A 72,089-nucleotide genomic window follows, 5' to 3' on the forward strand; every position below is an offset into this window, starting at 1 on the left:
GTTTGTGGGGATTGCAGGACATATTAGGATATGCGCCGGTGACAGAGGGAAGAAGAAGAGGAAGGAACAGACAAACATGGTTCCTGGTTTGAGTGACAGTAGTAGGCGGGTGCTTCGGGGGTGTGCCGTGGCAATGATTTGGTTGTGTGTGTTGATCGGTACTATAATGTATGATCCATATCTGCGACCTGGACAGCCAGAGGTGGTGATAGTGGGTAGGAGGTCGCAGCCAGACCGTCGCGGTAATCTGTTTTTGGGGATGGCGAGGACTGTGGCTAAGGCAGCGAATAGGTCGGATTGTTATGTGTGTGGCTTGGCCCCGCTGGCGGCCGACGCAGGTCTTCCTTTGATTGCGCACCCCTTAACGAAGTGTCATGCCAACGTGTTGAGGGACGTGCCTCTCTCCGGCCCATGCGACGGGGTGGGTCATGATAAGATGTTGAGGTATTTGGGCCGGGGGTTGGGGTCGAATAAGGCGATAGGTTTTGGGGGTCTGAAGGACACTAGCCCCATTCCGGTGGCGTTTAGGGCGGCTGGGTTTGAGATGTGCGTGGAGGGGAAGTCTGGTGGTAAGGACGTGGGATATTTGGACGGCTGCATGGGTGAGAGTGGAGTATGGGGTAAGGATTCGGAGGCGCCGGCCCCTAGGGGGGGCGTTTTGGATTTGTGGTGAGTATGCGTACGCGGTGTTGCCTATTAAGTGGAGGGGTAGGTGTGCGTTGGGGTATTTGGTGCCAGCTATGAGGGTGTCAGATGTTTTGCCGACGATTCCCAAGTCAAGGAGGAGGAGGATGATGGATGCGGACCATTTTTTCAGGGTGGCGTTTCCCTGGTGGGGGACCTATGCAAACATGGGTGAACTGGACCATCTAGCTCGCGTGTTTGAGGATATGACGGCTACGACCGCGAGAGGTATGGCCCTGGAGGCTCAAGAGTTACGGTCCTTAAGACTGATGGAGCTGCAGTCAAGGACGGGTTTGGACTTCCTGTTGGCGAGTTCAGGAGGCACGTGTGCATTGATTGGTCAGGAATGCTGCACATTTATCCCCGAAAATGACATAGGCGGCATACAGGAGGTTATAGAGCATTTGAAGAATATTACTAGGGAGATGCAGCCCACGCGGGAGGACTCGTGGGAGGGCTGGGGCCAAAGTTGGTTGGGTTATATAGGATGGACGATTGCTAAGTATTTGCTGTGTGCTGTAGTGATGTTTGCGGTTATAGTAGTTTGTGTGAATGTTATCAGGGTGTGTGTGACGTACGTGTTCAGGACTCTCGGCGCGGCTGGTTCTGCGTCTGGGGACCCACACCGCTCGGTTGCACCTGCGTATGCGATGATGGTGATAAAGGATGGCGCGGAGGGTGGCAGGGTAGGTGTGGGCATTCCGATAAAGCCGTGGTGCCCGGCGTCCGCGCTGGCGACTATTCTCTGATCTGGGTGGTGGACATTCAGGGTTGGGGAGTGGGAGGGCCGGGGCGTGCGTGTGGGTGTGAGGCGGGGGACGTTCCTGGGCGGCCGTGCGTTGCGGTTGACGGGATAGGGTTGTGTGTACAATTGTGTTTTTTTTTTCCCCATAGTAGGTACGTTTGGAGTGACTGTATGATGTGGGGCGGTGTGCCCGGGGTTCGGTGTTGGGTCTGGTCGGCTATGCATGGCCGTCCGGCAGGGCACTGGACTCTGGGGATACTGGCCTGAAGGACGGGAGAGGTTGCCGGGATGCTGACTGCTGTGTACCTGTGGTGAGGTGGGTTTAGGCCACTGTGGAGGGGCTGTCAAGGTCTCTTCAGTAAACAGGGTCGACACCTCACGGCGTGCGTGGCGCGGCGTCTGTGGCATTCTTTAGGTTACCTCTGGGGGACACGTGTCTGGGTGACAGGTGTCCCCTGGGGGGTGTGGTACTGAATAATGAAAAAGAATGTGAAAAAATGAATGCAACTATATTAATCACGATGTTTTTGTTTTCCGAGGGGTATCAGAATTGGAGCAGAATCAAGCGGAAGTAAAGGAGAGCGGAAATTCGAAACATAGGAACCCAGTGTGTTGACAGAGATCGAACGAGAAGAAAAACAGGGAGTAGAAACGGGTGGTATCACACACATGTATCAATTACAATTGTCTCATGTATAAGAGTGTATGAGGAAAGTAAAAAAGATACTCGTACAGTGAATGAAAGAAACCTCTCAGGAATTTGATTAAAAAGACAGAGTAAAGTACAAGTCCGGTTGATAAATTAACAAGAACTGTTGTCATTGTGTGCTCTGATCTCCAGCAGTTCGATTGGACACGCGGAACACCACAAATCAGGTAAGAATAGGAATTTCAACTGAACAAGGGACAGAAGAGAATAGGAAGGGCCCACAGTGCCACTATTGGCTGTCCGAGTAGGAGATAGTCACAAAAGCATAGACACCTACACTTAGATAGGGATTACACAAGCTATTGTTCTGCCTGTTGCCATTGTTACAAGATAAAAAAGACAAGAGAAAAAATGGGGCGAAAACGAGACAATCTAAGCGCATATAAAAAGATAAAAGACACGACCGACGCAGGTAAGTCGACCTTAATTGGGTGGATGGAAGAAAGTCCAGTACAAATTATTGCCAATGAACACGACACGACAAAAGGTAACGAATATTATTTGGACAAAGCAATTTATATATCAAGAAGATGGAATGAAAGATGGAAGCTTTGGCCAGTCGATGGTTCTTTTGATTTGGAGTTAATAGCTCTTATAGGAACACTAATTAAGGCATACACATATCAGGGGAAAGAGAAGGGAAGAGCAAAGAAAAGGTTGCAAGAAAATAGCTTTTTAAAAGCTTTTGCACGGGAAGCTGAGAGAAGAGAAAGTGAAAAGAAGGCCATTGCAAATGGCAATGATGCAGACAAACCTGTAGAGGGGGTAGTCCAGGTCACCATAACTCCCCTGGCCCCTGAGACAACACCTGTCACCGCCCAAAGTGCAGTGCAGTTAGCCTCACCCACCTCAGCCTCCTATCTTATGGCCCAACAGGAAAGAATTGAGGGAGCTTTAGCACCCCCGCCATATGTCAGTAGGAAGGGGGAGACAATATACCCCATCCTACCTTTATTATAGATGATAAGCCCTTACCAGTTGACAGATGATCTGGGGAACCAAGAGAAGGGACAAGCAAAGACATCTATTCAGCTGACAGCTAGGCAACCAGATAGGTCAGACTGGAATTGGTCAGACAGAGAGGGTGTGGCCGCCTCACGGCGACCAGACAGGTCAGCCCAGACTGGGTCAGTCAGAGAGTATGCAACCACCCCACGACCAAGGGAAAGGATAGAAGAGCTGACAGAGCGAACAAGAGTGATACAAGCAGCTGAAAGAAAGAATAAGGAAGGCTATGAGGCAATGTTAAAAGAGAAAGAGTGGGAAAGGGTGAAGAAGGCCCACGGTCAGCCTCAGAGAGAGTATGACCACCAGAGAGACTACCAGAGAGAGCCTGTCCACCAGCTGGAGTACCCCCAAAGCCCCCCAACTCCTACGCCCCGTACTATATATCGAGAGCTCATTCCCCCCCAGCAGTTTACCTCCCCCCAACCCCAGGCCCACAAGGGGGTAGCACCTGGCAGTCCCAAGATTGGTCTCACAATACCACAGCTTGTGACTATAGATGCAGCAGGTGAGGAGCTGGAGACTATCGACATCATACTTGGGGGGCAGATGACACGGATAAAAGACGATCTGACGGAGATAGAGCAGGGGCTCATGGCTTTGGACAAAGATCAAGTGGTCCTAGCTGGACAAAAACCCGACCATGCGGCCATGGAAGCGGAGGGGGAGGAATATCATACGTTCATGAGGACGCGGGCTGGCATTGAGGGAAAGCAAATGGCCCTGCAAGACAAAAGAGGAGAGAAGCAAGAGGCCCTCTTGCAGGTACAAGAGCGTGTAAGGGAGAGAAGACAGACAAGATCACAGACGAAAAACAAGCAAGCCCCTATCCGCATGGCTCCTATAATAATAAGAGGACAGGACCTGGAATATCACCCCCTGAAGGTGTCGGACATGACACAGGTGACTGAGAAATTGCCGCCCCTCCAGAATGGGGCCAATCCTTGGATTGCCAAACTGGAGGAGGTGATGGTTGGCACAGAAATGGCAATGGGGGATGTCAAGAAGATATTGACAACCATGATGGGAAAAGACGGCATGGAAAGGATACTGGAGACGGCTCGCCTGCATGGCCATGTGGGGACTGGAGCGCATGATGCGGACCTGTTCACAGCGTACAGGGGAGTAACGTGGGCGGCCCTACGAGAAGCCTATCCAATGAGACTGCACGCAGACCAAATTCCGATTGGTACTTTGGAGACAACAGGGCACCCCAGGCAATACGTACAACAAGCCTATTCCGCGTGGAAGAACACAACTGGTCAGGAGGCGGGACTTGACCCTATGCATGAAGCCCAGTTAAGAACCAAGATTGAAAACGGCCTCCCCATAGAGGTAAGACAGAAATTGGCCAAGGTGGTGTCATTGTCAAAGATGGCGCTGGAATTATATATAGATCAAATAGAGCATTACGTTGAACTGTATCGGAAAAAAGAGCAAAGAGCAAAGGAGAAGGATACAGAGCAACAACGTAAGATCATGTACCAACAGCCAACCGAGGTAGTAAAGGTAGTGGAATACCTTCAAGCCTTAGTCCAGGCCCCACAACCAAGAGATGGGACAGGCTATGAAGGGGAACCACAGGGACAGAGACGGGCTCAAGTGGGAACACAGGGGGGTTATGCGCCAGACCAACAACAGAGGTCGAGAGGGTGGCAACCATGACCGAAAGGTGGAGGCAGAAACCGGAATCCGAATGGATTCCCGGTGCGGAAGATGGTGTGTTGTGCGTGTGGGGAGACTGGACATATCTCACGGGAGTGTGGACAGGCTTGTCAACCCAGAGAGGGAGACCAGGAAAGAACTTGGCAAGGCCAAGGTCAACCCCGAGTCCAAGACCGGAATGAGAACAATGGCCCGGTAAATCCAGCAAGAGGGCCAGATGAACCACTATGAAGAGGCCCAGAGAGTCCAATGGGGAGGTGTCAGCTGTCAGTGTCGTCTTTAAGGGAGGAGCCTATTGTGTGCGTAACGGTGAATGACAAATCTGTCGAGATGATGACAGACACCGGCGCGGCCTACACGGTAGTACAACCCCAAGACGCGACGCACCTAACCTTGTCCGGTCGATATGTACGGACAATTGGATTTGAGGGAGTAAACCAGCTGACGGCTGTTACCGAACCTGTGACTCTGAGATATCAAGGCAGGGAAGCGACTCTCCCTGTGCTGGTCTCGGAGAGCACACCTATTAACTTACTCGGCCGAGATGGGCTGGGGTTACTGGGGATGGACATTAAATGTACTGCGGAGGGTTGCGTGATAGCCGAACGAGAAGACCAGTACTATCAGATGGTACAACGAATTGAAAGTCAACCACCAGAGATCTATTGTCTAGGGGGATTGGACCAAGAGCTACTTGGCCCCGCCTTACAATGGGAGAAATTTATCACTGCCAATATGCCTGAAGCCAGGGATCCAAAGACCCCCTATCACTGCACTCTGCAGTATCATAGAGATGCAAACTCGTCACAGACTAAGGAGTGGCTGAGGGTGCAACCTGACAAAGTACAGCTGAATGCTACCAATATCATATTGGGGCCACAGGGAGCAGCGTTACATATTGCACGGAGCAAATATCTGCGTAAAGAGCACGGCATTATGGATAGTGTTCCCCATGTGACTTTGAAGGTAATCAGCTCATGTGATCAACAACACATAGGCGAAATGATGAAAAAAGCTGAAGGGATAGAATTTGAACAGATGAAAGAAAACAAACGGATCTGGATGAGCCCTGATAAAAGGTTTATTAAGATCATGGTTCAAGGCACAGGGATGGGTCGTCCCCAAACTGTGCAATTATCCCAAGAGACACTGGGAGAACTCCCTAATGCATCAAGCCTCCAAGAGGACATGATGGAGGCGGTGCCTGAGACGCTGTGGGCAAAGAACAGCACTGACATTGGACTAATCAAGTCCGCTCAACCTGTGAAGGTGGAGCTTAGACCTGGGGCCACCCTGCCTTGGAAGAAACAGTATCCATTGAAGGAGAAAGCAGTAGCTGGAATCGAGCCACAAATTAAAGGACTTTTAGCTGCAGGAGTCTTACGGAAAACAACTGATCCCCGGAGCAACACGCCGTTGCTACCCGTGGAGAAGCCGGATACCTCTTACCGGCTGGTGCATGATCTAAGAGCTATCAACGAGGTGTTACTTGACTATCCGTCCGATGTCCCCGACCCCCATGTGCTATTGACATTTATCCCGTCGAAAGCTGAGTACTATACAGTTATAGATTTGTGTAGTGCATATTTTAGTGTGCCCTTGAGCGAGGAGTGCCAGCATTTTTTTGGGTTTACTTATAAGGATGAATATTATGAGTATACTAGGATCCCGCAGGGACTAAAGCATTCGCCACACATATTCAACAAAATCCTAAGGGAGGATTTAGAGGGGTTGGATAAAGTCATGACCTCTAGGGTCATTCAGTACATGGATGATCTGATACTGTGCACGGACGATCAGGAAACATGTCATCGCGATTCCGTGAAACTGTTGCAACTGTTGGCGGAAAACGGCCATAAAGTGTCGTTGAAAAAGTTGCAATATTGTAAACCTAAAGTGATCTATTTAGGACAAACAATTTCACAGGGCCATCGGGCTATTTCAGAAGAACATTTGGTGGCCATAAGGACGGCACCCAAGCCTGTGACGGTACGACAGCTAATGGGATTTCTGGGTATAATGGGGTACAGCTCTCCGTGGGTCGAGAACTATACGGAAATAGTGAAACCATTGAGAGAGATGCTGAAAGAAACGGGCGTTGATAAACTGAGCAGTAAAGTGGTATGGACCGAAGAGGGCTCACGGGCATTCGAAACAATCAAGTCCCGACTGTTAGAGGCGCCGGCCTTGGCGTTGCCTAACTATACCAAGAAATTCATACTATACGTCTCTTCTTCACCAGATCAGAAGCAGGCGTGTGCGGTGTTGGCCCAGAACACAGGGGTGGGGGCGCGACCGCAGCCGATGGCGTACTACTCAATTGCCTACTCGGAAGTAGAGATGGGGATGGCTCCATGCTACCGAGAAATGGCTGGAGTGTATACGATGTACGAAAAAGCCGCAAGTATTATGATGGGATATCCAGTGGATATCATGGTGAGGCATGACTTAAAGAGTCTGTTGGAGTCCGGTAAATATGCACTAACGATGCCTCGCATTAAACACTACTACAGACTTTTGGAACAGGAAGACGTGACGCTGGTCAGGTGTTCCATAACGAACCCGGCAGCTGACATCCCTACGCCTGAGGATGGAGAACCCCACGACTGTTTAGTCGAAGTCGAGAGGTACTCTAAACTCAGAGCAGACTTGCAGGCATTTCCATTTGACAGTCCAGATCTGGAGTTGTGGACTGACGGCTCTTGTTATCGTGTTGGCGAGGGACTAAAAGCAGGTTACACCGTGGTAAGGTCACAGGGCGAAGGATTTGTGGTAGAAAAAGCCGAAGCATTATCACAACCTTGTTCGGCCCAATTAGCAGAGTTGGTCGCACTGACGGAAGCATGTAACATGGCAGAGGGCAGAACTGTGAATATTCATACCGATAGCAGTTATGCCCACGGTACCGCATTTTTACATGGAACAGTGTGGAAAGGGCGAGGTTTTAAGAAAGCTGACGGAAGCGCCATAAAACATTGTAGTCAGATTAAACGATTGTTAGAAGCAATTATGAAACCAAAGCGGATTGCGATAATCAAGTGTGCTGCCCACCAGTCTGACGAGTCAAAGATATCTCGAGGAAACAGAAGAGCAGACGAAGCTGCCAAGGAAGTGACAGGTGCTGACAGAGCAGGCAAGGTATTGGTTATCACACACGGAGTTGAGTTAGAGGACAAGATAACCTACAAAGATGTTTTGACTTTCCAGGAGGAGGCTAGTCAGGTAGAACGGAACCTCTGGATAACCAGGGGAGCTTGTCAGGATGATTCAGGTTTGTGGCGCGACGCCGGTGGATTTGTGGTGGCTCCTGCTGGCCTGGTCGGACTGCTGATCCACACGGCGCACGACTTTTGCCATGCGCATAAAGGAGAGGTAAGGAGAAAAATCAGAGAATATGGCTTTTGGGCGCCAGATTTGATCAGTCAAATTGATCATGTGTTACAGAGGTGTGTAATATGTTTGAAAAACAATATACGTAAGGGGATTAGTGTGTCACCAGGACATATCCCCACGCCCAATGGCCCAATGCGAGACCTTGTAATTGATTACATTGACATGATTAAGCCCATTAATCAGAAGAGATATATTCTTGTCGTTGTCTGTCGTTTTTCAAGGTGGGTGGAGGCGTGCGCCACCCGGCACAAGGATGCAGCATCTGTGGCTAAGTTCCTATGCCAGGAGGTATGTCCCCGGTTTGGTTTAATGGACAGGATCAGCAGCGACAATGGAAAAGAGTTTGTCGACAAAACTGTACGTTTAATACTCCAACACTTAGGCATAAAACAGCGATTGGGGGCCGTTTATCATCCGCAGAGCCAGGGGTTGGTGGAACGCATGAACGGGACACTAAAAAACAAATTGGTAAAGATCTGTCAACACACAGGCTTGAATTGGCTAAACGCTCTCCCTTTAGCTTTGATGGCTTGTCGTTCGAGCGAAATTCGCGGTCTGCGTCTGACACCGCACGAAATGATGTTAGGTCGCTGCATGGTAGTACCAGGTTTGCGCGCGTCAGGCAAAGGTCCGAGTTTGGACATCCTGGACAACGACATGCGTGAGTACGTAAAATACATGTCAAAGATACACAAAAGTATTCTGGTTCATGTCTCCAGTAGACAGGAGCATGAAACCGGGGAGGAGGTGAATAGGCAGACTACACCTCAAATCATACCAGGCGACTACGTTTATGTAAAAGTATTTAGACGCAAGTGGTTTGGCGCGAGACGAGAAGGGCCATACAAAGTCGTTCGAGCCACCGAGAGGGCTTTACAAATTCAAGGATCGCCTATGTGGTTTCACGTTACTCATTGTGTAAAAGCAAGTAATACGGACCAAGAATGGGAACCTGAACCACAAGACCTTGACGGTAAAACCGGGGCGTCGCAACCGTTACACGAAGGCGAAGTGAAGGCGGCGCTAACCCCAAACGATGGGGAAGACCCGGATGATTATGGCGAGCCAGACCGAGGGGGCCACGATTGGCCACCAGTAGAAGATGAAGGTTTTTTACAGGAACCAGATAGAGGAGAAGATTATGAATTGGAACATAATAATTTCTCCTCTGTGGACTTGGAGAAGGTACCAGAAGAACCGGAGGAACCAGTGCTTAGCACAAGCCCGGAACAAGATACTCGACCAAAACGAGTCATCCAGAAGCCTAAACGGTATACATAGGCGAAAGAAGGGATAGTGTAACTGATAGGCCTTGGAGAGGGCGTGTACATATTAATTTTTCATTTTTCATTAGCTGAGCTCTCTCCTTTTTTAGAAATGTTTAGATAGTAAATGCAATGTAAGGTCTTTTCTTTCAGAGTGAATTGCACAAAACAGACACATTTGGTTAAAAAACACATAAGTATAGTCTAAACCTGGTAATTGGTACGATCATCTTTTTGTATAAAGGGACGGACCTAGACTGAAGTGAAATTGATATAACTGATACATTGTGTATAACCGGCAAATGAGTGGAAATTGTTAAACGGTGTGAGTGAATAGAGAACTGTGTAAACAAAAATGGATTCATAGTCGGTCAGTGGAGGAGGGAGCTAATGTGGGTGTTGAAAGCAATTGATACTAACAAATATGGAAAATGAGTCAGAAGGATTCTGGAAAGGTTTGGCTCTGAGGAAATTAGGCTAAACAGTAAGGTTAAGGTAATTGTAAACAGTTTGTTTGAGAAAATACTAACAAGTATATTGGGGATCATTAATCCCCAAACCGGGGAACTGTGGTAGATTTCCGTCAGAAAGCAAACTGTGTATATGTACAACAAAGCAGAATGGCAAAAACACCAACAGGTAAAATACATTCACTATTTTCCCTTGCTCCTCTACCTCTATAAACAAAAGAAACGAGACGCATCGCTGATTTGAAAACGCAGCTGCTTGGCTCAAGACTTCCTAAAAGGGGTGTTGAAGCAGGCAGATGCTGATTGAGTGAGAGATAGTGTCTCGTCTGATCTTCCTGGGAAAGTCAATAAACATGGGTGATTTTACAACCCAGGGCCCTAGGCAAATGGTCCAAATAATTTGAATACAAAGAAACTGCCTTGAGAGACGCCAGATTGTCTCTGCTAAAAACAAAGCAGCAGTTGATCAAAGAGAAGACCATTTGGCCACTCCGTGACCTAAATTAGTTCAAAACGTCATTGTAGCGAGTCAGCCAATGAGAGCTGAGAAGAAGTGTTCTCCAATAGAAACGCTCGAGGCGAGTTTTGGAAACGCCCGCTTGCCGTAAAATTAGAGGCGGAGCCTAAATTGGATATAGCCAAAACTCCTCGCCAGGAGAGACACAGAAACAACCCACAGACCCAGGAAGCAACAAACACACCCTTTTTCTCCACTAGATATTGAGGGCCCTGCAGCAGAGAGAGACGGACGCAGCAGATCGGAGACGAGACACGAGACATGTTTTTAGACAGATCTTTTTATTGAGAATTTAGCCTGAAATTCTACGAACCTCCGGCATAGAGGATGCAACTCGTATATTTCATTGCACATTATTTCTTTTGTAACATCTAATTGAAATCCTTTTTCATTAAAAACGGGTTCTTTTCAAACTGCTCAGATCTCGCTTCATTTCAACGGCCGCGCCGTATTTTCTCTCTGGGTAAGCAGAAACCAGATTAAACAGTGGTTATCTGCATTTGGAAAGAGTAGTTCTTCTAAGAAGCTTTGTAAGGTTTAAATCACAACGCAGAGTAGGAGTTAAAGCTAGGAAGTTACTACATTCTCAAAAAGCATGCCATGCCTTTCCGCTGGGAACCACTTCTACCGCATGTACACATGCACGCTTGCACACATGCACGCTTGCACACATGCACGCTTGCACACACACACACACACACACACACACACACACACACACACACACACACACACACACACACACACACACACACACACACACACACACACACACACACACACACACACACACACACACACACACACACACACACACACACACACACACAGCTGGTAACTGGAGGTCATGCCAGAGTAGAGAAAGTGAGAAAAGGCATGAGGCGAGATTGAAAGCAAAATGATGTATGTGTGTGCGTGTGTGTGTGTGTGTGTGTGTGTGTGTGTGTGTGTGTGTGTGTGTGTGTGTGTGTGTGTGTGTGTGTGTGTGTGTGTGTGTGTGTGTGTGTGTGTGTGCAAGCGTGCATGTGTACATGCGGTAGAAGTGGTTTCCAGCGGAAAGGCATGGCATGCTTTTTGAGAACAACAGAGTGAAAGAGAGAGAGAGAGAGAGAGAGAGAGAGAGAGAGAGAGAGAGAGAGAGAGAGAGAGAGAGAGAGAGAGAGAGAGAGAGAGAGAGAGAGCGAGAAAGAGAGAGAGCGAGAAAGAGAGAGAGCGAGAAAGAGAGACATATAGAGAAAGAGAGAGAGATAGATAGAGATAGAGATAGAGAGAGCGGGGAGAGAGAGAGTACGTAGGAGAAAAGCATTGTAGGTTTTGGTCTTCTCATAGAGCTATGTTGACAACCCCTTAACTTACCCCCCATTTTGCAGAAAACTAAAATGATTTGCATACCTTTTTTGCAAAGCTTAGCTTTATACTTTATACTTATAGCACATGCACGAGTCTGGTCTTTTTGAAAGGTAACATTCTGAAGTTGCTAAAGCAATAAAGAAAAATCTCTTTGAGTGCTAATGTATTAGAGAAACAGAGGTTTGAACACACTGAAATAAAATATTTTCTCCTTACTTTTGTGTTGACTTTTTGAGTTGCAGATGAGAGGTAGGAGCTGGAAAACACAACATTTCCATAGCATGAAGTCATATAGTCATACAGTCCAAAGTTTATAAAAATCCCAGCGAAAATTAGTTTTTTAGAAAGGTTTTTGTAATGTGTGTACCGGTAAAGATACAGCGTGATTATCCAAAATGGCCGTCCATTTCCATTCATTCTGACGCTTGAATCGGAACAAAGGTCTTCTTCGTCAACTTTCCCCACCTTCCCCCACTCTCACCCGCCCGTCTGGGGTCGCTTTCAGAGTGGACGCTCCTTGGCTACAACGGTGATCAATCATTTTCGCCATCATTTACATTTACATTTACATTTAGTCATTTAGCTGACGCTTTTATCCAAAGCGACTTACAAGTTCTGTGCGACAAGACAGCAAGAAGGGTATCAGCTGAGTAACAATGTTCATCAAAGTGTTGCGTGTTACAGTGTAGGTTAGTTTATTAGGACAAGTGCATGACATTAAGGTTAGTCGGGGTTAGATTTTTTTTTTTTTTTTTTTTTTTTTTTTATCATTTCAGATAATGGTTGAAGAAGTGAGTCTTTAGTCGACGGCGAAAGATTGGACGGGATTCGGCTGTCCTAACTGGGATGGGTAGTTCATTCCACCATTGTGGGGCAAGGACTGAGAATAGGCGGCTTCTCTTTGATGACCCTCCGGGAGCTTGGATAGGAGTAGATCTGAGGCGGCCAGAAGACGCAGAGCGTAGGGGTCTTGAGGGTGTGTAGTTAGAGACCATTGACCGGAGGTAGGCGGGAGCGGTTCCCTTTGCCGCACGGTATGCTAGGTCGAGGGCCTTGAAGCGGATACGTGCAGCAATGGGGAGCCAGTGCAGGTCCCTAAGAAGTGGGGTGACATGGGCTGACTTCGGTAGGTTTGAGATCAGGCGGGCCGCTGCATTTTGAATGAGTTGAAGAGGCTTGGTGGCAGTGGCCGGGAGGCCAGCTAGCAGTGCGTTGCAGTAGTCGAGGCGGGAGATGACTGTTGATTGGACGAGGAGTTGGGTGGCTTCTTTTGTCAGGAAGGGGCGTATCCTTCTGACGTTGCTCAGGAGGAATCTGCAGGTTCTGGTTGTCGCTGCGATGTGAGCAGAGAAGTTCAACTGGTCGTCGAGGACAACACCAAGGTTCTTGGCGGTCGGCGACGCGGTCACAGCTGCATTCTCGACTGTGATGGAGAGGTCGGTCAGGGGGGAGGATTTGGCCGGCAGGTGGAGCAATTCTGTTTTGCTTAGGTTCAGTTTGAGGTGGTTGGTCGTCATCCAGGCGGAGATGTCGGACAGACAGGCCGAGATCCGCTCAGAGACGTGGATATCTGAGGGAGGGAAGGAGAGGAAGAGTTGAGTATCATCGGCATAACAATGATATGAGAAGCCATGAGATGTGATAATGTTACCCAGTGATTTAGTGTAGAGGGAGAAGAGAAGGGGTCCTAGGACCGAGCCCTGGGGGACACCCGTCCGGAGGGGGCGGGTGGCCGACAGAGTCCCTCTCCATGACACTTGGTAGGAGCGGTCATTGAGGTATGATGTCAGCCATGTCAGCGCAGATCCAGCCACTCCCATTCCTGCGAGGGCCGCGAGGAGGATCTGATGGTTGACTGTGTCGAAGGCTGCAGATAGATCTAGGAGAATCAGGACAGAGGAGAGGCCTTTCGCTTTTGCTAAGTGAAGTGCCTCTGTGACCGCAATGAGGGCCGTTTCTGTGGAGTGGCCAGTCCGGAAGCCAGACTGATTGGGGTCTAGGAGGTCATTCTGTAAGAGATAAGCAGTAAGTTGGTTGGATACAGCACGTTCAAGTGTTTTAGAAAGGAAGGAGAGAAGAGAGACAGGGCGATAGTTGGCTATGACGGTGGGGTTCAGGGTTGGTTTTTTTATGAGGGGCGTGACTCTGGCTTGTTTTAGGGAGGTGGGGACCACCCCCGAGTTGAGTGAGGAGTTGATGGTTGCAGTTAGGAATGGGAGGATGTCCGGTGCTATGGTCTGGAGGAGTGGGGAGGGTAGCTGGTCCAGCTGGCATGTGGTCGGACGGTTCGACGTTACCAGTGTCAGGGTCTCGGCTTCTGTAATGGGAGAGAAAGATGACAGAGTGAAGGATGAGGTTCTCGATTCAGCGTTTGGAATGGGTGGGGGTTGGGAGAAGGAGCTGCGGATGTTCTCCACTTTTTCCTCAAAGAAGATCGCAAAGTCTTCGGCAGAAAAAGATGAGGGAGGAGGAGGTGGGGGGGAGTGAGGAGGGAGGACATGGTAGCATGCAGTTTGCGAAGATTCTTGGCAGAGGCCTCGATCCTATGGTGAAAGAAAGAAGCTTTGGCATTAGTAATGGTTTTGGAGAATGTTAACAAGAGGTTGTGATATGTGTCGATGTCAGCAGTGAGGCGTGACTTTCTATACTTCCTCTCAGCCGCTCTCAGGACCTGTCTTTGTTCTCTCACTGCATCCGTCAGCCATGGACTGGGTGGGGAACGGCGGGCAGGTTTCTCAACGAGGGGACAGAGCTTGTCGAAGGAGGTTGCAAGGGCTGAGAGGAGGGTGGAGGTTGCCATCTCTGTGGGGAGAGCAGAGAAGGTGTCACTCAAAGGTAGAGCGGATATTATGTCAGAGGAGAGGGTGGAGGGGGATAGGGAGGGCAGGTTGCGTCTGAGTGAGACGGTTTGAGTTGGGGTGAAGACTTTTCGGTTAAGCATGAGAGTTAGTGAGAAGGATATGAAGGAATGGTCAGATACATGTAGGGGAGTTACCGTGGTGTTAATGATGCTGGAGTTACGGGAAAATATGAGATCCAAGGAGTTGCCTGCTTTGTGGGTGGGAGGCATGGCAGTGGGAGTCAGGTCAAATTGTTGTAGGAGGGAGACCACTGGGACCGACTGAGATGAGTCAGGCAGGTTGAAGTCGCCCAATAGAAGGAGTGGGGTACCATCTTCCGGTAAGGAGCTTAGAAGCATGTCCAGCTCATCTGTGAAGTGATCGAGGGGACCTGGAGGGCGATAGAGTGTAACAATGGTGATTGGTCAGTTCAGGACCGTTCAGAACCGGAAATGGTCATTTGACGAAACGCTTTCAAATGACACTCGCCGGATATATCGTCTTGTAACTGGAGCCCGAAGCACGCAAATGGTTGAGTGTGGTGGTGATCGAAAAGGCGGCACATTTTACTTTTGAGCGGTTTATTGGATGAACAGTGAAAAATGCAGCCTGCAGAGTCGACAGACGAGAGCAAAGTGCCGCGACGCACGGGCGTGGTGTACCGTATACGGTACGTCGGTACGGGGAACGTTAAGACAATACGAATAAGACAGTGTCTCAGGAGGGAGAGCTATGTTGACATTAAGACAATAAGAATAAGACAGTGTCTCAGGAGGGAGAGCTATGTTGACATTAAGACAATAAGAATAAGACAGTCTCTAATTTTTCTCATATTTTTATATTCTGAATAAATTATATTGTTTACACAGTTTCTTTTTCTAAAATATTTATATTCAGATTTAATTGTATTGCCCTATATTTATGTCTTTCATCCATTACCCTGCCTATACCTGTAACTCCCCTCCCCCATGCTGCTATGATGCCCTAATTTCCCCCAAGGGGATCAATAAAGGATCTTATCTTGTGTAATTCGGGCTCATACCTACTGGCTATTGAGATATGCAGTTCCTAAACAACTCAATGTCCTTCAGATAGCAGGGGAGCTAACGTGTGATAGGCAAACAGCCAACAGCCAAGTGAATCCATGGCACTCCCCTGACTAAAAGTATAATGGAGCTCTATGGAGAAACCATGACACTTCCCTGACTAAAAGTATAATGGAGCTCTGGAGAAACCATGGCACTCCCCTGACTAAAAGTATAGTGGAGCTCTATGGATAAACCATGACACTCCAGACTAAAAGTATAATGGAGCTCTATGAAGAAACCATGACACTTCCCTGACAAAGTATAATGGAGCTCTGTGGAGAAACCATGACACTCCCCTGACTAAAAGTATAATGGATCTCTATGGAGAAACCATGACACTCCCCTGACTAAAAGTATAATGGAGCTGTGGTGGATTTTGACGTCTCCAGGGATGCTTAAGTAAAATACAGAGACAAGATATTGGCCTTATGAGCGTGCAAACCACCAGGTTCTCCACGGACATCCAGCAGCCTAAAACAGTGTCACACTGCGAATCAGGTATTCTGAAATAATGAAACAGGAGATAAAAGACAGCTGGAATACTCACGTTAAATGAATACAGGTTTATTGGAAAATAAAATATACAGTAGGCCTACGTCCGTACGGACAGACTTCTAGTCTGTCAGAGTGCATATCACAGGTCTGGCAGAGTAAAAGTGACAAAAAGCAAAAGTGTCATGTGTTTTAACACAGTGGAATAGAGACGCCTCCTTCGATGCATTCTTGGGAGGCTCCAAAAAGGGCTTCTAGCCGGTGCTGACCTTGACAAACTTATCAGGCCAGATGAATGGGTGCCCTGTCTTTAAACAGAAATCATGACTTCACAAAGAGAGAAGGGGGAGGAGGAGGAGGTGGAGGAGGAGGTGGAGGTGGAGGTGGAGGTGGAGGTGGAGGAGGAGGTGGAGGGGGGAGGAGGTGGAGGAGGAGGAGGTGGAGGGAGGAGGAGGGGGATGTGAAATTACACTTCACATTACCCCACTTTGTGCCATTTTTGGCACATCCTGGTAATTTCAACCATCAATATCACTAAACCACAGTCTCAAGACACTATGCAGAACATCAAATCAATCAACATCAATACATCACAATTTCATACTTGGCAGAAAGTAGCACGATAATTCTAAGCAGGTAATTGTAAAATGTTGTAGTCTTAGGTAGAATCAAAAAGGAACAATCATAAGAAAAATTACAAATTAAAAATGTCAAAAAGAAAATCATGAAAGCAAATGAAAAAACAGAAAAAAAAGAAAACGTGGTACTGTTTGCATCGTTATCCTCCCGACAGTTGATCACCCCTTAGATGACGTAGGGGCGTTGGCATGCCACTTGTCGGAGAGAGGCGCTAATCTCACCCTCATCTCATCTTGATGAGCGATGCGTCATTATGACGTTCGTGTCTCTCTGCAAATGTTCAATGTATCTTGTGTGGTGAGAAGACTTACACACAATCCTCGGAATCAGAACATGGATTCTATACTACCAGATGACAGGTGCCCCAGTTGACAGGTGACTGTCTCTGGTGGTCGATGGATTCAGAATACAGTGTCCAAGTCTGGGTGGTCAAAGGTGGATTCATACAGTGTCCAGGTGGAAAACATATTTCTCCAAGCTCTTCACCAGGCTGGAAAGATAGAATCACAAAACACAAAAACCAGTATCTTGCAGAAAAATGCATGTCCTTATACAAACGTATTCAAAAACAAACACATTTTGACAAAACTATTACAGTAGAGCGAGCATGAACAGATAACATGTGGCCTACATGTGACAAAACAAAACATGACGCTTGGCTGGGCCTCCTTGACACCACATTCCAATCCATCATAGTGATCAAAACAAAATCATCCCAATACCCCTCAATACTCAATTTGCTAAAACATCTTAATTTTGACAGCAATAGACTCCAAACAAAGTTCAGTATATATATTGTCTGTAGTGTGTGTTTTAACTCGCCTTATCATTTGTAGAATCTCAGGTGGCAGGTCCCCCTCCCCTCCGCCATCCAATACCCCCGGGCCGGTCCAGTCCGATGGTTCTCCCGGTCGTCCTAGTTGGTCTTCTTCTTTCGCATTGTTCTTGGTTTGTTTCACAACTGAAACAAGCTAACTGTCTTTTCCTCTAAAAGCCTGCTGGTGAATGGCAGCTTTGATTGCTAGAACTGTCTCTTAGATCTTTATCTTCTTTGGCTAGTGATAAGGTTGCTGTCCCATAGCCGGGTGGTGGTCAGTAGCTGTAGAGTGAAGCAGGCTGGTATGGTCTTTGCCTCTCAGTTCTGGAGCAGTACGGTCAGCTGGGGTCAGCTGCATCCGCCTCTCTCTGGTGCAGTGAGTCAGCTGGGCTCAGCTTCCTCTCTCTGGAGCAGTAGGGACGGCAGGCATTGGTTTGGCACAGAGACGGAGAACCCCCCCCTGAGAAACCACAAAGGAGAGGGGTACAGGTGTACGTGGGAGAGAGAGAGAGAGATATGTTGTAGTGAGTGCCAGCTGGAAGACATAAATCACCCTGCTGTGGGGATGGGGCCCCCAGATGGGGTGGGGCCCCAGGAACAGCGTGGCCCTGCTGTGGGGAGTACGGCCCTGGTGCATATTCGTTATCTTCTTTCTCCTGCGCTGAGAGAAACGCACCATCCTCCCCCTCACATTCCATAGATCTGAGTTCCACAGCATTGATTAGTACTGCATCTTGGATGTCATGCGTTGCGTTAATGAGTTGCATGATTTCGCCGGCCAAAGGAAAAGAAATCAAACAAAAAAAAAACAACAATTGCAAACATGGTCAGTCAATATGTATGGATATACAACAGGGAGGTAGGGACTCCCTCATAGTTGTACTGGCTGGTTGCCAGCTTATGTAAAAAAAAAAAGAAAAAAAAAACATTTACAGTTAGCTGTCGCCCAAGTTGAAACATGTGGAAATAGTGACCACCAGTGGCTACAAGTTGTTAGTGCCTCAATAAGCTGTACAAAACATTGTCTATGGAATTTAGAACATTTGAATAGCACTTATATATTCAAACGTGCTTGGAATAGAGGCCTTGCACAGCATGTTTGTGTTTGTCTGCTTGCAACCACTGGTAACCACTTTTAGAAAGAAAAATGCCTAATTGCTGTGCAGTGGTAGAGCAGGAATAACATTGGAAAAGCATGATAGGCCTATTACCTTTGAAATGCCTCTATGGAATTCAAAAAGATGAAAATATTAAAAAGAAAGTTATGGCCTAACTATGAAGTAAACAGTATTTATTTTTATCATAGGAATCATGTAACCTACAGGTAATTGGAAAGAGTTAACATGTAGGCTACCTAAACCCATTTCAGTCTTTCAAGAGTGTTAGGGTTTGTAACCGACCTCAAGCGCAACGGCACAGAGAGAGTTGTTTCAGAGTTAGCCAAAGCAAGGGCGTATTTATTCTCAGAGTCACAAGATTGAATTAGGTTGAGCAACAGAACAAACGGGGAATCTGGCAAGTGAAGATTGTTGCGGCTCTGCAGATTCTCCCAGTAGGTGGTGGTGAGGAATTAGCTTGTGACGTCTGAAGCCGCTCTGCAGATCCTCCCAGCTTTCACTCCAGGTGGAAACGGAGAGAGAGATAAATCTGAGTTAGCCCAGCGCACAACAGAAACAGAGAGGTGACTGATCCAAATAAATATCCAAGTGACTTGATCTTCGGTGTAATATACACAGTAGCAGAGTCCAGAGAAAAAACAATACGGTAATCCAAAGTGTAAATCCAACACAAAAAATAGGTGAGAACAGTATAACAAAAACGGGATCTCTTCGGTGTTTCACAAACACACAAAAAACTGGTGATCCAAAAAGAACTGTTTCCAAAAACTCACCAGAGCGCAACGCGTAAAGCGGGCAGATAAACGAGGCGCAGCTTCGTACGGGGAATCAGGTTCTCCACAGGGATTACTTCACGAAAGTCCTGGGGAGCAACAGACAGGGAACAGCGACGGGAAAGACAGGCAAATGCAGGAGTATATTCAAAACGATCCAACATCGATATTAGGGGGATCAGGGTATATAAAGCCACAGGGCGCTGATGACAAGCTGTGACAGCTGCGGGATGAAATTGATCATTGCTCCAGAAGCGTGTGGTGGGGAGAGCACCAATCAACACGGCACCTTACAGGAATGGAGCGTGTGGCGGGGAATGCAATTAATCAACAAAATACCTTAAAGGAACGGAGCGTGTGGGTGGGGAGCGGACAAAACCTCACAGTACCCCCCCCTCCATGGGAGCCACCCGGCGACCAGGCCGACCCGGCTCGCCCGGATGGGCATGATGGAAGTCGGTGATCAGGCCGGGATCCACGATGAGCTGGCGGGAGACCCAGCTCCGTTCCTCCGGACCGTACCCCTCCCAGTCCACCAGGTACTGGAACCCCCGACCCCGCCGTCGAACGCCCATCAACCGGCGGACCTGCCACTGGGGGTGACCGTCCACCATCTTGGGAGGAGGTGGTTCCGGAGCAGGAGGCATCAGGGGACTGAGAGAGACAGGCTTAACCCGGGACACATGGAAAACGGGGTGAATGTGCATGGACGCAGGAAGCTTAAGACGCACCGCCGCCGGACTGAGTACCTTCAGAACCTCGAAAGGTCCGACGAACCGGGGGTTACGTTTCTTGGCCGAGGACCGAAGTGGGAGGTCCCTCGCGGAAAGCCACACCCTCTGCCCAGGGTGGTACGTCGGCGCAGGAACCCGGCGCCGGTCAGCCCCAACGACAGGCGCGCTCTGATGACCGGAGCAGCGCGGTCCTGGCGATCTCCCAGACCCGACGGCACCGGTCGAGGTGGTCCTGTACGGAGGGAACTGCCACCTCCGTCTCCTGTGCAGGGAAAAGAGGGGGTTGGTAGCCCAGGGATACCTCAAAGGGTGAGAGGCCGGTGGCGGAACTGACCATGGAGTTGATGGAGTACTCGACCCAGGGAAGGAAACGGCTCCAAGAAGCTCGTCTCTCGGCAGCCACACACCGAAGAGCAGACTCCACGCTCTGGTTCATCCTCTCCGTTTATCCGTTAGTCTGGGAATGATAACCAGAGGAAAGACTGACCGTTGCCCCCAATCCCTTGCAAAAAGCCCGCCATACCTGGGAAATGAACTGGGGCCCCCGGTCCGAGATGACGTCCTGGGGAAAACCATGGAGGCGAAACACGTGGCGTGTCAGGAGGTCCGCCGTCTCGGCCGCCGAGGGAAGTTTGGAAAGGGCCACGAGGTGAACCCCCTTGCTGAACCGATCCACCACGGTCAGAAGGCACGTGTTCCCCTGGGAGGAGGGAAGACCTGTGACGAAGTCCAGCGCCACATGTGACCAAGGACGGCTCGGAATGGGAAGCGGCTGTAATAGCCCGGAGGGTGCCTGGTGGGAGGCCTTGCTGCGGGCGCAGACTGCGCAGGCCAGTACGAACTCCTTGACGTCGTTCCTCATGGTGGGCCACCAGAATCGACGAGCCAGGAAGGAGAACGTGCGATGAACGCCCGGGTGGCAGGCGAACCGGCTGGTATGGCCCCACTGGAGGACCCGGGACCGGACCGAGTCGGGGACGAAGAGACGATGACCGGTACATTGCCTGGAGCGCGATGGAAGCGTAGGGCATGCCTTACCACCCCCTTGATGCCCAAGGTGACGACTCCTACCACCCTGGCCTCTGGGAGGATGGGAGTCGGGTCCTCAGTGGTTGGAGCCCCCTTGGAGTGTAACCGGGACAGGGAGTCGGCCTTCGTGTTGCGGGAACCAGGGCGAAACGTCAGCGAGAAGTCGAACCGACTGAGGAAGCTGGCCCATCTTGCCTGCCGGCCATTGAGGCGCTTGGAAGCACGGATGTACGTCAGGTTCTTGTGGTCCGTCCAAATGGTAAACGGCTCCTCGGCCCCCTCTAGCCAATGACGCCACTCCTCCAAGGCAGCCACAACCGCCAGCAGCTCCCGATTGCCGATGTCATAGTTCTTCTCGGCAGGGAGGAACCGACGCGAGTAGAAGGCGCACAGATGTACCTTCTGGTCCGTTGCCGACCGCTGGGATAAGATAGCTCCCAGTCCAGTATCCGAGGCGTCCACCTCAACGATGAACTGTCTCTTGGGGTCTGGATGGAGCAAGATCGGGGCGGAAGTGAACCTCTTCTTGAGGGAGCGGAACGCAGCACACGCCGCTGGGGACCAGTCGAACGGCAGGGCGGGAGAGGTCAGTCTGGTAAGCGGTTCCGCCACTTGACTGTAGTTCCGGATGAACCTTCGGTAGAAGTTGGCGAACCCGAGGAAGCTCTGTAACTCCTTCCGAGAGGTGGGTTCCGGCCATTCCTCCACGGCCTGGATCTTGCGAGGATCAGCTCGGGTCAAGCCTTTCTCCACGATGAAGCCCAGGTAATCGACGGAGTCGGAGTGGAATCGGCACTTCTCCGCCTTGACGAAGAGCCGATTGTGGAGGAGGCGCTCCAGCACACGGCGGACATGCTGGATGTGTTCCTCGAGGGTCTTGGAGAAGATGAGGATGTCGTCTAGGTATACTACCACAAACTCCTCCAGCATGTCACGAAGGACGTCGTTCATGAGCACCTGGAATACCGCCGGAGCGTTGGTGAGGCCGAACGGATCACCAGGTACTCGTAGTGGCCCCTGGGAGTCTTGAAGGCGGTCTTCCATTCATCGCCCTCTCGGATACGGACTAGATGGTAGGCACTCCGGAGGTCCAGCTTGGTAAAAACGGTAGCCTGGGTGAGAGGCTCGAAGGTGGAGTTCATGAGAGGTAGAGAATACTTGTTCTTAATGGTGATCTCATTGAGCTGGCGATAGTCGATGCAGGGTTGAAGGTCTCCGTCCTTCTTCCCAACAAAGAAGAAACCGGCCGCCACAGGAGAGGAGGAAGGCCGAATGAGTCCTGCTTCCAAGGACTCAGAGATGTATTGATCCATCGCTGCCTTCTCCGGGACGGTCAGACTGTAGAGGCGGCTGCCGGGAAGGGGAGCCCCTGAGCGAAGGTCGATGGCACAGTCGTAAGGCCGGTGAGGCGGAAGGGCCTGAGCCCTGGACTTACTGAAAACCTCCATGAGGTCGTGGTACTCGGGGGGTATGGTCGAGAGGTCCGGAGGCGGCTCACCAACAGATCTCCGGGGCGAGGGACAGGACGCCGCCTGAAGACACTGGGCATGACAGGAGGAGCTCCAACCCTTGATGGTACCGGAGGACCAGGCGATGTGGGGCTCGTGCAGCGCGAGCCAGGGCCGGCCCAGGACTACTGGGACAAGAGGGGATCTGGTGATAAGGAACTGGAGTCTCTCAACGTGGTTACCAGCAATGGTGAGCAGGACAGGGCAGGTGCGTTGAGTGATGTCAGCCAGGCGGTGTTGGTCCAATGCGAATACCTCCAATGGCCTCACTAGGTCCTCAAGTGGAATGTTGGCCCGGGTAGCAAACTCAAAGTCTAGGAAACTCTCGTCAGCCCCCGAGTCAATGAGTGCCTCCACCGTGGCCCGTTGGTCCGCCCAGGCCAGGGTGACGCTCATCAGATGGCCAGGTGGTGCACGGCTCTGGGAACGAGAAAAACGGCTCACCAGGATCTCCCGGGGTCCCGGCAAGCCTGGTCTTTTGGCCGGGTGGGGCAGTTGGCGATACGGTGTCCCTCCCGACCGCAGTAGAGGCAAAGGCCGGACCTGAACCTCGCCTCCCGTTCAGCTTGGCTAAGATGAGAACGTCCCAGCTGCATGGGTTCCTCCTCGGGCACCGAACGGGAGGGAAAAGAGCCACCAGTCGTGTTGGGAGCAGGGCGACCAGCAGTACCGTCACGAGTACGGGGGGTCCGGAGTACCTCTGGAGGTCCCTGTCGGGTTCTCTCACGTCTTCTCTCCTGGAGGCGTCCGTCGATGCGAATGGCGAGGCTGAACAGGTCCTCGAGGGACTCAGGTTCCTCACGGGTCGCGAGCTGGTCCCTGACTGCGTCGTTGAGCCCCCTCATGAAGGTAAGACGAAGTGCTTGGTCGTTCCAACCGCTCTCCGTAGCCGCCAGTCTGAACTCCAGCACGTAGTCGGTAACCCCGCCACTGCCCTGCCGGAAGGTACCCAACCGGGCTCCAGGGTCCTGGCCACGGGCTGGGTGGTGGAAAACCCTGCGGAGCTCAGCCACGAAGTCTGGGTAGGAGAAACAGAAGTCTGCCCCCATTGCCCAGGAGGCAGTGACCCACTGGGCTGCCCGGCCTGAGAGCAAGTTAGTCATGTAAGCCACTCGGGCTCCCCTTGAAGTGAAACAACTGGGTTGATGACGAAAAACCAACTCACATTGCATGATGAATGTGGCACAATCCTGGAAGTTACCGTCGAACAACCGTGGTTCGGAGAGACGGGGCTCCCGAGGTGCGGGATCGGGAGGCGCGGGGCCTGCCAGGGCTGCGGATGATGCTCCGGCCAAGGCTCCTGAAGGAAGTGGGGTTACAAGCAAGGTGTTAACGGTTTCACTCAGCGTGTGTAAGTGGAGGAAAATACTAGACTGCTGGCTAGCCAGAGAGCCCAGGGACCCCTGAATAGGCAGGACCTGCTCTCGGAGTTACTGTACAGCAGCCGCAGCCGCATCTAGCTGTAGGCTGTGGCCCTTGGTTAACTCTATCTGGACTGCCAATGCTGTTCTGACTCTCTCTGTGTCGGCTGGGGTCGTTATGGTTGGATCGTAATGTTAGGGTTTGTAACCGACCTCAAGCGCAACGGCACAGAGAGAGTTGTTTCAGAGTTAGCCGAAGCAAGGGCGTCTTTATTCTCAGAGTCACAAGATTGAATTAGGTTGAGCAACAGAACAAACGGGGAATCTGGCAAGTGAAGATTGTTGCGGCTCTGCAGATTCTCCCAGTAGGTGGTGGTGAGGAATTAGCTTGTGACGTCTGAAGCCGCTCTGCAGATCCTCCCAGCTTTCACTCCAGGTGGAAACGGAGAGAGAGAGAAATCTGAGTTAGCCCAGTGCACAACAGAAACAGAGAGGTGACTGATCCAAATAAATATCCAAGTGACTTGATCTTCGGTGTAATATACACAGTAGCAGAGTCCAGAGAAAAAACAATACGGTAATCCAAAGTGTAAATCCAACACAAAAAATAGGTGAGAACAGTATAACAAAAACGGGATCTCTTCGGTGTTTCACACACACACAAAAAACTGGTGATCCAAAAAGAACTGTTTCCAAAAACTCACCAGAGCGCAACGCGTAAAGCGGGCAGATAAACGAGGCGCAGCTTCGTACGGGGAATCAGGTTCTCCAAAGGGATTACTTCACGAAAGTCCTGGGGAGCAACAGACAGGGAACAGCGACGGGAAAGACAGGCAAATGCAGGAGTATATTCAAAACGATCCAACATCGATATTAGGGGGATCAGGGTATATAAAGCCACAGGGCGCTGATGACAAGCTGTGACAGCTGTGGGATGAAATTGATCATTGCTCCAGAAGCGTGTGGTGGGGAGAGCACCAATCAACACGGCACCTTACAGGAACGGAGCGTGTGGCAGGGAATGCAATTAATCAACAAAATACCTTAAAGGAACGGAGCGTGTGGGTGGGGAGCGGACCAAACCTCACAAAGAGGTAGCAAAAAGAAAAGTTTGAACTCTCATTGTGGGTACAGACAGTTGTGAAAGAAATCTACTTTTAGTTATCACATGTCACTTCCATCTCATGTCAGATAAGTCAACCCTAGTCCTGTCACGGACCACAGTAAACACACACTTGTGCTGTCTTGGCAGCTTTGATGTCCTGCCACGGACCACAGTAAACAGAGCAGTTGACCAGAATTAACACAGATGGAGCAGTGATAATCAAACGGTTAAATCACCCCCCCTCCCGGCGGCTCCAGCGTTCTAGAGAACCACAGTATTTTCAGACACCATTTGTTTACAAGGATCCCCATTAGTCTTCATCAACAGATATACACATCACATACATAATCAATATCTAATAAGCTTAACACAGATAGTGACCAAAGCCCAACCAGGGTTGAACTTATCGCATTGTCACATACATAATCAATACATAATCAATATAAAATAAGCTTAACACAGATAGTGACCAAAGCCCAACCAGGGTTGAACTTATCGCATTGTCACATACATAATCAATACATAATCAATATAAAATTAGCTTAACACAGATAGTGACCAAAGCCCAACCAGGGTTGAACTTATCGCATTGTCACATACATAATCAATACATAATCAATATAAAATAAGCTTAACACAGATAGTGACCAAAGCCCAACCAGGGTTGAACTTATCGCATTGTCACATACATAATCAATACATAATCAATATAAAATAAGCTTAACACAGATAGTGACCAAAGCCCAACCAGGGTTGAACTTATCGCATTGTCACATACATAATCAATAACACAGATAGTGACCAAAGCCCAACCAGGGTTGAACTTATCGCATTGTCACATACATAATCAATACATCTTAACACAAATAGTGACCAAAGCCCAACCAGGGTTGAACTTATCGCATTGTCACATACATAATCAATACATAATCAATATAACACAGATAGTGACCAAAGCCCAACCAGGGTTGAACTTATCGCATTGACACATACATAATCAATAAAAAATAAGCTTAACACAGATAGTTTACAATATTCAGACGGCCCTCCACTCCTGCTTACCTGACTCGCCGCAACGCTGGGTGGAATGCCCGTGGAATGCCGGCCCGACCAGCCAATGCAGACAGATAATTCACCCTCAGTACTCCTCACTGTCCTAGACGTGGCTGTGTTGTAGAGCGATGAAGAGCCCGTCTGCACCGGCAGGATCGGTTAGCATCCCACTTCAGACACCAAGAATGTGGTGGATTTTGACGTCTCCAGGGATGCTTAAGTAAAATACAGAGACAAGATATTGGCCTTATGAGCGTGCAAACCACCAGGTTCTCCACGGACATCCAGCAGCCTAAAACAGTGTCACACTGCGAATCAGGTATTCTGAAATAATGAAACAGGAGATAAAAGACAGCCAGAATACTCACGTTAAATGAATACAGGTTTATTGGAAAATAAAATATACAGTAGGCCTACGTCCGTACGGACGGACTTCTAGTCTGTCAGAGTGCATATCACAGGTCTGGCAGAGTAAAAGTGACAAAAAGCAAAAGTGTCATGTGTTTTAACACAGTGGAATAGAGACGCCTCCTTCGATGCATTCTTGGGAGGCTCCAAAAAGGGCTTCTAGCCGGCGCTGACCTTGACAAACTTATCAGGCCAGATGAATGGGTGCCCTGTCTTTAAACAGAAATCATGACTTCACAAAGAGAGAAGGGGGAGAAGGAGGAGGAGGAGGTGGAGGATGAGGTGGAGGTGTAGGAGGAGGAGAAGGAGGAGGAGGTGGAGGAGGAGGAGGAGGAGGAGGAGGTGGAGGGAGGAGGAGGGGGATGTGTAATTACACTTCACAGAGCTCTATGGAGAAACCATGACACTTCCCTGACTAAAAGTATAATGGAGCTCTATGGAGAAACCATGGCACTCCCCTGACTAAAAGTATAATGGAGCTCTATGAAGAAACCATGACACTCCCCTGACTAAAAGTATAAGGGAGCTCTATGGAGAAACCATGACACTCCCGACTAAAAGAATAATGGAGCTCTATGGAGAAACCATGGCACTCCCCTGACTAAAAGTATAATGGAGCTCTATGGAGAAACCATGACACTCCCGACTAAAAGTATAAGGGAGCTCTATGGAGAAACCATGACACTCCTGACTAAAGGTTGTTTCAAATGAAAATGGTTGGATGTCATGAGCCTTTCACCTTTTACATATGTCGTTTTGACATGGATTGATAGTTTAGATCATGGCTAACAAATGCAAATATATTGTAGTCTGCCCCGTTGTTCTGACCAGGATTAAGATTAACACTGAGTCTGACGTGGTCAAGAAATCTGTCTATAATGAAACCACGTAGATCTTTTCCTCTTGCCATCTTGATCCAAGTTTGAGGTCAACTAGGTCTGCTCAGCATTAGTATACGTGATGCCACAGAGTGGTAATGGTGTTCTGGTTTTAATTGCTTAATTGTATCATGCAGTAACACCTGCATGGAAGCAACTGCATTTGTTATGTTTCTCCACATTTATTCACCTTTCTCCTATACATGTGTAATGGATAATCATATGTACCTGTATAGTATACAGAAAAACATATAAACAGAAATACACAAATACAGAAAAACATTAGGAACATAGTGGAAATCATAGGATAGGGTTGGTACCCCCTTTTTCAACAAACGGGTTTGGACTTCAGTATAAACCATTGTCTTGTCAAACAGGTTCAGTCTCTAAGGAAGTAGTTCAATTCATTAACACTTTCACTGCCACACACGAGATATCTCGGGTTTCCGATAGTTATGTTGAAAGCCACTCACAAGATTTCTCGGAATAATTTTTTCTTTTTCTTTTTAGCGATCTGAAATCATATTGCATCACGCGAGCCTACCCGAGTATACCCGAGCGCCGCCGGCGATCATATGTGGAAAAAAGCACCCCCTATCGTCTCCCAGATGACATAAGGGATTTTGGAATGGACTCAATGAAAATGGATGGGGAAAAAAATCCGGTACTCCACATTTTCCAGTCCACTGATCCAGCTGGGGTTACCACAGTTCATTCTGGAGCCTCTCAGCCCCACGGAATCATGTGTACTACTGTATCACGTTGGATCCATACACTTTTTTCGAATGGTGATCAGGAATTGGAATATACCAGTTGGATACCATGGTCTGATGTCAGGTAAGGAATCTATGTTATCAGTGTTAGGATAATCAGACTAATTTTGATGAAGATATAGGCTGTTTTGTGAAATGGGCTCTTTCGGTTTCACTGTAAAAGTCGAAGAGGAAATGAACACAGCGATTATCCGTGCGCGGCGCGAATGTATAATATTGATCATCTAGCATTTATTTGAAAACGATTCATAAATAGGCCGACGAATATCAACGTTCTGGAATATTCCAGTAAAAGACGATTATCACAGAATGGTCTAGAATGAACTGTTTTTTACCTCAAAACGGGTGCTTTTAAAAATGCTCTGAAACGGAAATGAAGCGATAAAAAACCAATCTGCCTTGACAGCACTGACTGGAAAAGTATTATTTGATAAGCGACGGGCAGATTAGACACATAGCCATAGTTTAAAACATAGATTAGGCGATATTAACGTTAACATTGAAGTGGACCGTGGCATCAAGGGGGTAAAACGGAAAACCCGGCGTGGCACTCAAAGTGGAGAAGACTGTGGCCTCTGCTGTCAAACAGGTTCAGTCTCTCTAAGCAAGGGGTTCGAGTATTTAAGAGAAGTCTGTATCCACTGCTGTCAGACATGGTTTAGATTTAGGCGGAGAGTGGTGGGACATCTTGTAGTGCTACACCACTTGTAAGAGCCAAAGCTATATGTGTTTAGGTTATTGTATTATATGAATGTTTAATATTGATGGGATTGAGAGAGAGTCATTGATAGAAAGTTCTGGAACCTTCGTGAGGTCACTGTATGATGTCATAACCGACATTCTAGAACCTTTGGGTCTCTATATAAGCGGGTGCTCCCCCCGAGAGCGGGGAGAGTGGAGTCCTCGTGAATGGCCCCGGCCGGTGCAAGACTGTCCAGGGTTTTGGGTGAATCGAGATGGGAGCGAGTGGAATGAGGGCTTGCGTCAGGAGGGACGCGAGTCACCGGGTGCGAGCCCAGTGTCCCCTCGGGGTGTGACGTGTGGAGAGGGAAGTGAGAAGGAGGTCTCGGAGATGGTGGAAGACTACGTTTGCTGTGGAACGGGGAAGGAGTCGGATGGTGTAAAGAAGAAGAAGAAGGAAGAGGAAGAACGGCAAATGGAGCTACGAATTTCCAGAACGACCGATATTCGCGATCAGTCGGAGTACAGTGGGGAGGAGAGGGAGAAAGAAGAGAGGGAGGAGGAGGGGTGGGAAACGGTGGGGAAGAAGAGGAAGAAGCGGACGGAGAGGAACGACAGCGATGGGGATAGCCAGGGCAAGGGTGAGAGTAGGGGGGAGGAGAGGGGGGGAGAAGGGGGGAAGAGGAAGAAAGGGGGGGACGATAGCTCAAGTGGGCCGGGAGACGAGGGTGCTGGAAAAGATGTGGCAAAAGCGGAAGTGATCCATATAGTGGTCAGGCTTGAGGGGGAGAGGGATGAGAGGAAAGTAGGTAGGCTCGAGTGGCCCAAACTCATTGCCGAGCGATTAGGAGAGGTAAAGTACGTGAACGTTTTGTGGGATGGGAATCTGGCCGTAGGGTGTGGTAGTGAGGGGCAGGTGGAGGTGGCTAGGAAGATGCAGAGCATTGGGGGGGTGGGTATAAGTAAGGTGGCGAGAGTAGGGGAGAAGAGGGGGGGGTGATGTAAGGGGGTGATAGCTGGGGTACCGGTCGAGGTTATAGTAGAGCAGCTGGTGGGAGAGCTAATGGAGAACGGGCGTAATGGCATAGTTAAGAGTGCAGAAATGATGAAGAGGGGAGCAGAGAGGGCAGTGACGGGGACGGTAGTGATTACGTTTGAGGGTGGGGTTGTTCCTAGGGAGGTGTTTGTAGGGCGTAGGATGTATAGGGTTAGGGAATTTGTTCATAATCCTCTTAGGTGCTATAGGTGCCAGGGGTTTGGCCATATAGCTACCACGTGTAGGAAGGGGATGAGGTGCGCTAGGTGTGGCGGGGAACATGAATATGGGAATTGTGGAGAGGGAGTGAAGCCAAAGTGCTGTAGTTGTGGTGGGGAGCATAGTGTAGCGTTTCGGGGGTGCGAGGTGATGATGAAGGAGGTCGCGGATCGGAGAGAGAGAAGGGAGGGTAAGTTGACGTATGCTGGGGCGGTTAGCAGGGCAGGACAGGGTAGCCAAGAAAGGGTGCAGGGGGTTGAAGGAGGGCATTTGGCAGTGAGGGTAGAGCAGGTGGAAAGAGAGAGGGGAAGGGAGGAGAAATTAGGTATTGTGGCCTTCGTGGCAGGGGTAGTTACTGGTATGGCAGAGGCTAAGGGTAGAACAGAGATGGTGAAGATGATTGTTAGGATAGCGGTTCAACATCTGGGATTGGAAGGTCTGGACTGGAAGGAGGTGTGTAATGAATTGGCTGAGGGGGCTGCGAGGGACAAGGCTGCGAGGGACAAAGCAGCCCAGGATAAGATAGCAGGGGGCAAGGAGGGTCCCGCGGAGGGGGGCTCAGGCAGGAAGTAGCAGCAGTAGCTGCACTCCAATGGACAATGTAGTTGATGACAGGGTCCAGTAGAAGAAGAAAAAGAAGGTGAAGAAGGAGAAGAAGGAGAAGAAGAAGAGCCCATAAAAAGAATTGCGGAGGGCAGTAATACGCCACGATGCGTCTACTCTGCCGGAAATTCAAATAAGAAGAAGAAGAAGAAGAACGAGTCATTTTGCATCTTCGACCAGACCGAACGGATGGACTGAAGCCAGAAGCCAACAAGGGATCTACAGCCTCAGATAAGTTACATCTTTAAAATAAATGTCATAGTACAGGATTAGTAGACATTGGATCAAATCAGGACCAAATACTCTGGACATTGAAGATGTGGACAAAATTCTCCAAAGGAGCAGGACTGGCTGTTATGCTTTGTTTCACATTCTACTGGCTGTACGTGAGTTATAGTATTGTTAATTATGAAAATCAAAAACAAAGGACCCAGGTGTTGGCAAAATTGCAGCCCTGCCCTGAAAGACCTCCTAAGCTGCTGGGACCATTGGCAGTGGAGTTCAACAAGTCACTGACATTAGACTCAGTCAGGAGGGAGAACCTTGATCTCCGGGCCGGAGGGCGATTCAAACCCCAATACTGCATCGCCCGACAGAAGGTGGCGGTCATCATCCCGTTTCGCAACCGGTTCCACCACCTGAAGTACTGGCTGTACTACCTCCATCCTATCCTGCAACGCCAGCAGCTGGACTACGGTATCTACATCATCAACCAGCACGTCAACGGGACGTTCAACAGAGCCAAGCTGATGAACGTGGGCTTCGTTGAGGCCCTGAAGGAGGACGACTACGACTGTTTTGTCTTCAGCGATGTGGACCTGGTTCCCATGGACGACCGCAACATCTACAGATGTTTTAGCCAGCCTCGGCACCTGTCTGTGGCTGTGGACAAGTTTCCTTTCAAGCTGCCATATAAAAACATATCTGGTGGAGTTACAGCTCTGTCTAAAGAACAGTTCTTGAAGGTCAATGGTTTCGCCAATCGATTCTGAGGTTGGGGAGGTGAGGACGACGAAATGTACAAACGCATTTCACTCCGTGGCATGAACCTCTCTCGGCCAGACCATCAAGTTGGCAAATACAGGATGATCTGGCATACGAGAGACTTTCACAATGCCAACAATGAGAAGAGGTTTGCTCTAATAGCGGAAACCAGAGTAAAAATGGACAAAGATGGAATCAACTCACTTAAGTACAGCGTGGTTAAGACTGAGAAAGATAAGCTCTTTACTTTCATCACTGTTGATGTTGGCAGTCCTGCATAGCTGACTATCTTTATAGTCAAATTCATGCCTCCAAGAAAGGGTAACCATAATTAACAATCTGTATAGTCAAAGTCATGCCTTCAAGAGGGGTTAACCATAAATAGCAAACTGTATAGTCAAAGTCATGCCTCCAAGAGGGGTTAACCATAAATAACAATCTGTATAGTCAAGGTCATGCCTCCAAGAGGGGTTAATCTATAACACTAGCCATAACACTGATGATGGAACAATAGTTCCGAAACATGTTTGTTTCCATTTCAGGCTGCCATTAAATATTAATGAACCTGAGAGTGCTGGTCCGGCTTTCCTGCTTTCTTTACATCCAAGAGGGGTTAACCATACATTTAATAAAATCCATGGAATATTGGCTACCGAACTGTTGGATGTTCCGACACATACACTGTGCCTTTTTCCCCACTTAGGATGTATAAGAGCCGTATAATTGAGAGTTGCAACACGCTTTGATCTCGCCGACAGGCGATCACGTGGTTCACGTAGCTACCTTAGTTCCAATTTGTTTTTGCACTGGGCACTGTCGACTTGATTTCAACGGGACAGAACGGCAGAACTACTACTGTTACAGCTATTTTTGGTACTTATTAACACAATGTGCATTGATCACTGTTGCGTTATATCATTTACATGTCTGCTACTTTAATATTTACATTATATTACTTTATATATAGGCGATGACGGCAATTTCTAACGTTACTATGCTAGCTGTAACTGATGACTATTATTTTACATTAGCCATATCACCAGTTGTTACACACTCAAGCATAATTGTATTAATCAGCCCAAATTACAGTTATATGTTGACAACACTTTATATTCTATATATATAATAGCATTTCTGGGGAGTGGCAGAGAGACAGAATTAGTCAGTGTTTCTGTTGTCTGTCGACTGTCCCATAACCTAGGATAAGTTACGAAAAATATTAATGCATAGGCTAACGTTACATACTGTACCATTTACAGTATGCATTAATATTTTTCTTGTGCTTCTATGGTCATAAATACACACATCTTAATGCTATCTATAAGACATTCATACATGCACAAAGTGAATATGGAAATGCAGTGAATATCATACCTCAAGCTGTTTACTCTGCATTTCTTAGCATTTACATTTCATACTGTAACCATTGATGTATTATAAAAGCTCTTATAATACATCCATGACTAACTTAAACGCTGTTCATACTGTATATCTTAGCACATTCTTACCTACCTTTACCGTTTATTCTATTTATATATCATACATAATATGCAAGTAAAATTACACTGCACTGCACTTTACCGCTTCTTTTGCACTTCTGGTTCAATGCTACACTGGATTAAATGTCTTTCGTTGTTTCAGAACTTGTAGTCTAGATTCAACTGTATTGTCATTTGCACAATCTAAATATCAATCATGCCAGATACTACTCAATTAAGCCAAGAAAGAAGTTTGGTCAACAGTTTTAAATATACAAGGCAACCAATTGCATTCCGCACATTTATTTTTATTATAGGCCTTTATTACATGGCGTTTTCACATTTGCCGAAATGCTTGCTTGTGATTGGTCAATAGCGCGCGTCAGAGGTCAGTTATCAGACAATAATGACCGCTGTGGGACAATAATGACCGCTGTGCGCAGCTGTTCGCAATCAAGCCCACAATAATGACCGCTGTGCGCAGCTGTTCGCAATCAAGCCCACTGACATCAGTGCAAACTGCCGGCTGCCGGGGAAGCTGCTGGGGGGCGGAGCGACGAGCACTCAGCGGAGCCAGAACCAGTGTTACTGTTGCGAGTCGATGTAAAATGAATTAGGTATATTGTTAGTAAGTTAGCCATGTAATAAGCGGGATAATGTATAGCTATACTCGATCATTGTCGCAAAATAATTGACCTTCACTGACGTTTAAAACACCTTGCCGAGGCGGCTCGGTATTTTAAACTTTTGTGTCGGTCAATTATTTTGCGACAATGACCTCGTAGCTATACATTATCCCTTACATAATATGTCCAGGTAGAGGGTAAAGGTCCAGTCTTCCACTCCTGTTGTTCGTAGTGCTAGATTCAAGCCTTGCGGTCACGACTGCTGCTCACACACCTCAGACTGGACACGCACGCATGTCATTACAGTGGTTGAAATATATTACAAATATTATCCTAGAAAACAAAACAGGGAGATAGCGAGTTAAGGAGTTGCTCATGCACTCTACAACAACACACATCTTGTATCTCTTCTCCATCTAACATTTCCATTCCACAGCATGCAAGCGTCCTGCTTCAATAGGTGTATCATTTGTGTATGTGACAATCAGTGATGCCACAGATTACTTGTAAAAGTAATCTGATTACTGATTACTGATTACTCCTTTAAAAAGTAATCTTAGTTACTTTACTGATTACTTGATTATCAGAGTAACTTAGTGTTGAAAGCTACAGGTCGCCTCTATACATCTCAATCACCTACTCGAGATATAAACCTGCGGCCGCTCGATATCCCCCGGCGAGGTGCTAAACTCGCCAAGTTCTCGAGTCAATTTACTATTTCTGTCTAGATTACTTCAAGTCACTGGTCTTGTGATATCCAGTTGATATGAAATGTAATCATGAAGAGTTGTTAATCTCTTCTTGTTTGAAATAAACCGAATATTTTGTTTAGGAGAACTATTATATCATGTAATAAAAATAATATTATTATTATCATTATCATCATTTTACGAAAGGGCTTGTAATACTGCTCATTTGAAAGCTTGGTTGTATTACTACTTTTTTAATAAGTATTACCACTGTACTAACACGTAATCATTGTTTGCACTCCCTGGCCCCTCCTGTCCTCCTCCTCCTCCGTCAACGGAACCCGCAAACAACACTCATCTATATGCTTAGTATTTCTTATCAGTACATAGCATATACATATATAAATCTATATATTTTAGCTGAAAAGCATTAACCAGTCAATTGATTCAATCTGTATTTCAGGACATAGTCACCTCAGAGGAAATCAGGGCGCGGCTGGTATTTGCTGGCAGGGATCAGTCCAAGAACTCAATGGATTATAAAAAGTCATCTTTATTTCAATGAAGTTACAGAAAAAGACTAAATAAAAAATATCCATTACAGTTTAAAAGATTATATAAAAACAAAACATGTCATCTGCATCTTGGTCTTCCAAGTCACACACTGGTAAAAACTTCAAAATCTCTCAAAGAAGTCTGTAGGCACCATTCTTCTTCTCTCTCCTTCTCCGTGTAAAAATTCTCCGTGCTCTCGCCAGTTGGCCCTTTTTATAAGGTCTGTCACGTCATGCCATCATCAGTACATAGCTCCAATCACTGTACAGTACGTGTCATATCCCTCCTTCAGTTATTTGTTACTTTGCAGTTACATATCAAATCAAGTAATTCATAAGAATACAAAGCCCCTCTTCTAGGCCTTGCATTCCAGCCGGTCACTCCCCTACTGCATGGGGCCTCTTTCGTTCTGACTCACTCTAACAGTAAGAGAAACCGGCAGAACAGTAAGAGAATGCAGGCATGGCAGGCAAGGGTTATGATACCTTCTGTAGGTAGCGTAATATATCTTACATAGCCCAACACATACATATCCAGATATATACAGGTACAATAGGTTACAGGTACAATACAGTACTCGGTGTACTATATTACATTAGTTTACATTACATTATAGTCATTATAGTCTGCTCTCCTCTCTTTCCTCTTCTGCGGCCTCTCCTGCTGCCTCTCAGGGTCACATTCTTTATGGTTAACTCCCTACTGCAGGCTTGCTCTTACAGACACCTCTATGCAGACCAGGCAATTCCTTCTTAAGCAGAAACATATGATTTGCCGATAAAGCATATAATCAATATAGCATTATACATATCTATACCTTTATACCTACAGTATATATGTTTCCATCATTATATCATGACTTGTGGTACTTTAACATGTGTTTACACATAACGTGTTTCTATTCCATTGTCCAGGAAGAATCTACAGACGTTCCCCATAATCATATATAGGATCAGGATGTCACCCTCAGTGTCACTTAGTTGGCTGTGACACTTTACACCCCCTCTGTCATCCTGGTCAGTCATTTTCCATTGTCTTAATAGCGTCTGTACTGGGGGACGAGATGGCGATTGTGGGGTCACGTGGCTGTGACTCTCCACACCCCCTCTGCCATCTTGGTACCTTGCTACCCTGGTAGCCGGCGGGAAGACTTGCATCTGTTGTTCCCTGGCTGGACGGCTCGACAGGATAGGGGTCACGTTGTTGCTTGGTATCCGGCGGGAAGACTTGCATCTGTTGTTCCCGGCCGATGCACCCAGGTCGTTGTCGTCTCGGTCATCTTGGTCATCTTGGTCATCTTGGTCATCTTGGTCATCTTGGTCATCTTGGGGTCGCCCCCTCTGACCTCTTGGATCTCTCCCATAGTCTGAGGTAGGTTGATTTGAATTGTAGCAGCAGTCCTCTATTGAAGTGTGGTTGGCCTGGTCTTGTGACCCTGTCCGTAGGCCTCGCAGGACATCACAGATACAGTCCACAGAGGACTCATTTCTTTTCTCTCTTTCAGGTCCATTCAGGGCTCCCGTCGCCCTGTAACCTGGGTCCAGGCCGATGTCTCTCTGTCCGGTCTGGGAGGTCTAGGAGGTCTGGGAGGTCTGGGAGGTCTGGGAGGTCTGGGAGGTCTAGATGAGGACCCTGAGGATGCTCTGGAGCTTGACCTATCCCGGTCTTCCTCCAGTTCCGATTTCTGACCTGAGTCAGTATATTCCTTCTTGCCATCCGCTGCGTCGTCCGCTGACTCCCACCCAGAGAGTGTGGCACTAAGAGTGTGGCACTGATTCAGGTTTTGTCCCTTTACCAGCGCACATTGTTCCCAGGCCTCTCGGACTGTTGCGTCCGTCCACTTCCTTCTTGCACAGGGGATCGACCCTGTGTTGTGCTTGTCTCGGTCCAGACTGGGTAGTTAGTTACTGTTATGTCTGGTGTTAGCTCTGGCTAGTTAGCCAGCTTGTAGATCCAGGCTATGTAGCCTCTTATAGACTCAGCTCCTGCTGATAACACCAGCCTGTATTATTACGCCGGTTCCATTTCCGTCCCAGTAGCAGGACTTATTCTGATTTTAAGTAAACATTAGGTTACTTCCGGTTGAGGTGACCTGGTACCTATTTTTTCTACTTAGGTTTCGACTGTAATTACGTTACTTTTTAGTCGTGAGTAAACTTTTACTGCTATCACAGAAATATACTTTAAGTGTGATTCTTTCTTTGAGTAGAACCTTCTACGTTTTTTTGACTGTAAGAAAACATTACGTAACTTTTTAGTCGTGAGTAAACTTTTACTGCTATCACAGAAATATACTTTAAGTGTGATTCTTTCTTTGAGTAGAACCTTCTACGTTTTTTGACTGTAAGAAAACATTACGTAACTTTTTAGTCGTGAGTAAACTTTTACTGCTATCACAGAAATATACTTTAAGTGTGATTCTTTCTTTGAGTAGAACCTTCTACGTTTTTTGACTGTAAGAAAACATTACGTAACTTTTTAGTCGTGAGTAAACTTTTACTGCTATCACAGAAATATACTTTAAGTGTGATTCTTTCTTTGAGTAGAACCTTCTACGTTTTTTGACTGTAAGAAAACATTACGTAACTTTTTAGTCGTGAGTAAACTTTTACTGCTATCACAGATATATACTTTAAGTGTGATTCTTTCTTTGAGTAGAACCTTCTACGTTTTTTGACTGTAAGAAAACATTACGTAACTTTTTAGTCGTGAGTAAACTTTTACTGCTATCACAGAAATATACTTTAAGTGTGATTCTTTCTTTGAGTAGAACCTTCTACGTTTTTTGACTGTAAGAAAACATTACGTAACTTTTTAGTCGTGAGTAAACTTTTACTGCTATCACAGAAATATACTTTAAGTGTGATTCTTTCTTTGAGTAGAACCTTCTACGTTTGGTTTTTTTTCAAATCTGTAATTAATTCTACTCCAGAGGCACCCGACAGCAGTCATTTCGGTTCATATTCTTTCGGTTTTTGATACCTATTTAAATAGTATAAAGCCCAACTCACTTGAACTTATGTTCTTAGCCCCGGAACCTCCAATCCGTTTTGACAGACCTATAAACCAGTGACTTGGCCGCCCAAGCACCACAGCGTCCTGTATGCTGAGGCTTCCAAGTCCCCACAAATCTGATAGGCCCGTCGGATACAGAGACCCTGATGCTCGCTCTGTCCCCCCGCGTCAAGGTGCTAAGCTTGATGAGAGTTTGCAGAGTCTAAATTTTTTACCCATAGGTGCTGGTGAGTGTACATCTCATGCAGCTGATATGGCTGGTAGGGTGCTAACCCACCAAATGGTTGCTGTCAGGAAATCCCTTCCGAATGAAATAGATTACAAATTCACTTTACTTTACTCTGGGTTTAGAGCAAGGACGGACATCTTTATATATTATACTTAGAATATATACAAAACTTTTGTAGTATTCTATGTCATGTTTCTTCCTAAATGACAATAACACTTTATATTATTCCTCTTGACAGATGAGCTATATGTCAAGTGCAGTTTGCACTTGCTTGAGTCACTTGTGTCAGGGCCCCAGAGGGTAAGGATACTATTGATTCTCCTTCCGGGCCTTGAATTCCTCCCTTGTTGTCCTCACCTCTGCTTGCTGTTCTGGGGTTAGTGCGGCCCACTCGTCTGCAGGTAGGTATTGGTACTTCTTTTTCCCTGTTCTGTCCTTGGTTGTTTTCGGGGGGAACTCCTGGGAGGCCCCCCTTTTGTCAGATAGCATTTTAACTTGGTCATACAGCATACATTCGATACGTAGCTGGTCTTGTGACCATGCTGCACATCGGGCTGCCAGTGGGTTACCCCCTGGGACTCCTCTGAGTAGCTTTTCAAGCAGTGAGCATGATCCTTGCATAGGTGTTCCATTCATGACTGATTCTGCTGCATCATTGAGAGACATGCTCCCGCCTCGCACCTGTGCGATTAGTTTCTCCACCATCTTATACCCTGGATCTTGACCGGGGGTCCTTACTTCTCTTTCCATCAGTTGGTCCATTGAGGCCCTTTCGGGGATCTCTAGTCCTTTGAGATGTCTCAACATGCGAGCTAGCGTCTCGTGTGCTTGTATCTCCTGAGCGAGCATCTGCTGCGCCAGCTTCTCATGAGCTAGCATCTGCTGCGCCAGTTTCTTCTGAGCTACCCGTGCCAACTTCTCCTGAGCTAGCATCTGCCGCGCCAGCCTCTCCTGAGCTACCCGTGCCAGCTTCTCCTGGGCTAGCATCTCCTGGGCTGGCTTCTCTTGTGCTAGCTCCTCCTGAGCTAGCTTCTGGCGTGCCAGCTCCTCCTGAGCTAGCATCTCTCGTGCTAGCTCCTCCTGAGCTAGCTTCTGGCGTGCCAGCTCCTCCTGAGCTAGCATCTCTCGTGCTAGCTCCTCCTGAGCTAGCTTCTCTCGTGCTAGCTCCTCTTGAGCTAGCTTCTCTCGTGCTAGCTCCTCCTGAGCTAGCTTCTCTCGTGCTAGCTCCTCCTGAGCTAGCTTCTCTCGTGCTGGCTCCTCTTGAGCTAGCTTCTCTCGTGCTAGCTCCTCCTGAGCTAGCTTCTCTCGTGCTAGCTCCTCTTGAGCTAGCTTCTCTCGTGCTAGCTCCTCCTGAGCTAGCTTCTCTCGTGCTAGCTCCTCTTGAGCTAGCTTCTCTCGTGCTAGCTCCTCTTGAGCTAGCTTCTCTCGTGCTAGCTCCTCCTGAGCTAGCTTCTCTCGTGCTAGCTCCTCTTGAGCTAGCTTCTCTCGTGCTAGCTCCTCCTGAGCTAGCTTCTCTCGTGCTAGCTCCTCCTGAGCTAGCTTCTGGGTGTTAGCACTGGCTTGTTAGCCGATGTAGTGCTAGTTAGCTTCCGTCTGGCTACGGCCAGCTCCTGGGTCTTCCGTCTAGCCAGCTCATGGGTCGCACCGTCTGGCTAGCTCATGGGTCTTCCGTCTGGCTAGGGCCAGCTCATGGGTGTTAGCACTGGCTTGTTAGCCGATGTAGTGCTAGTTAGCTTCGCCTTTCTGTGAACGGTCGTTTTGACTTCGCTTCACATCCAGTCTCCCATACTCACATACGGTATCTTTGGGCTAGGTAGCCATCCAGCTCGCCTTTCTGTGAACGGTCGTTTTGACTGCGCTTCACATCCAGTCTCCCATACTCACATACGGTATCTTTGGGGTAGGTAGCCATCCAGCTCGCCTTTCTGTGAACGGTCGTTTTGACTGCGCTTCACATCCAGTCTCCCATGCTCACATACGGTATCTTTGGGCTAGGTAGCCATCCAGCTCGCCTTTCTGTGAACGGTCGTTTGACTGCGCTTCTGTCTCTCTAAACTGCCAGACATTTTAGAGAGAGGGTTTTCTTTACCCCCTTTTTTTTTTTTTTTTTAATCCAATTTTGCGGGCTCAACCGCTCCACCAGCAATGCCCCCACTATGCAGATGCCTTTAATTTGCCACTGCTCTCCATCGAGGGCCCTACAGATCAATATCCTTTGACTGGTGTATTCTAAAACTCGGTTCTCCGTTTTTTTTTTTTTTCAATATTTCTAGTTTATTTTATTTTGGCTGTTATCTTACCGATCTCAGCCCTAACCCAGGGACGCCATGTTGAAAGCTACAGGTCGCCTCTATACATCTCAATCACCTACTCGAGATATAAACCTGCGGCCGCTCGATATCCCCCGGCGAGGTGCTAAACTCGCCAAGTTCTCGAGTCAATTTACTATTTCTGTCTAGATTACTTCAAGTCACTGGTCTTGTGATATCCAGTTGATATGAAATGTAATCATGAAGAGTTGTTAATCTCTTCTTGTTTGAAATAAACCGAATATTTTGTTTAGGAGAACTATTATATCATGTAATAAAAATAATATTATTATTATCATTATCATCATTTTACGAAAGGGCTTGTAATACTGCTCATTTGAAAGCTTGGTTGTATTACTACTTTTTTAATAAGTATTACCACTGTACTAACACGTAATCATTGTTTGCACTCCCTGGCCCCTCCTGTCCTCCTCCTCCTCCGTCAACGGAACCCGCAAACAACACTCATCTATATGCTTAGTATTTCTTATCAGTACATAGCATATACATATATAAATCTATATATTTTAGCTGAAAAGCATTAACCAGTCAATTGATTCAATCTGTATTTCAGGACATAGTCACCTCAGAGGAAATCAGGGCGCGGCTGGTATTTGCTGGCAGGGATCAGTCCAAGAACTCAATGGATTATAAAAAGTCATCTTTATTTCAATGAAGTTACAGAAAAAGACTAAATAAAAAATATCCATTACAGTTTAAAAGATTATATAAAAACAAAACATGTCATCTGCATCTTGGTCTTCCAAGTCACACACTGGTAAAAACTTCAAAATCTCTCAAAGAAGTCTGTAGGCACCATTCTTCTTCTCTCTCCTTCTCCGTGTAAAAATTCTCCGTGCTCTCGCCAGTTGGCCCTTTTTATAAGGTCTGTCACGTCATGCCATCATCAGTACATAGCTCCAATCACTGTACAGTACGTGTCATATCCCTCCTTCAGTTATTTGTTACTTTGCAGTTACATATCAAATCAAGTAATTCATAAGAATACAAAGCCCCTCTTCTAGGCCTTGCATTCCAGCCGGTCACTCCCCTACTGCATGGGGCCTCTTTCGTTCTGACTCACTCTAACAGTAAGAGAAACCGGCAGAACAGTAAGAGAATGCAGGCATGGCAGGCAAGGGTTATGATACCTTCTGTAGGTAGCGTAATATATCTTACATAGCCCAACACATACATATCCAGATATATACAGGTACAATAGGTTACAGGTACAATACAGTACTCGGTGTACTATATTACATTAGTTTACATTACATTATAGTCATTATAGTCTGCTCTCCTCTCTTTCCTCTTCTGCGGCCTCTCCTGCTGCCTCTCAGGGTCACATTCTTTATGGTTAACTCCCTACTGCAGGCTTGCTCTTACAGACACCTCTATGCAGACCAGGCAATTCCTTCTTAAGCAGAAACATATGATTTGCCGATAAAGCATATAATCAATATAGCATTATACATATCTATACCTTTATACCTACAGTATATATGTTTCCATCATTATATCATGACTTGTGGTACTTTAACATGTGTTTACACATAACGTGTTTCTATTCCATTGTCCAGGAAGAATCTACAGACGTTCCCCATAATCATATATAGGATCAGGATGTCACCCTCAGTGTCACTTAGTTGGCTGTGACACTTTACACTTAGTTACTTTGAAAGTAACTAGGTTACGAAGTCGTCCCCCCTGCTGCTGCCACAACATAAGAATGACCAAAAAAATTGAGTAAAATGTACTTAGTTTGAGTAAAATGTACTAATAGGGCAGGTAGGCCTATCTATAGATCTATAGATTTCACAAAAGATAAATGGTCAATAACACCACATGTAGGCTGATATGTAGCTTTACTGACAACCTACATACTGCAGTATGGTGTTCCATGTTCATGAATAGTGCAATGCAAAAGATGTTTAACTCAAAGGTGGAACATACTGTTTGGCTGGTGCAGCTCCGAGTCCTGTAGAAGTCGATGGTCATGCTGTGCTGTATATTCCATATGCGGTAGACAGTATTTTGTTTCCTCCGCAAAGTTAATGTTTTTTTCACCCGGCTTAGCTGACACAAACGTTATGTAGACTAGTGAACTTCCAGTGCAAGAAAGTGTTACCAGCGCGAGCGTCTCCCTGCTAGCTCGCAGTTTAGGTCAGCCTGATAATAACAATAACAGCCGCGCCCACCAGCATGGATCAACACGCGAGGTTGCGTGCTGTGACGTCACTCCCCAATACTAGGAAAAGCTCTCCAAACGTATATTTGACTGTCGAAAACGAAAGAAAATACTGCATTCCACCTGCATTATGATGAGATAGTAACGAAATAGTAACGCACAGCCACTTGGACAAGTAACTGCAATCAGATTACTGGCTTGTAAATATTAACGCGTTAGATTACTATTTTCGGGGGAAAGTAATCAGATTACAATAACGCGTTACTTAGTAACGCGTTAGTGACATCACTGGTGACAATTTGAATCTTTGAGGTGTGGAGGAAATATGCATAATTAACACTATTATAAACACTATTATATTAATAATAATTGATTGTAATACCATATCCCTCCACTAGGACATAAAAGGTCATATTAAGGGTCACTTGCAGACATGCCTGTATTTGAGTGTCAACAAGTAATGAAATGCATTGTCATGTTGTTGATGCAAAATTGAATTCTGAAGTATCATGTAATTTGGCCATATTGTAATTTGGGATAGTATGTCATCATGTGTTGATGGGCCAATTACAAGGTATAATGTAATATTGTGAAGGGATGTCATCATGTGTTGACCGGCCAATAACAGGGTATATGTCATCAGGTATTATTGACATGTTGAATTCTGTGTCAAACTGATAAGAGATTTGCTTTTGGGATAAGGAGCAGAGCCTTCAAGCTGATTGGTTTAATGATCATTTACATCATGAATCAGATGTCCAATAGGCCACAGGATAAATTACACAAGGGTCATTGATTGGTTAAGATAAGTTTAGTACGATAAGAATAACCCACCTCTTTTGTTTGTTATAAAAGCTGATGTTATTGTGATGTTTTTTAGTCTCTCCTTCAGAAGAACGCTGAAGGTAGTCAGATAGTTATCTCTGTTGGACGTAGCTGCATTGGGCAGAGGTAATGATGCGATATCTCTGATTAGCAAACATCTGGCTGGAGTTTGATAGTCTCTAAGATCAGTATCAAAGCGTTTTTGGTGTCAGGGGCACGATTTCTGTCTGGGGTAACGAATACAGCTGGACTGTGCCTGGCCGGAACGCTTGGATTTTGATACAGATGGGGATAGATTAACTCGGTCTAAAGAAGGTTCTCTCTGAGTGTGACCACTGCACTGTCCCAAACCTCTGACACTAAAATGAGTGTGACCACTGCACCTTCTTGATATGACCTGGAAGAACGCCAGCTTTTCGAGTGGCTGCGGTCTGAAATAAGATAAGGCTGACTCACAGAGCCAGGAGCAGAATATATTTTTTCTTTCTGAGTAAAACACGCAATAAGAGCAGAACAAATTACAGAAATATATTATAATGGAATAAAGCTAGCATTTAAAATAGTGTAGAATCGGAAGATTATTTCAGTGTAAGGGGTTTGAGGCAGGAAGGTTGGTTGTATAGAATAAAACCAATGGAGCTTACCCACTTACCATTGACGGTATGAGTCAACGCGAGGCTATCTTGATGAAAGACAGATGAGAGATGAAGATGCGTAAACAGACTGACGCCGAGATTCATTATGTTGTATAATTGAGATTAGGGAAGTTGGATTTGTTTATCAGTCCTGAGGAGGCTGGATAAAAGTAACCGTAAAATTGCATGCATGCATAAAATAATAATAATTATGAACAAATACGGAGACGCTGGCCGAAAAAGATTGTATCTATAAATAATGGTCCCAGAAAATATGCTGGCCGGAAAAGATTATGATCTATAAACCAGGTCCGGGCGTCAAAACGTAAAAAAATCTTGAAAAAGAAGTTGTAATTATTTCAGAAATAAAAGAAATAAAAGAAATTCCAAACGAAACGTAAATTAAACAAACTAGATATTAATTATAAAGTAGTTATGTTTTTTAAAGGGACATGAGTGCAACAGTGGCGTAGACACTGACAGTTCAAGCCACTGCAAGGTGGCCTGAACTGATAAGCACACACACGCGAGGGCCCTGCAAGCCCCCTGGCAGCCAGCCAGGGCCCTATTCCCTGTACCTGGTTCAACTAAGTCGATCAAGAGTCACATTATCCAGATTCAGTTAACCCGATGTTTGAAGCCGGGATTTTCCTGTTCCTCGAAGGTGGATTCAGTCTCGTTAACTCGATCCAGACTTGAGACCCAGGATAAGTGCGCGCGGCCGCTTCAGTTGAAAAGCCAGCACGTATCGATAGCAGAGATCCTGATTCTCTAGCGGCATTGATTGATTAATTGATTTAAAACTTTATTAACATATTGCAGTACGGCTCAATCGCCTCGCCGACAAGTTAAATGCGTTATCTATAGGCTAATTTTAAGTCCCTCATTACCTCAATCAATCAGATTATATTTCTTTAAACTTGCCTGCTGGATTGAATAATCAAATGAGATCTTGCTAGCGAAAATAATTAGTTAAACTGTTATACAGAATAACGATACGGCTCTCTTACCCATTGATTGATGTATGGTCGATCTTTTACTTATCTCCACTGTGGTGTAACGGATTCTTCTTTTGACTTTCACGCAGACGACCGGGGTTCGAAACCTAGTCTTTTCCTTCCTTTTGCAATGTAGGAATAATTCAATTTGGTGCACGTTGAGAGCTATATAAAGAATGACATCCTCAATGCATGTAGATTTATAATATTTTAACTTAAAACTAGGCTACCTTTGCGTATAATCATTAATATTATATTCCAAAAAATTATATTAGAAACACAGGGTTTCGAACACCGGTCGCCGGGTTGCCAGGATTGAGCACTACCGCTGCGCCACTGTGCCAGATGGGTTAAATTCATTGTTTATACATTAATGAACGAGAGACCCGTGTTTAGAATATTCTTTATTTTGAATGAAGTTTTATCTCTCTATTCTCATTCATTAATGTGACGTCAACGGCTCATTCAATTTCTCAAATCCGTCAAACAGCGCATCTCATCAGACATTTTAATCCCAGTTACAATATCACACAAGATCCACAATTTTATGCTTGAATGAAACAAAATCCAGGCGCTCCTCTCCTTCCTTGCTCCTCATCCACAGCGGAGAATATGAAAGGAATCAGAGCCAAACGAGCGATAGGTTTCAATCATTAAGGATATCCCCGCGGGATTCACATTTGCAATGCTGCGCGTTGTTAAAATAACCACATAATGTGTACATCGCACCGAGCGAGCGCCACGGTACATAACGTGCATTATTTAGGACAAAGTGAATTTAGTATCAGCATTTTGGGTCTATTTTACATTTCAAAAGCCCCCTCTGGAAGAATGGAGCACAAAAACGTAATTCAGAATGGTATAATGCAGATCCTAGACTGTGGGAATAATTTCAGGAAACGCGCTGTCACTTCTTTGCGGGGGCGTGGCGATGGTTCATCCGGCTAACTTGAACTTAAACCCTGCTCTCGACCAGGCTCGAACTTTTTGATCTGTTGTCATGGTGATTTAGACAATCCAGCTTCGGGGAACGGGAAAGTCCGGCTTAAGTCAGACTTGACCGAAAGTTATCCGGCTAACTCAGTTATCCAGGTACGGGGAACGGGGCCCAGGACACACAGAGAGACACAGAAGAATAAATAAATAAACTGGCCCATATTAAAGTGTCATAGATAATAAATATACATGTGGGTATATGTTTTAATGGCCAAATATTGTTGTGTGTCAATGTTTGTTTACTGTTGTTGTAAATGTCACTACTAACCACCAGTGTTTAGATACCAGGAAAATAATAAGTATATGAATATACTGAGCAGAGAGGGTGAAAGGATCGCCTTGATCACACGATCTCTTCATCAAATCTGTTACATTATCGGCACAACACTGCTGATGATAACAAAATTGGGAACAAGAGATATATATATAAATATATATATAGGATAAGATAAATAAAACAAAAGACATGGGAAAAACCTACATCAAAACCAAGGAGAAAAGAGTGTTGAAGGGTCCGTCAAAAGACATGGAATGCCATGGGCCTGAAGTTGTGAAGACAAAATTAAAGTCACAACTAGGAGGCCAAGAGACCAAAATACGAACCAATCAGGCATTTCCCCTCCGTTCAAACTGGGAAAGGATAAAAGCTTGTAAGCAACTAGAAAATGAAACCACAGGGGAGTTTTTGGATAGACTATTAGCAGTATATGCCTATCACAGCGGCAGAACTATGCCTCCAGGTGACATTCGGGGGAACACAGAACAGCAATTGGGAAACTGTTTCCTGGAAGGACTGAGAACAAAGTACAGTGGAACAGCTCAGATGTCTTGCATAGGGTGTGAGACTGCAAGATTAGATGAAGTATTAAGATATGCAAGTCATGAAGAGCAAGACCTGAGGAACGAAGGGTGGCGGAGAGTAGAAGAAGTGAGAAATCAATTACGGCTACAGCAGCTACAGACATTTGAGCATCCAAATGTCCGACCCAATGGTCTAAAGGGACCAGAAAATAGGAGATACAGTTTCTTTAAGCCTCCACAAAAGGGAAAACTAAGGGTGGACGCCCAGGAGGTAGAGATACGTGCCGAAATTGTGGAAAAGAGGGACACTGGCAGAGAGAGTGCCCTACGGCCAGAAAAAGATGACGGAAATAGATGGGGAAGGCCCCCGGGAAGGAGGGTGACTATACTCCCCCAATATCTCCATATTGAGTGACAGCTCAAAATGTACAATAATGACAGATGAGCCAGAGGTATACAATATGATAAAATATGGGGTAGCCAAACCTATATATTATTATTCATGGGACCTATCAACAGGTCCTGATTCGATATCTGAACAAATAGTTAAAGAAATTAAGACTGGATGGGAGTTTGAAGCGGACGTCATGTCCCCACCAGAATTACATGTCACAGCGAAAACTGGGACAAAACCTGACCCCCAGTTTGAGGAAGAATGATTAAAAAACCAATTTTCTCTGCTAAAAGGAAAATACATATACGTTTCAAAAGAATTCTGTGCATTATCTGTACAACTGCCTGAAATAGAATATACACTTTTTTCTGTTCCAGGCAGCATAGCTCACGTCTCAATCTGTAAAGCAAAAGATAAGACGTGGCAGGGAGTAGGACCATGGCTGGCACTATGTGAAGCCGTTACTGATAGGCAACCTTCCTAAAATGGAGCCCAATATTCCAGAACTATGGAGGTTTTCAAAATCTCCTATCCCCAGGTATTCATGGGAACGCACCAGATTCATGTAGTGCCACCAGAATATATCTCCAAATGACACAAGGATTGCCTAAAATATTGGAAGAGGTACCAAGCGGCCTATGGGCAAAAGATAAATATGACGTAGGCTTAATAAAAAGGAGCCACTCCCCTGGTGGTGCAACCGAAAGGTTCACATGGGCCCTGCAAGGCCCAATACCCCCTCCGGCCGGATGTTGAGGCAGGCATTACTCCAGTATTAGAAGAAAGAGAATGCCCTAAGACCAGAAGACTACATGACAAAAAGAGGGGGGGGACTCTTACTGACAGAGTGAGGGAACAGACAGCACCTCTAAACTTTGTAGAATTAGCCGAAACAATTAAATACATCAAATGTAATTTACATGATAAAAGGGAAAATACAGAGATATTAAAACAGCACAACTCACGGCTCAGTGGGGTTTGTGTGAGCGGGCTGGTGGGCTCTGATAAGGTTATCAAGATCAAAGTGGGCAAAGAATTACAGGCCCGCGGCTGTCACTGACAGACAGAGGCACAGACTATAAAGGGCTATTTCCCTATTTTAACTAGCTTGAGCTATGGTTTAAAACCATTGATCAAAGGGGGGAGGACAGAGGAAATAGCCATTTGATTGAGCTATGGTTTAAAACCATTGTTTAAGGGGGCTCAACATCAAAGTGACCAAACTAAGCCTAAGATAAGAACAGAATAAAATAGAATAAAAATGGAATAAAATAAAATAGTAACAAAATACTGAAGTCTACAGTAGGTGTAATATTGCACATTGCTGTTTCAAAACTAAGAGTCCAGGAAGATGGTAACCATTGATTGTTTTACTGTTGTCTGTTCTCAAATTACAATTGTGTAAAACTGAAATACACAACAACAACAAAAAAAAGAATAATCACACAATTGTTGTAAATTACATTGAATTACAGTATACAATACAAATACATTGTATGTGTAAAATGACTTCAACTAAATGTAAAATGACCAAAATAAGCTAAAGCAAAATGTCACTTAAATGCTGAGGTGAATGTGCCTTTTAAATAAAGTACAATATTTACAAAGTTCACTCAACTAAAATATGAAACAGAAAGTTCTTTGAGTTGACTGAGAATTAGCATAACATTAGCAATACAGGTAGGCTAACCAGGAGTTAACACGAGTGGATCCAAACTAAGCAAACATGTTAACTGAGCATTACAGACTCACACAGGTGAAATAAATTGCAATATGATGTTTGCACAATACAAAAACTTACAAGCAATAATTTCCAAGGATGGAAGAATAGGAACTGGATGCTGAGAGCAGACCTCATATCGAAATACTTTCTGGGGTGATGAAATAGCTGACCTGGCAGTGTCACATGACTGAATTAGCCAATAGCATCAAAGCTAGAACAAGCTAAAGAAAATGAGTGCAGTACTCAAAACGTTCACAAGAGAAGGAAACATTTTTTCCATCCAAGTTATAAATAGCCTAGAAGGAGGAGAGGAAATAAAGCAGGAATAATGCACCAATCTAACAAAGGTTCTAGTTTTTTTTCGATCCGCTCGCAGGTGAAAAAAGCCCTACTGAAACCACGGGAGGGCCACTTCATAGCCTGCAACCAGGAGAACTTGGATCCATACCAGGACCATACCAGGTCCTGCTCATCACCACGTCATTCTGCCATTCAAGGTGGCAGAACAACCAAACTTGGATCCATGCCAGCCACTGCAGGAAATGTTTCAAGCCACAAGAAGTATCCTTGAAAAAGACGATTAAAAGATTTCTATGATAAAACCAAACAAAAGTATTAGAGAGAAACCCTGGTTTAGTTAGGCGCCGGGTGGACCAGCTATATTGAGTAATCAATATTTCCGACAGTCCACTAATTTATTATTTTTCCTTTTTTGTTTTGAGGTAACTCTGGGTGGAGACTTTAGCTCTGTAGAGGGTACGCCCTGAGCCCGGCATGCCTCAAAGAAGACGGTTAGGTTTAAGGTAGTTATATGAGTGGTAGGGAACCAGGGTTGCTCAAATACAAATATCATTGTATATATTTAGGGTTTGACACCAAGGACGTTTTTGCTCACCACTTTTTCTGTTTGTATTCTGTGTAATAGTATGCTTGTAACTGAGGGGTACAATTCCCTGACTGTATTGAATAAGTATGGTATCATTAAACCACTACTGAGTTATGTACATTACTACTGGCCATACAGTACACATGTATGTGAGATGAACACCCCCACAATAACACGGCTTCACAAGAAATACTGTTTAGAAGAATATTTATTAGAAGAGCACCAAGATTATCTTACATTACTTATCAAGATTGAGAATTGCGCTTGTAAGGCGAAGAATGTGCATGAATAGGTCAAGAGCGTAAGTCCATGAGCATATTACGCAGGAGATAATTAATACCACCTGTATCATAAGAATTATATATGGTACACTAGTAGGTCAGCTGGAGATACTAAGGGGGTTCCCTCCGGTTGTAAGCCAGCAGGGGAGAGGATTTGTCGGTAGCAAAAGTCTGGATCAACGAGGAATAAGGAGACTCCAGGTACAGGAGACAGTGCAGTAATCCCTTGATCCGTAGACAAACAACAGCTATTCTCCGGTATGCAGTGCCGCATGGAGGAAAGCTAGCCAGCCTCAGAGTCTTAGAGGCGGGCTCGACGGTGCTCCTCACAGGGTAAATCCCACACGGTAGTGGGTGTAGACGATTCTCCGCTCCAGCAGCCACAGGACCAAAGCAAATATAATCCAGCCGAAAAGGGCTCTGTAGTCGTCGGGTAAGTTATCCAGTGTACATATCCACACGGTTCTCGTCTAGGGCTCCTCGGATGACGGCACCAGGTTAGGCCGCCCAGCCTGGATAAGCACACTAGCTCGGTACGATGAAACGTTGGTAATGCTGGTCACTGTAGAACGGTAGCCGCACGATACACTATACATAATAGACTATTACTTAATAATAGAATAGGTCGAACTCGACGATACAGCGTTAAACTCTGACACTTCAGCTATCAATTCGCACGCGGTCTCAAGGCTCTATTTCGGGGCAAAACGGGCCCACTTCACAGCACGTTGTATCGTGGTGTGAGGCTTCAACTTATTGGTTAACATACTGCTGTATCCACCTGCGACGTATTTATACGTGAGGTGAACAATCTAGTACCAGCCTTATTTCTGTCTCGTATTCCTGCGCAGAACCGGGCATGTCCAGGCATGTCTTAGCGGTGACTTTGAACTAGACATTGGGGGGTATGGCCGTGGCGCCTAGGGGATCGCTGTCCAATAGGAGAACGAATATTATGGTCTGGCCTGTACTAGGTAAAGGGATATTCCGTGTATATGTACAAAGAATATACAAGGGATATCAGACGATATACAAATACTATACAATATATCTCAAGTAATAAATATATATATTCGGTTTAATCTGACCCTTCGTAACAATGCTACTTGTTAATAGTAGTGTCTATTGCTAATATTTGTTCCTCTTGAGTATAAATTGTCTTGGTGCTATAGTTTGTTAACTGTGCACTACAGACCAGTTTGCCAGTAGCAGTGTTTCAGCTGTGCACCAGTGAGTCTTCGTGGTTCTAAGTAGGTTAACTGTGTCCTGGCTGTAGTAGAACCAGGTTAACTGTGTCCTGGCTGTTGTAGAACCAGGTTAACTGTGTCCTGGCTGTAGTAGAACCAGGTTAACTGTGTCCTGGCTGTTAGTAGAAACACTATGCTTATGGCAGATCAATCAGCATGGATTGTCTGTAAACTTTAATACATGGCAGTTTGGTTTGTTAGAACAGACTGTAATCTTATGCTTATGGCAGATCAATCAGCATGGATTGTCTGTAAACTTTAATACATGGCAGTTTGGTTTGTTAGAACAGACTGTAATCTTCACTTGCTTATGGCAGATCAATCAGCATGGATTGTCTGTAAACTTTCACTTGCTTATGGCCAGTGATGCCACAGATTACTTGTAAAAGTAATCCGATTACTGATTACTGATTACTCCTTTAAAAAGTAATCCAAGTTACTTTACTGATTACTTGATTATCAGAGTAACTTAGTTACTTTGAAAGTAACTAGGTTACGAAGTCGTCGTCGTTCCCCCAACAGTTTTTTTAAAACGCTTTATTGAAAGTGCATAAATTGTTTTTAACTTGTTTCTCTGCACATAACGTAAATTGTTAAACTAGTGCTTCAGCTTCTGTACCATCAAGTATGGTAAAGCAACAGTCAATGATGCTCACAGCATTAGAGCAGCCAGCCAGTGGTTTTACAAAACCAGTGTATATCCATTCACATCTAACAAATGCAGGCTGAACTATTCAATTATATCAACTGTAACTATTAAATTGTTTTTATAAATGTCTCTCTATAAACATACAATCAGTCTCTCTTTAACATGTAAATTAACTGTAAATCTGGCAAATAAGAGCTTTTGCTCTGCCACCATCAAATATACATTAATCAATAGGGAAAGAAACAATCTCTTTCTTTTGCTGTTTGGCTGGCCTCCGAGTCCTCCTGTACCTAGTCGAAGCGTCGTAGTGTTGTGATTCCAGATGCGTTCAATGCAATTGGATGTGCTGTTTTTAGCGGTAGACAGTATTTACGTTTAGGTCGCTTTCACATATAGTTTTGGTGGACTCGGTGCGGTTCTGGGGGTGAAGTTGAAACATCTGAACAATGTCACGCGGTCGAAAAGGGCGCTTGTCTATTGGACAGTGGAAATGTGTGTGTGGCTGCTGCGATCCCGTGTGTGCGCGCGCGCATGTGTGTGTGTCTGTGTGTGTACTGCGGAGCCCTTCAGATCAGCGGAGCCGAGTTTTCACATGGCATTGATCCATTGTTCTATTGAAGCACATTACCACCATCCTCTCGCTAAACAACTTGTAGACCACAGTGTTTTTATGAGTGCCCACAAGTAGCTGTTTTAATAATATAATAAGCCGCGCGCCTCGGTAATAATAATAAGCCGCGTTTTTTCTTCCTGTAAGCGTTTTGGGGTGGAATTCTCAGACGAATGCAACGGAGCCCTGCTGTCACACGATTGGCGCATATGTCACATGACGTGCTGTGAAGACCCGCCCTACTCTGCCTCTGATTCGCAGACTGTGGATGGGGAATGTGATTGGGCCAAAGCAGAGTCACTCACAGACAGAGAGTCCAGTCACGCCGCGGGCCACATTCTTGTGTAACCCTTTCACTGCCACACCACGTCACTCCCAAATAAGAAAAACAGCTCAAAAATGTATTTTTGACTGTCGAAAACGAAATAAAATACTGCATTCCGCCTGCATTATGAATGTATGATGAGATAGTAACGAAATAGTAATGCACAGCCACTTGGACAAGTAACTGCAATCAGATTACTGGCTTTTAAAGATTAACGCGTTAGATTACTATTTTCGGGGAAAAGTAATCAGATTACAATAACGCGTTACTTAGTAACCGGCATCACTGCTTATGGCAGATCAATCAGCATGGATTGTCTGTAAACTTTATGCATTGTTGTCAATTGCCATATCTTGCTATGCTCGCTCATGCCTGTATTTTTTATGTCCGTTCTATTTTATAATTTTTATTTTATTTTATTTTATTTTTATTTTACTATTTTTAAACTGAATCATTTTAAACTATTTTTACTATTTGTGTTACTGAAAACTGTAAGCGGAGAGCCTATTGGGATGCTAGATCCTAATGTGAAACACTGTGATTCTACCTGTCTATCTTTTTATGCTCGCTTATGCCTGTATTTTTTACTGTTGTGAAGCACTTTGAACTGCAACCTCTGTATGAAAAGTGCTATACAAATAAAGTTATTATTATTATTAGTGTTTTAAATATGGCTTCCATTGTGAAAGACTTTATACATACTCCTTCAATGGAGTTATTGACTGAGTGTACAAAGGAACACCTGCAAAACATTGTTGATAATTTAGAAAAATTTTAAGTGGAAGTGAGGGAATAATGAGGTGCAAGGTTTTGTAATTTAGTATATCCTTACATTATACAATATTGCTACTGACTTAAATATTTCCCCCTTGAAAATAGTTAACATGTTGTTTCCAGAATGATGCGTGTGGTGCTCAACATCAACAGGGATGAGCATGTCACTAATGCAAACTTGTATGGGGGGGTGCTAAAGGTGAGCGATAAAGTGGCAGTCAGGAGAATGAGGCTGGCAGGTCACTGCCAGAGACACCATGAGATGCCACCCAGCAAACTTGTGCTGTGGGAACCAACACATGGGCATCGATCACGAGGACGTCCCACATTAACCTACGTGGACGTCAGTGGAGGCTGCTGACCAAATTTTTAGGTGAAGCACAAATTATTATATTATATTATATATTAAATAATATTTTTAAAACATCCCCCACTGTGTGTCAGTGGTCAGTGGACACAGATGAAAACATATTAACATTAGGTGACAGCGGACCTGACCAGATGAAAACATATTAGGTGACAGCGCACCTGACCAGATGAAATCATATTAGGTGACAGCGCACCTGACCAGATGAAATCATATTAGGTGACAGCGCACCTGACCAGATCAAAACATATTAGGTGACAGCGCACCTGATCAGATCAAAACATTTTAGGTGACAGCGCACCTGACCATATCAAAACATATTAGGTGAAGGTGACAAGGAAGCCACAGACTCATACCCCCCCGACACTCAACTAACCGCCTCGGACAGTTCTTCATACCAGTGGCCATCTCGTCCGCCTAGTTATAGTTGAAAGTGGGGGTGCAAATTTTTTTTGTTTTTTTTGTTTTTTTTTGACAGGCGGTTTGGAGGGGGTCCGGCACGACCCCCTCCACGGCAGATATTTTTTTCATTTAATGAACCTGTACGTGCAATTTCCTGCAATATAGAGCCTTCAATCTTGACTAATAAAGCTGCTCTTTTCACTATAAAACTCAGTTTATATTGCAGTATGATAGCCAATTACTATAATAATAATAATATTAAAAAATGGAATTAACATATTGCAGAATGGGTACAATATAGTACGGCTCAATACACACAATTGTTAAGGGTAGCAGACCAGAAAAAGACTTTTGTTTTGTTTACATCAGGGTCCCCCATTTACAATTCATAATGAATTGTAAGTAAGGGTGCAATTAACACCGTGCAATCCATTATTTGTGGAGCCTGCCCTTTAAGTCTTTGAGCTATTAGGCTACTAGGGTTCTTACTTTGCGTTTTGGTGTACTGAAAAATGCTCCGATGTCTGTATTCTTTCTTTTTTCTGCCATGTTACCTGGTTGGCTGGACACACACACACACACACACATTTTCATTTCAGGTATTGTACCTTAAGATAATTGAACATCTTGATTTACCGTAAATCCTCAAATATAGGACGGGTCTTCTATTTACCTCAGCTGCAAAGAGCACCAGGCCTTTATTAGAGAGGCTTATATAAGAGGCAGGCCTTAATTTCAAAAAATGACACTCATGGACATAATCCCTTCATTTTCAGACTTTTATTGCATTATTATTATAATAAAAAAATAAAAAATAAAAAAAAAAAAATTGGGGGGGGCCCTCGTCACTAAAGGCCCACGGGCCGCGGCCGTCGTTAATCCGGCCCTGCTCGTCAGCCATAGCGAACGTTAAAATTTGCAAACGAAGTCAACGTTATCCAGCTGACGACACCACATATCTAGATATATGACAACGTTAGCTAGCGGCTAGCACTAAAGCTAACGCCAACCAGAGGGAAACTTTGTTATTATTATTATTATTATTATTATTATTATTATTGGTATGACCAGATGGCATTTCGGACCGTGAAACAATTTTATTGTATTGCGTGGTAGAAGTTATACCACTCAATAGTAAAGATGATGTCTAACATAATAGTTTGTTCGAACAACTGAACTTACTTAGTGGAAGATCCTGCTGTTGTGACAAAGTGTTCACGCTGCCTGCGTACCAGTTTACACCTGGAGGCTGCCTGCAGCGCTGAGTGCGCGTCCGCTCTGTCTGCTGGGGGCTGGATCAAACCATATCGGGCAGGGGGGTGTCGCAATCTTTGGAAACTTAAAAACTTGCTATTAAGTGTCATTGCGTATTATTAATTTGATTGAAATTACGTAGTTATGGTTAGATAATATTTATATATTGGGGGGGGATATATCATATGATCAAAAAGTGAGGGAGCAAAGAGACAAGTTTGCTCCCCCAAGTTCAATACTGGTAGAGCACCCGCTTCGCCTGCTCAATTACGTAGGCGCCTATGGCCATCAGGCTCCACAACAGTGGGCAGCGACTGCTGCCAGACATCGACCTAGAACTAATAGGAACCCAAGTAGGACAATAACACTACCTTATGCATACTGCACCTTATGTGGATACTGTGATACTGTGAATAATGAATAATGTATATTTCAGTTAGTTAGATAGTAAATTATATTGACCTATTTGTTTACACTGCTTGTGTTGTTTTCACTACCTGTACCCCCCCCCCCTTCCCCCATGCTGCTATGATGCCTGAATTTCCCCAAGGGGATCAATAAAGGAATATCTTATCTTATCTTAAAAGGAAAGATGAAATTACCTACCTGGGTTCCATCCTATAGAGGCAAATCTTTCCTGTGACAAAATGGGGTCCAATGTAATAAAACTAAGTCAACCAACGAACTAGATTCCTGTACCGGATCTCCTCTCTGGTAAACAAGAATACCTTGAAGACTCTTAACAGGAGCACTCATTCAAGGGTACTACGACTATGCTTGCACCTCATGGTACCAAAGCACCTCAAAGGCACTAAAAACAAGATTACAAACATCACAAAACAAACTGGTCAGACTACTGCTTGACCTTACTCCTAAAACCCACCTCACCCCTGTCCACTTTGACAACCTAGGATGGCTTAGAGTAGACAACAGAGTACAGCAACTTGCAATGGGCCTGGTCTACAAGATACACTACACCACTAAGATACCCATGTGCATGTCGAAATACTTCCCAAAGGTCAGTGAATACCACGACCACAACACCAGAGGGAGTTCCACAAATCATGTTCAACCCAGATAAAATAATTTAAAAAGTTAAAAAAAAAAAAAAAATAAATAATAAAAGAAAATAGTCATAACTTAGAAATGAGATTGCATAGGTCTATGAATTGATATCGCGATTCTGTTTCGATTAATTGCCCAGCCCTACAGTGTGTACAGTAAGTTAGCTTGGTGATTATCATTGTGATGTAGGCTAAGCTGGCTAGCTACTGTTAGCATACAAGCACTGTAGCCTACTTACTTTTTCATCCACAACGTTTTTTCTGATCCAGATGCATAAATCCACTTCTTCATGTTGCTCAGTTGCTGGTTTATCCTTCGGTCCTAATGTTGGCGCAAAGTTTAATTTAGCCTGACTTGACTTGTTATAGCTGTACAGCTTACTAACTACTAAACAACTTTCTCATAGTCTCAATTTTCACATAGTCAAAATGGGTACAGCTGCATGTCCGGAGGATAGGTTTAGCTCGTGCCAATCTCAAGTTTCTCAAGTTTCTTTATTAGTTGTCATACAGAAGTACAGAATACTTTTATACAAAATGCTTCTTTATGTTACATTTTGTATAAAAATAAAAATAAAAAGTATGACAATTAATAAAGAAACTTGAGAAACTTGAGATTGGCCCGAGCTAAACCTATCCTCCGGACATGCAGCTGGACCCATTTTGACTTTGCAATGCAGCAATCTCTGATTGGATTTACAAGGCTGCCAATCATATTCAACCTCCGTGTATTGGATGTCAAGGGCTGTCAATTAATCAATCCTCCATTCAATGGCAAGAGTTTAACTGCACAGACCGTGCTTAGATGAAGTTAATAGCCTATTTTGATTCGCTGTTATTTATTATTTATTTAACAATGGGTCACACCTGTGAAGTTTTCTTCACGAATAATTACTGCAGGCAATACTGCAGTGCAGGCCTGCTCAGAGCTGTCATTTATAATAAAAAAAATAAATAATAATAATTAAAAAATAAAAATATATATATATCGTTTTTTTTATTTTATTTTATATAGTTATATGTAAATTAATAATAATTATGAATTATGAGTGAATTTGTGTTTCATGTGTTGTCATAGAGAAACCTCCACTGGTGGACGTACTCAGGAGAGATGCGGGAACAGAAAGCACCGGCGAGCTAGCCAGATGCATGGAGGATCGAGGACGACCTAGATAGAGATGTTAAAATATATGATAATCATGCATAAAAGTTATAACCACCACCGGCAAAATCCATACTGGGTTCAGTCCTGGATATATTATGGGCCACAGCAATTGTCTGCAGTAGCCAGTGGAATTTAACAAGAAGTAGGAGAGGGAATATTATTTTCCCAGAGCAGGTATACCTGGTCTGCAACACTAAAACCTATAGTTGTATACCTAGAGAAAATGTCAAAGGGTACCTGTTATCTAGCTTATCTGACACCATTAATCAGAAAAGCCAGTACTAATGAGTATATACCATAAAAAAGTAAACGTGTGATCAGTCAAGGATCACGGATTATGAGTGTAATGTTTCACAATATGGGACCTAGAGATCCCAAGCTAAGATAGCAGTGTTGTCTACAATATTAGAGAGACACAGGAATCTAACCGAAAAGGTTTTGACTTCCCTACAAAAGGGGGGGGGGGGGGGGGTATGTGAAAAGCTTCACGCTGAATGTTATTACATCAGCGACTCAAAGTTCTACGGAAACCAAGTAGGATGTTTATATGTATATAATTATCTGAAGGGGGGGTGAATTAACTATCGAAAGAGAAGTCAAGGAAATAATAATAATAAAACAAAGTAAAGACAATTTTACAATAATTACCATTGCCACGTTACAAGAATCAGCTATATGTTCGTATGAAAAGACATTTCCCCATACCCTGACTGCGTCCAGTGAAGAAAAAGGGAAGAAAAGGAAGCAGAGGGGGCTAGTTAGTACGTTTGTGCGCATGTGCAAGATCCATACAGCAAGAGAAGTGACAGGAAACACATGGGTTGCTGATAAGCACAATGTCCATTTATGAAAAGAAAAACTGTGAAACAGTGTTGTTTTAAAATGAAAGAGGCATAAATGATATGCCAAGTTTGGAAAATTATAAATGTACCACAGATTATATAACATGAAGTGTTGAGATTCATATGCTTCCAGGAATTCGCCGGAAACTCCGGGAATGGAAAGACAGAATCAACCCAGGTGGCCAGCATACTCGGCCCAATTCCGGCTACCGGTCGGCACACTCGGCATATGTCCGGCACGGCACGCCAACGATGAGCCGGATCTGGCGCGGTAATGGTTGCCGGGGCAGAGCCGACTCGGGCTCGCCAAAGATAAACCGGCTCTGGCCCGGCAATGGTTGCCGGGGCGGAGCCGACTCGGGCTCGCCAAAGATAAACCGGCTCTGGCACGGCAATGGTTGCCGGGGCAGAGCCGACTCGGGCTCGCCAAAGATTAACCGGCTCTGGCCCGGCTCGGCTTGCCGTGCCAGAGCCGACTCGGGCTCGCCAAAGATAAACCGGCTCTGGCACGGCAATGGTTGCCGGGGCAGAGCCGACTCGGGCTCGCCAAAGATAAACCGGCTCTGGCACGGCAATGGTTGCCGGGGCAGAGCCGACTCGGGCTCGCCAAAGATAAACCGGCTCTGGCCCGGCTCGGCTTGCCGTGCCAGAGCCGACTCGGGCTCGCCAAAGATAAACCGGCTCTGGCACGGCAATGGTTGCCGGGGCAGAGCCGACTCGGGCTCGCCAAAGATAAACCGGCTCTGGCTCGGCAATGGTTGCTGGGGCAGAGCCGAAGTTTCAGTCAAGCGACGCCGCCCCCACACACAACAGCGGTGTGATTGGCAGAATCGACTGTCAATCAAAATTGTTCCGTTGAGACCACCGCAACAAGTGAATACAGCTGTACTGTACCCACTCTGCAGTCTGTCAATAAAGCTTTCAATCAACCAATCAATCAGACAAATGCATAGAAAAGCCCTTATTATAACCAAATAACAAAAAATTATATTATTGTTTATGAAAATGTTTTAGCCCTATGCTTGCCTATTATTTTAATGGCAACAAATAAATAATAATAATAAAATTAATAAATAAAATGTTAGAGGAGTGGAGGGGGGGGGGCAGAGCGAGGTGGGTGTTAGAGGAGTGGAGGGGGGGCAGAGCCTCATAACATTAGCTGCACTCATAGGAGCCTGCATGTTGATGTAGCCTCATAAAGCTAACATTATAGCTGCACTCATAGGATGTTGATGTAGCCTCATAAAGCTAACATGCTGCACTCATAGGAGCGTGTTGATGTAGCCTCATAAAGCTAACAAGAGTATATGTAATACTGTGGTTATGGCCTCTATAGTTAGCAGCTCCCCAAGCTAACACAACATGGACCGCAGCTCCCCAAGCTAACACAACACAAACTGCAGCTCCCCAATCTAACACAACACAGACCGCAGCTCCCCAAGCTAACACAACACGGACTGCAGCTCCCCAAGCTAACACAACACAGACCGCAGCTCCCCAAGCTAACACAAGCTAACACAACACAGACCGCAGCTCCCCAAGCTAACACAACATGGGCCGCAGCTCCCCAAGCTAACACAACACAGACTGCAGCTCCCCAAGCTAACACAACATGGACCGCAGCTCCCCAAGCTAACACAAGCTAACACAACACAGACTGCAGCTCCCCAAGCTAACACAAGCTAACACAACACGGACCGCAGCTCCCCAAGCTAACACAAGCTAACACAACACAGACTGCAGCTCCCCAAGCTAACACAACACGGACAGCAGCTCCCCAAGCTAACACAAGCTAACACAACACAGACTGCAGCTCCCCAAGCTAACACAAGCTAACACAACATGGACCGCAGCTCCCCAAGCTAACACAAGCTAACACAACACAGACTGCAGCTCCCCAAGCTAACACAAGCTAACACAACACAGACTGCAGCTCCCCAAGCTAACACAAGCTAACACAACATGGACCGCAGCTCCCCAAGCTAACACAAGCTAACACAACATGGACCGCAGCTCCCCAAGCTAACACAAGCTAACACAACACAGACTGCAGCTCCCCAAGCTAACACAAGCTAACACAACACAGACTGCAGCTCCCCAAGCTAACACAAGCTAACACAACACAGACTGCAGCTCCCCAAGCTAACACAACACAGACTGCAGCTCCCCAAGCTAACACAACATGGACCGCAGCTCCCCAAGCTAACACAAGCTAACACAACACAGACTGCAGCTCCCCAAGCTAACACAAGCTAACACAACACAGACTGCAGCTCCCCAAGCTAACACAACATGGACCGCAGCTCCCCAAGCTAACACAAGCTAACACAACACAGACTGCAGCTCCCCAAGCTAACACAAGCTAACACAACACGGACCGCAGCTCCCCAAGCTAACACAAGCTAACACAACACAGACTGCAGCTCCCCAAGCTAACACAACACGGACCGCAGCTCCCCAAGCTAACACAAGCTAACACAACACAGACTGCAGCTCCCCAAGCTAACACAAGCTAACACAACACAGACTGCAGCTCCCCAAGCTAACACAACATGGACCGCAGCTCCCCAAGCTAACACAAGCTAACACAACACAGACTGCAGCTCCCCAAGCTAACACAAGCTAACACAACACGGACCGCAGCTCCCCAAGCTAACACAAGCTAACACAACACAGACTGCAGCTCCCCAAGCTAACACAACACGGACCGCAGCTCCCCAAGCTAACACAAGCTAACACAACACAGACTGCAGCTCCCCAAGCTAACACAAGCTAACACAACATGGACCGCAGCTCCCCAAGCTAACACAAGCTAACACAACACAGACTGCAGCTCCCCAAGCTAACACAAGCTAACACAACACAGACTGCAGCTCCCCAAGCTAACACAAGCTAACACAACATGGACTGCAGCTCCCCAAGCTAACACAACATGGACCGCAGCTCCCCAAGCTAACACAAGCTAACACAACACAGACTGCAGCTCCCCAAGCTAACACAAGCTAACACAACATGGACCGCAGCTCCCCAAGCTAACACAAGCTAACACAACACAGACTGCAGCTCCCCAAGCTAACACAAGCTAACACAACACGGACCGCAGCTCCCCAAGCTAACACAACATGGACCGCAGCTCCCCAAGCTAACACAAGCTAACACAACACAGACTGCAGCTCCCCAAGCTAACACAAGCTAACACAACATGGACCGCAGCTCCCCAAGCTAACACAAGCTAACACAACACGGACCGCAGCTCCCCAAGCTAACACAAGCTAACACAACACAGACTGCAGCTCCCCAAGCTAACACAAGCTAACACAACATGGACCGCAGCTCCCCAAGCGAACACAAGTTAACACAACATGGACCGCAGCTCCCCAAGCTAACACAAGCTAACACAACACAGACTGCAGCTCCCCAAGCTAACACAAGCTAACACAACACGGACCGCAGCTCCCCAAGCTAACACAAGCTAACACAACATGGACCGCAGCTCCCCAAGCTAACACAAGCTAACACAACACAGACTGCAGCTCCCCAAGCTAACACAAGATAACACAACACAGACTGCAGCTCCCCAAGCTAACACAAGCTAACACAACATGGACCGCAGCTCCCCAAGCTAACACAAGCTAACACAACATGGACCGCAGCTCCCCAAGCTAACACAAGCTAACACAACACAGACTGCAGCTCCCCAAGCTAACACAAGCTAACACAACACGGACCGCAGCTCCCCAAGCTAACACAAGCTAACACAACACAGACTGCAGCTCCCCAAGCTAACACAACACGGACCGCAGCTCCCCAAGCTAACACAAGCTAACACAACACAGACTGCAGCTCCCCAAGCTAACACAAGCTAACACAACATGGACCGCAGCTCCCCAAGCTAACACAACATGGACCGCAGCTCCCCAAGCTAACACACGTTAACACAACACAGACTGCAGCTCCCCAAGCTAACACAAGCTAACACAACACAGACTGCAGCTCCCCAAGCTAACACAAGCTAACACAACATGGACCGCAGCTCCCCAAGCTAACACAAGCTAACACAACACGGACCGCAGCTCCCCAAGCTAACACAAGCTAACACAACATGGACCGCAGCTCCCCAAGCTAAGACAAGCTAACACAACACAGACTGCAGCTCCCCAAGCTAACACAAGCTAACACAACATGGACCGCAGCTCCCCAAGCTAACACAAGCTAACACAACACGGACCGCAGCTCCCCAAGCTAACACAAGCTAACACAACACAGACTGCAGCTCCCCAAGCTAACACAAGCTAACACAACATGGACCGCAGCTCCCCAAGCTAACACAACATGGACCGCAGCCCCCCAAGCTAACACAAGCTAACACAACACAGACTGCAGCTCCCCAAGCTAACACAACACAGACTGCAGCTCCCCAAGCTAACACAAGCTAACACAACATGGACCGCAGCTCCCCAAGCTAACACAAGCTAACACAACACGGACCGCAGCTCCCCAAGCTAACACAAGCTAACACAACACGGACCGCAGCTCCCCAAGCTAACACAAGCTAACACAACACAGACTGCAGCTCCCCAAGCTAACACAAGCTAACACAATATGGACCGCAGCTCCCCAAGCTAACACAAGCTAACACAACATGGACCGCAGCTCCCCAAGCTAACACAAGCTAACACAACACAGACTGCAGCTCCCCAAGCTAACACAAGCTAACACAAAACGGACCGCAGCTCCCCAAGCTAACACAAGCTAACACAACACAGACTGCAGCTCCCCAAGCTAACACAACATGGACCGCAGCTCCCCAAGCTAACACAACACAGACTGCAGCTCCCCAAGCTAACACAAGCTAACACAACACAGACTGCAGCTCCCCAAGCTAACACAAGCTAACACAACACAGACTGCAGCTCCCCAAGCTAACACAAGCTAACACAACACAGACTGCATCTCCCCAAGCTAACACAAGCTAACACAACACAGACTGCAGCTCCCCAAGCTAACACAAGCTAACACAACATGGACCGCAGCTCTCCAAGCTAACACAACATGGACCGCAGCTCCCCAAGCTAACACAAGCTAACACAACACAGACTGCAGCTCCCCAAGCTAACACAAGCTAACACAACATGGACCGCAGCTCCCCAAGCTAACACAAGCTAACACAACACAGACTGCAGCTCCCCAAGCTAACACAAGCTAACACAACACGGACCGCAGCTCCCCAAGCTAACACAACATGGACCGCAGCTCCCCAAGCTAACACAAGCTAACACAACACAGACTGCAGCTCCCCAAGCTAACACAAGCTAACACAACATGGACCGCAGCTCCCCAAGCTAACACAAGCTAACACAACACGGACCGCAGCTCCCCAAGCTAACACAAGCTAACACAACACAGACTGCAGCTCCCCAAGCTAACACAAGCTAACACAACATTGATCGCAGCTCCCCAAGCTAACACAAGCTAACACAACATGGACTGCAGCTCCCCAAGCTAACACAAGCTAACACAACACAGACTGCAGCTCCCCAAGCTAACACAAGCTACCACAACACAGACTGCAGCTCCCCAAGCTAACACAAGCTAACACAACATGGACCGCAGCTCCCCAAGCTAACACAAGCTAACACAACATGGACCGCAGCTCCCCAAGCTAACACAAGCTAACACAACACAGACTGCAGCTCCCCAAGCTAACACAAGCTAACACAACACAGACTGCAGCTCCCCAAGCTAACACAAGCTAACACAACACAGACTGCAGCTCCCCAAGCTAACACAACACAGACTGCAGCTCCCCAAGCTAACACAACATGGACCGCAGCTCCCCAAGCTAACACAAGCTAACACAACACAGACTGCAGCTCCCCAAGCTAACACAAGCTAACACAACACAGACTGCAGCTCCCCAAGCTAACACAACATGGACCGCAGCTCCCCAAGCTAACACAAGCTAACACAACACAGACTGCAGCTCCCCAAGCTAACACAAGCTAACACAACACGGACCGCAGCTCCCCAAGCTAACACAAGCTAACACAACACAGACTGCAGCTCCCCAAGCTAACACAACACGGACCGCAGCTCCCCAAGCTAACACAAGCTAACACAACACAGACTGCAGCTCCCCAAGCTAACACAAGCTAACACAACATGGACCGCAGCTCCCCAAGCTAACACAAGCTAACACAACACAGACTGCAGCTCCCCAAGCTAACACAAGTTAACACAACACAGACTGCAGCTCCCCAAGCTAACACAAGCTAACACAACATGGACTGCAGCTCCCCAAGCTAACACAACATGGACCGCAGCTCCCCAAGCTAACACAAGCTAACACAACACAGACTGCAGCTCCCCAAGCTAACACAAGCTAACACAACATGGACCGCAGCTCCCCAAGCTAACACAAGCTAACACAACACAGACTGCAGCTCCCCAAGCTAACACAAGCTAACACAACATGGACCGCAGCTCCCCAAGCTAACACAAGCTAACACAACACGGACCGCAGCTCCCCAAGCTAACACAAGCTAACACAACACAGACTGCAGCTCCCCAAGCTAACACAAGCTAACACAACATGGACCGCAGCTCCCCAAGCGAACACAAGCTAACACAACATGGACCGCAGCTCCCCAAGCTAACACAAGCTAACACAACACAGACTGCAGCTCCCCAAGCTAACACAAGCTAACACAACACGGACCGCAGCTCCCCAAGCTAACACAAGCTAACACAACATGGACCGCAGCTCCCCAAGCTAACACAAGCTAACACAACACAGACTGCAGCTCCCCAAGCTAACACAAGATAACACAACACAGACTGCAGCTCCCCAAGCTAACACAAGCTAACACAACATGGACCGCAGCTCCCCAAGCTAACACAAGCTAACACAACATGGACCGCAGCTCCCCAAGCTAACACAAGCTAACACAACACAGACTGCAGCTCCCCAAGCTAACACAAGCTAACACAACACGGACCGCAGCTCCCCAAGCTAACACAAGCTAACACAACACAGACTGCAGCTCCCCAAGCTAACACAACACGGACCGCAGCTCCCCAAGCTAACACAAGCTAACACAACACAGACTGCAGCTCCCCAAGCTAACACAAGCTAACACAACATGGACCGCAGCTCCCCAAGCTAACGCAACATGGACCGCAGCTCCCCAAGCTAACACACGTTAACACAACACAGACTGCAGCTCCCCAAGCTAACACAAGCTAACACAACACAGACTGCAGCTCCCCAAGCTAACACAAGCTAACACAACATGGACCGCAGCTCCCCAAGCTAACACAAGCTAACACAACACGGACCGCAGCTCCCCAAGCTAACACAAGCTAACACAACACGGACCGCAGCTCCCCAAGCTAACACAAGCTAACACAACACAGACTGCAGCTCCCCAAGCTAACACAAGCTAACACAACATGGACCGCAGCTCCCCAAGCTAACACAAGCTAACACAACACGGACCGCAGCTCCCCAAGCTAACACAAGCTAACACAACACAGACTGCAGCTCCCCAAGCTAACACAAGCTAACACAACATGGACCGCAGCTCCCCAAGCTAACACAACATGGACCGCAGCCCCCCAAGCTAACACAAGCTAACACAACACAGACTGCAGCTCCCCAAGCTAACACAACACAGACTGCAGCTCCCCAAGCTAACACAAGCTAACACAACATGGACCGCAGCTCCCCAAGCTAACACAAGCTAACACAACACGGACCGCAGCTCCCCAAGCTAACACAAGCTAACACAACACGGACCGCAGCTCCCCAAGCTAACACAAGCTAACACAACACAGACTGCAGCTCCCCAAGCTAACACAAGCTAACACAATATGGACCGCAGCTCCCCAAGCTAACACAAGCTAACACAACATGGACCGCAGCTCCCCAAGCTAACACAAGCTAACACAACACAGACTGCAGCTCCCCAAGCTAACACAAGCTAACACAACATGGACCGCAGCTCCCCAAGCTAACACAAGCTAACACAACACAGACTGCAGCTCCCCAAGCTAACACAAGCTAACACAACACGGACCGCAGCTCCCCAAGCTAACACAAGCTAACACAACACAGACTGCAGCTCCCCAAGCTAACACAACACGGACCGCAGCTCCCCAAGCTAACACAAGCTAACACAACACAGACTGCAGCTCCCCAACCTAACACAAGCTAACACAACATGGACCGCAGCTCCCCAAGCTAACACAACATGGACCGCAGCTCCCCAAGCTAACACACGTTAACACAACACAGACTGCAGCTCCCCAAGCTAACACAAGCTAACACAACACAGACTGCAGCTCCCCAAGCTAACACAAGCTAACACAACATGGACCGCAGCTCCCCAAGCTAACACAAGCTAACACAACACGGACCGCAGCTCCCCAAGCTAACACAAGCTAACACAACACGGACCGCAGCTCCCCAAGCTAACACAAGCTAACACAACACAGACTGCAGCTCCCCAAGCTAACACAAGCTAACACAACATGGACCGCAGCTCCACAAGCTAACACAAGCTAACACAACACGGACCGCAGCTCCCCAAGCTAACACAAGCTAACACAACACAGACTGCAGCTCCCCAAGCTAACACAAGCTAACACAACATGGACCGCAGCTCCCCAAGCTAACACAACATGGACCGCAGCCCCCCAAGCTAACACAAGCTAACACAACACAGACTGCAGCTCCCCAAGCTAACACAACACAGACTGCAGCTCCCCAAGCTAACACAAGCTAACACAACATGGGCCGCAGCTCCCCAAGCTAACACAAGCTAACACAACACGGACCGCAGCTCCCCAAGCTAACACAAGCTAACACAACACGGACCGCAGCTCCCCAAGCTAACACAAGCTAACACAACACAGACTGCAGCTCCCCAAGCTAACACAAGCTAACACAATATGGACCGCAGCTCCCCAAGCTAACACAAGCTAACACAACATGGACCGCAGCTCCCCAAGCTAACACAAGCTAACACAACACAGACTGCAGCTCCCCAAGCTAACACAAGCTAACACAACACGGACCGCAGCTCCCCAAGCTAACACAAGCTAACACAACACAGACTGCAGCTCCCCAAGCTAACACAACATGGACCGCAGCTCCCCAAGCTAACACAACACAGACTGCAGCTCCCCAAGCTAACACAAGCTAACACAACACAGACTGCAGCTCCCCAAGCTAACACAAGCTAACACAACACAGACTGCATCTCCCCAAGCTAACACAAGCTAACACAACACAGACTGCAGCTCCCCAAGCTAACACAAGCTAACACAACATGGACCGCAGCTCTCCAAGCTAACACAACATGGACCGCAGCTCCCCAAGCTAACACAAGCTAACACAACACAGACTGCAGCTCCCCAAGCTAACACAAGCTAACACAACATGGACCGCAGCTCCCCAAGCTAACACAAGCTAACACAACACAGACTGCAGCTCCCCAAGCTAACACAAGCTAACACAACACGGACCGCAGCTCCCCAAGCTAACACAACATGGACCGCAGCTCCCCAAGCTAACACAAGCTAACACAACACAGACTGCAGCTCCCCAAGCTAACACAAGCTAACACAACATGGACCGCAGCTCCCCAAGCTAACACAAGCTAACACAACACGGACCGCAGCTCCCCAAGCTAACACAAGCTAACACAACACAGACTGCAGCTCCCCAAGCTAACACAAGCTAACACAACATTGACCGCAGCTCCCCAAGCTAACACAAGCTAACACAACATGGACTGCAGCTCCCCAAGCTAACACAAGCTAACACAACACAGACTGCAGCTCCCCAAGCTAACACAAGCTACCACAACACAGACTGCAGCTCCCCAAGCTAACACAAGCTAACACAACATGGACCGCAGCTCCCCAAGCTAACACAAGCTAACACAACATGGACCGCAGCTCCCCAAGCTAACACAAGCTAACACAACACAGACTGCAGCTCCCCAAGCTAACACAAGCTAACACAACACAGACTGCAGCTCCCCAAGCTAACACAAGCTAACACAACACAGACTGCATCTCCCCAAGCTAACACAAGCTAACACAACACAGACTGCAGCTCCCCAAGCTAACACAAGCTAACACAACATGGACCGCAGCTCTCCAAGCTAACACAACATGGACCGCAGCTCCCCAAGCTAACACAAGCTAACACAACACAGACTGCAGCTCCCCAAGCTAACACAAGCTAACACAACATGGACTGCAGCTCCCCAAGCTAACACAAGCTAACACAACACAGACTGCAGCTCCCCAAGCTAACACAAGCTAACACAACACGGACCGCAGCTCCCCAAGCTAACACAACATGGACCGCAGCTCCCCAAGCTAACACAAGCTAACACAACACAGACTGCAGCTCCCCAAGCTAACACAAGCTAACACAACATGGACCGCAGCTCCCCAAGCTAACACAAGCTAACACAACACGGACCGCAGCTCCCCAAGCTAACACAAGCTAACACAACACAGACTGCAGCTCCCCAAGCTAACACAAGCTAACACAACATTGACCGCAGCTCCCCAAGCTAACACAAGCTAACACAACATGGACTGCAGCTCCCCAAGCTAACACAAGCTAACACAACACAGACTGCAGCTCCCCAAGCTAACACAAGCTACCACAACACAGACTGCAGCTCCCCAAGCTAACACAAGCTAACACAACATGGACCGCAGCTCCCCAAGCTAACACAAGCTAACACAACATGGACCGCAGCTCCCCAAGCTAACACAAGCTAACACAACACAGACTGCAGCTCCCCAAGCTAACACAAGCTAACACAACACAGACTGCAGCTCCCCAAGCTAACACAACACGGACCGCAGCTCCCCAAGCTATTGTACCAGTTCCAATCAGGTTTCAGAAAATCACACTCCACTGACACCTGTTTACTGTACCTGACAGATTATATAAAACGGGAGATGGACAAGGGGAACTACTGTGGGATGGTAATGTTGGACCTGCAAAAGGCGTTTGACACGGTCAACCATTCCATCCTACTAGAAAAATTTAGAGCGATAGGCTTTGATAGCAAGTCAGCCAAATGGGTCAAGTCCTACCTGGAGGGAAGAGAACAGGTGGTAGACATCAATGGCACCTTGTCCTCGTCCCTTCCAGTGACATGTGGGGTCCCCCAAGGAAGCATTTTGGGACCTCAACTGTTTTTAATATATATTAATGACATGAAATCGGCATGCGATTGCAACCTGTTCCTGTTTGCTGACGACTCGGCACTCCTGGTCTCAGACAGGAATAAGTCTAAAGTGGAAAGTGTCCTGAGCAGTGAAATGAAAAAAATCTGCTCCTGGCTCAGTGACAATAAATTGTCTCTACATCTGGGAAAAACAGAGGCCATACTCTTTGGGTCAAACGCCAACCTAAAGAAATCCCAGGGTTTTAAAATTAGAGTAGGTGAAAACATTATTGAGGATAAAGAGGAGGTCACCTACCTGGGCTTTATTTTAAATAACAAACTTTCTAACGAAAAAATGGCACAAAAAGTTATTACTAAGGTCAATCAAAAAACCAAATTTTTATTTAGAATTTCCTCGTTCATAAATAGGAACGCTCTGAGGACCCTAGCTGGAGCCCTCATCCAATGTCACTTTGACTATGCTTGCACTTCATGGTACAGCAACATATCAAAACAAATGAAGACAAAGCTCCAGACCTCCCAAAACAAACTAGTGAGACTCCTGCACAACCTTCACTTTAGGACTCACCTAACGCCAGCCCACTTTAGGAGGCTGGGATGGCTTAGGGTTGAAGAAAGAGTACACCAGCTTAAAATGCTACTGGTTTTTAAAGTACTAAAAGAAACGGTCCCCAAGTACCTAGTCAATTATTTTAATAAAGTAGGAGATGTCCACAAACACGCCACAAGAGGAAGCCCCACGGACCTGGTCCCGCCGAGAGTCAGGACATGCATGGGGAAAGATGCATTTTTTTACTCTGCTACGGTAATGTGGAATGCCCTGCCAACATTTTTAAAACTCCTGAACTCCCCTCTCGGATTTAAATCCGCCCTAAAAACATGGCTCAGCAGCAACTCAAATTGGTCTTAAATTGTTTTTTTTATCTCTTTTATCATAACTTGGCTTTTATTTCTTTTATCATGAGTTGCTTTTAAGGGTTTGCGGATTTTCTTTTAACATTAGTTAACTGTATGAGTTGTCAGGTTAGGTGTTTTTATAATTTTTTTTTTAGAATGTGTCCTGTCAGTGTACATGTCCATTTGTGTTTCTGTGCCTTTTTATGTTCCATGTATGGACCACAATGGAAACAAGCCTTGGCTTTATTGTGTCTTATCCATTTTTGACCTGCGTTATTGACACTGTTATTGTCTTGTCTTTTAAAATGTTTTTTTTGTCATACGATTTGTGTCAAAATAAAGTATTCAATTCAATTCAAAGCTAACACAAGCTAACACAACACAGACTGCAGCTCCCCAAGCTAACACAACACAGACCGCAGCTCCCCAAGCTAACACAACACGGACTGCAGCTCCCCAAGCTAACACAACACGGACCGCAGCTCCCCAAGCTAACACAACACAGACTGCAGCTCCCCAAGCTAACACAACACAGACCGCAGCTCCCCAAGCTAAAACAACATGGACCGCAGCTCCCCAAGCTAACACAACATGGACTGCAGCTCCCCAAGCTAACACAACATGGACCGCAGCTCCCCAAGCTAACACAACATGGACCGCAGCTCCCCAAGCTAACACAACATGGACCGCAGCTCCCCAAG

The 72,089-nt window shown here is 46.4% G+C and overlaps 1 pseudogene across 1 annotated transcript; it reads left to right on the plus strand.

The window, feature by feature from the left end:
* The first annotated feature begins 3,380 nt into the window (after nucleotides 1-3,380).
* LOC311238052 (beta-1,4-galactosyltransferase 2-like) lies at nucleotides 3,381-32,223 on the plus strand (annotated as a pseudogene). The gene is made up of 4 exons: nucleotides 3,381-3,908; nucleotides 4,074-4,220; nucleotides 29,468-29,571; nucleotides 31,386-32,223. The product of its transcript is annotated as a beta-1,4-galactosyltransferase 2-like (transcript).
* Nucleotides 32,224-72,089: the final 39,866 nt, after the last annotated feature.

The sequence above is a fragment of the Notolepis coatsorum genome, assembly GCF_963971535.1.
Source record: "Notolepis coatsorum genome assembly, chromosome: 12".
NCBI lineage: Eukaryota > Metazoa > Chordata > Actinopteri > Aulopiformes > Paralepididae > Notolepis > Notolepis coatsorum.